The sequence below is a fragment of the Oryx dammah genome, unplaced genomic scaffold (genome assembly GCF_014754425.2).
Source record: "Oryx dammah isolate SB20612 unplaced genomic scaffold, SCBI_Odam_1.1 HiC_scaffold_21, whole genome shotgun sequence".
NCBI lineage: Eukaryota > Metazoa > Chordata > Mammalia > Artiodactyla > Bovidae > Oryx > Oryx dammah.
The window spans coordinates 26,657,918-26,730,006 of record NW_024070205.1 but is presented as its reverse complement, the minus strand read 5'-3'; the positions used below and the strand labels follow the sequence as shown (position 1 = coordinate 26,730,006).

The 72,089-nt window shown below is 42.9% G+C and overlaps 1 protein-coding gene across 1 annotated transcript; it reads right to left on the bottom strand.

Moving 5' to 3' along the window:
* Positions 1-30,825: 30,825 nt before the first annotated feature.
* PDPN (podoplanin) lies at positions 30,826-65,915 on the bottom strand. Its single transcript, XM_040263976.1, has 6 exons — positions 65,547-65,915; positions 41,939-42,057; positions 40,176-40,308; positions 34,103-34,141; positions 33,466-33,577; positions 30,826-32,652 (listed from the first exon to the last, which is right to left on the bottom strand). Exons 1-6 carry the CDS (start codon positions 65,611-65,613, stop codon positions 32,646-32,648), a joined length of 477 nt encoding a protein of 158 aa, XP_040119910.1. The 5' UTR covers positions 65,614-65,915; the 3' UTR covers positions 30,826-32,645.
* Between the last annotated feature and the right edge of the window lie 6,174 nt (positions 65,916-72,089).

The window sequence follows — 72,089 nt, the reverse complement described above, 5'->3', positions numbered from 1 at the left end:
GAAGTCCCTAAGGCTGACATTTTGATTTTTTCATAGACAGATGAACTTCCTTGAAGTCTATGGCTGTGCTTCAGCCACCTTACTGAAGCCACTGAAAGCGTTTGGCAAATGTGGGGTCTTTCACCATTACTGAAAAAACAACACAGAAGTTCATGCTCTGCAATCTGTTGATAACTTCAGTTATCTTCAAGAGGTGAAGAATCACAGATTTTATGACAAGAAAGTGCAGAAGAAAAGTTTCATCTGTTGATAAAAATTCACTGACAATTCCATTTCTGTTTGAGTTAAAAGCATATATCACCTTTCAAAATACTTAGGAATTTTTCACAAATGGAGTTTCATTTTATTATGCTATCATCATTACAAATTCTTTAAAAATCATTGAACCAAGTTCAGAAATATCCATTGCATGATTATTCTGAATTAATGTATCTAAAGTGTCAACTTCAGCATTAGTAAAAGTAACTTAGAGCAATTCTTCCGATGGGGTTACAAGACAGAAAATGTTCTCAGGGGCAATTATTACTATGATTTTTGGCCATGCTGTGTGTCATGAGGAATCTTATTTTCCTGAGCAGAGATTGAAACTGTGCCCCCTGCATTTGAAACACAGAATGTTAAACCCTGGACCACCAAGGAAGTCCTTTAGGGGCAATGTTTTGTGACATGTGTGAGCCACTGTGTTTGTCAATAGCAAATATTAGATTCTTCTATCCCCAGCTGTATCTGGTATATGATACTGCATCCAAAATCGAGGGGAAGCAGATGGTCTCAGCAGCTTGGCTGAGAAGAATAGTTTTCTCTTCCTGGCTTCCTGTATAACATTATTCATTGCACTGGTATTGAGACAGAAATATAACTAGTACAGTTAAAAAGCTCTAAAATGACAGGATAGAAAGAAGCTAACAACTCTTCCCCATAATGTTGACTTGTAACTTTTAGAATATTCTTGAATTTTAACCTATCAATGACAAGGTGCTGAAAATTTGGAAAAAGATGTTATCTTACGTTAATGACAAATATCCAGTGAATCAGAACATCTATCATTTCAACTGAGTTGAAAACATAATCAATCACAGAAACTAGGAAAATATTCTGTCACTCATGTGGTATGTCAAGATAATTTCAAGGTGAACCAAAGATCTAAATTATAAATTAAATTACGTAAATGCAAGAAAAGAAGTAGGTGAACTCCTTTGTAATGTAGAAGGGGAGAAAAACCTTGTTAATTATGGCTTGGAATCCAGAAGAATAGAAAAAAAAAAAAAAGACTGTGAATTAAACTACCAAAATCAAAGGAAAAACTTTTTAAAAGATGAAAATAGTATAAGCAAATCAAAAAAACAAATAACAAACAGGGAAAAATAGTTGCAACCTATATCACAGATAAAAAAATTTATAGAGAGCAATTCCAAAAGTTGAGAAGAAAAGGAGTGATTTTTATTTTTTTTTTTATGTTTATTTTGACCATGCCACGCAGGTTGTGGGAGCTCCATTCGCCATCCAGGGATTGAACCCAGGCCATGGCAGTCAAAGGGCTGAATCCTAACCACTGAACTGCCAGGGAGCTTCCAGTGATTTTTACTTTAATGGATGAAAGCTTCAAACAGTTCATAGAAAATGAAAAGTGAGTGGTCTTTAAAGATGTGAAAAGATGCTCAGCCTTACTCATAAAATGAGAAAACCACACTGTGATAACATTTCTCACCTATCGAACTGACAAAAAGTGAAAACTTTGACAGCACACACCATAAGCAAATGTGTGGGGAAAATTGGAATTCTCTTACATTCTCGGTAGATGGAGAACCATTTGACAGTATCTAGCAAAATTCCATATGCATTTACCCCCTGATGCAGCAATTCTATTTCCAGGAATATGTTTATTCCTAGAAATATATATTTATAAATATTTTTATTATATAAATATATAATTTAATATAAATATAAAATATTTTATAAATATAAAATAAATATAAATAAATTATAAATTTATTTATAAAGTATATTTATTGCATATATATATTTATATATTCCTATAAAAATATATTCCAGGAATTCTGGTGATATATTTGTAAACAAATAAAATGACATGTTTATGTTATTCATTGCAATATTCTTTATAATGTAAAAGACTGGAAACAAGCCAATACCCATCAATAAGGAAATGTTTGACTAAATTATGTAAAACCCAGACAATGGAGCACAACATATCATGAAAATAATGAGGCAACATCTCAATATACCTATATATATATGGAGGGCTATCCGGGATACATTGGCAAAAGAAATGAAAATATCACCTGAAAACCAGTGTATCTAGTATAGCACATTAAACAATATCTATGCATTTATTTGGCTGTGTTGGGGCTTAGCTGCGGCCTGCAGGATCTTCGTTGCCTCATGCAGTATCTTCTGTTGTGGCACGTGGGCTCACTAGTTATGATGCTCAGATTCAGCAGGTGGAATCTTAGTTCTCTGACCAGGAGAGGAACCCTCATCTTCTGCATTGCAAGATGGATTCTTAAACACTGGACCACTGAGGAAGTCCGAGCATATCACCTTTTGAGTGAAGGTGGGGAGGAAATACACACGCACACAAACACTTTCTCGAATTTTCTTGCTTTTTCAAAGCCAGAAGGACGAATAATGGGAGAAATATTGGGAAGAAGAGGGAATGAGAGGCAGAAACAGGAAAGGAAATGAGGCTTCTCTGAATATATCTTGCTAGAAAGCTTTGAGGTTGGAATCAGGAATTATTTTACAAATTCAAAAAAGAAAATTAAACCAAAAGGAGAGAGGGGCAGTGGGAAGGAGCATTCCCTAAAAATTGAAAGCAAATAAAAACTAGTACTAAATTTCATGTCAACTTGATGTCATATCACAAAAATATTAGAGCTGCTTCAAGTCACTTTCGAATGTAACATTTGAACTGTACATCATTATTGGGATATATTCTAAGGTCAAAAAATCAAACTGCAAAGAAAATGTAAACTTCATTCAATAGTCTTGTTAATAGCAATATTGGCATTGCAATTTTTAAATTATTATATGTGTATCATATTTTAATGAGTCATTGCAGCAATAAAAATTGTTCTGAGGAATGAAGATTTATAGTATAACAGCAAAGACACACGCATATAAAATCAAAGAAGTTAAGAAAAACCCCAATGATGTTAAATTTGAAGGAGAAAAATCACTGTGAATATTTTAGGCTTTTTCCCTTTGAAAAATATGTATTTCCTAAATAAATTAACCGAAGCATAACAGCTCGATACAATGAACACACCGTTTCCTGCTAAAACAAACAGGGCTTTGTAGAGAAATGGCTGAGCTCAAATTTGAAGCAGGAAATGTTTGAGTTGATCCTGGGGCTTCTCATGCCAGAAGAAAGGACATCATTAAAGACTAATGGGCCCATGTCAAAAACTCAGTTTGTGAGGTTGCTGTGGCCTGAAATGGGACAATCTGTGTGTCAGAAAGAATAACGACTGGAACTGATTAACACAAAATAAATATATAAGGCAACTTCCCTGGTGGTCCAGTGGTTAAGAATCCACCTTGCAATGCAGGGGACTTGAGTTTGATACCCAGTTGGGGAACTAAGATCCCACATGCCACAGGGAAACTAAACTTGGGTGCCTAAGCTACTAGGCAGGCATGCTCTAGAGCCTGAGCTCCACACCTAGAGAAAGCCTGAGTGCTGCAACAAACACCCAGCACCAGTTCTCAGTCGCTCAGTCGTGTCTGACTCTCTCCGACCCCATGAACCCCAGCACGCCAGGCCTCCCTGTCCATCACCAACTCCCAGAATCCACCCAAACCCATGTCCATCGAGTCAGTGATGCCATCCAGCCATCTCATCCTCTGTCATCCCCTTCTCCTCCTGCCCTCAATCTTTCCCAGCATCAGGGTCTTTTCAAATGAGTCAGTTCTTCACATCAGGTGGCCAAAGTATTGGAGTTTCAGCTTCAGCATCAGTCCTACCAATGAACACCCAGGACTGATCTTCTTTAGGATGGACTGGTTGGATCTCCTTGCAGTCCAAGGGACTTTCAAGAGTCTTCTCCAAAACCACAGCTCAAAAGCATCAATTCTTCAGCACTCAGCTTTCTTTGTAGTCCAACTGTCACATCCATACATGACCACTGGAAAAACCACAGCCTTGACTAGATGGACTTTTGTTGACAAAGTAATGTCTCTGCTTTTTAATATTCAGTCTAGGTTAGTCATAACTTTCCTTCCAAGGAGTAAACATCTTTTAATTTCATGGCTGCAGTCACCATCTGCAGTGATTTTAGAGCCCCCCAAAATAAAGTCAGCCAGTGTTTCCACTGTTTCCCCATCTACCTGCCATGAAGTGATGGGACTGGATGCCATGATCTTAGTTTTCTGAATGTTGAGCTTTAAGCCAACTTTTGCACTCTGCTCTTTCACTTTCAACAAGAGGTTCTTTAATTCTTCTTCACTTTCTGCCATAAGATTGGTGTCATCTGCATATCTGAGGTTACTGATATTTCTCCCGGCACGCTTAATTCCAGCTTGTGCTTCATTCAGCCCAGCGTTTATCATGATGTACTCTGCATATAAGTTAAATAAACAGGGTGACAATATACAGCCTTGACATATTCCTTTTCCTATTTGGAACCAGTCTGTTGTTCCATGTCCAGTTCTAACTATTACTGCCTGACCTGCATATAGGTTTCTCAAGAGACAGGTCAGGTGATATGGGATTCCCATCTCTTTCAGAATTTTCCACAGCTTATTGTGACCCACACAGTCAAAGACTTTAGCATAGTCAATAAAGCAGAATTTGATGTTTTTCTGGAACTCTCTTGCTTTTTCCATGATCCAGCGGATGTTGGCAATTTAATCTCTGGTTTCTCTGCTTTTTCTAAAACCAGCTTGAACATCTGGAAGCTCACAGTTCACGTATTGCTGAAGGCTGGCTTGGAGAATTTTGAGCATTACTTTGCTAGTGTGTGAGATGAATGCAATTGTGTGGTAGTTGGAGCATTCTTTGGCATTGCCTTTCTTTGGGATTGGAATGAAAACTGACCTTTTCCAGTCCTGTGGCCACTGCTGAGTTTTCCAAATTTGCTGGCATATTGAGTGCAGCACTTTCACAGCATCATCTTTCAGGATTTGAAATAGCTCAACTGGAATTCAATCACCTCTACTAGCTTTGTTCATAGTGATGGTTCCTAAGGCCCACTTGACTTCATATTCCAGGATGTCTGGCTCTAGGTGAGTGATCACACCGTCGTGATTATCTAGGTCGTGAAGATCTTTTTTGTACAGTTCTTCTGTATATTCTTGCCACCTCTTCTTAATATCTTCTGCTTCTGTTAGGTCCATACCATTTCTGTCCTTTATCGAGCCCATCTTTGCATAAATTGTTCCCTTGGTATCTAATTTTCTTGAAGAGATCTCTAGTCTTTCCCATTCCAGGATAGCCAAAATAAAAAAAAAATTTTTTTAAGATTTGTATCTAGAGTATACAAAGAACACTTAAAAAAAAACTCAATAATAGAACAAACAATCCAGTTCAAAATGAGCAAAAGTCACCAGAGAAGATATATAAATATCAAATAAGCATATTAAAAGATGCTCAATATCATGTGAGTAGAGAAGCATGAATTAACATCACAATGAGGGACTTTCCTGACAGTCCAGTGGCTAAGACTCTGGGCTCCCAATGCAGGGGCCAAGGTTTGATCCCTGATCAGGGAGCTAGATCCCACGTGTTGCAACTTAACATTATATATATATGAATCAATGGTTTCACAATAATCAGAGCGAGAATGAAGAATGGAAATAGTAGCTCTACAAAATTCACTGAAGCCACTACTGGTAGCTGGGGCATCAACACTGTTATGGGCCAAATGTTTGTATTTCCCCAAATTTATATATTGAGACCCTGACCCCTAATGTGAAGGTTTTGGAGGTGGAGACTTTGAGAGGAACTCAGGTTTAGTTGAGGTCATGAAGGTGGAGCCCCATGGTGGGATTAATGTCCTTTTAAAAACAGGAAATCCCAGTTCAATCCCTGGGTTGGGATGGTCCCCTGAAGAAGGGATAGGCTACCCACTCCAGTATTCTTGGGCTTCTCTGGTGGCTCAGACAGTAAAGAACATGCCTGCAATGTGAGAGACTTGGGTTCGATATCTGGGTTGGGAAGATCCCCCAGAGAAAGGCATGGCATGGCAACCCATTCCAGTATTCTTGCCTGGAGAATCCCCATGGACTGGAGAGTTGGACATGACTGAGCACAGCATGGCACAAAAACAGGAAGGGACCAGAGGTCCCTCTGTTTCACTCTATCATGTGAATACACAGCAAGAAGGTGACCGTCTACAAGCCAGGAACAGGGTCCTCACCAGATACTGAATCTGATGGCTCCTTGATCTTGGACTTTGCAGCTTCCAAAACGATAAAAAAATATGTGTCTGCTAGTTAACCCAGTCTGTGGTATTTGTTATAGCTAGTTAACCCAATCTGGTATTTGTTATAGACCAGAGCAAACTCCTTACTCTGAGAATTGATCATTAAAGGGAAAGAAATAAGCATTTATCCTGCTTGTTCTACATGAACTGTATTTTCACGTTCCTAAATAGCTCTAGATGATGAGGAAAAGTTCTTTTTTGTAGGAGAATTCCACCTAATGGACTTAGAAGGAATAATTGAATTTAAGTGGTAGAAAAAAAATCACTATTTTCAACTTCTAATGGTATAATTGGTCCAGAAATTGAACTGATGCAAAACCTAATGGAAAATGATTGACAAGGAAGTTTACAATGGAAGGATCAGACTGCATCACTAAATGTAGCACAACCAGATTGGATGGTATGAGATAAAATAGAAAGTACATCCATAAATAGAATACAATAGAAAGTACCACTGTGAGATATTCTTGCCAAAGAATCTAATCAAGACTTTAGACCTCATCTTTAGTTTACAGGAGAAACAAGGGACAAACCAATATGTTAAAGGATTTCAGATAAAAAAATGAAAGAAATGTAGAATGTGGGGCATCCTATAGAAAAACTAGTCCAGTTTCTAAAACAAGTCAAGGGCATAAGAAGAACAGAGGGAAGAAGTAGTGGTTGTTCCAGATTAAAAAAGAACTTAAGAGCCATAGGACATCAGAAATTAGAGTATAAATAGACTAATACTTCTAAGGAATGTGTAAGTTAAATGACACGACGGTATTGTGGGAAAATGGCCTTATAGTTTAGAAATATCTACAGAAATTTTTCAAGGCAAAATGACAGAGTATTGAGGATAAGAGTTAAATACCAAAGAGGGGAAGAAAGAAAGGAAGGAAAGAAGAAAAGGAAGAAGGGAGGGATAAAGAATGGTTTGATAAAGCAAGTGCGATGAAATGAAAGTGCTAATTACTAAATTGGAGGAAAGGGTCTATGGGGGTTTATCCTATTCACTGTGCTTTTGTTATGAAAAATTTTATAAATAAAAATGTAAAAAATAAAACAGAATCATTGAGGCTCTTTGCCAAAAAGATTTTCGAAGATCAATATCTCACCACTGGATGGACCTTCCGGACAGTGACTTTTGCAAGGGGTTAAGGGAGGGGCCATTCAAAGACAGGTGGGAGTGCTCCGATTGGCCACGTGAGCTGCAATGACTTCAACACACACTAAGGAAACGTTTGATTTGGAAACCATCCTTGTCTTTAACTTAACAGGCCGATTCAAACAGTTTATTTAGTAGAAGTGTCCCACAGCTCCTAGACTTGCTATGGCTGCTTAAATTATACCATGAAAAACTAAGTGGTTGGTTTATTTCCAGAAGGAAATATTTCTTCAGCGTAGACACATACAAGGACAAATGATTTTATAAACTGGGCTCAAAAACAGTTAACATACAAAGTGAGGAAACACTGGGTTGTGTCAACAATGAACTGTGTGATCTTGGGAAGTTCCTTAATGGTAGGTTAAGACTTTGTTCAGGTGATTCCCAGTCCCCTTGCTTCTTTGAACTGTCCCATGAGCAGCAAACGTCCTCTTATGGGAGGTGCTCGAACAGAACCTGAACTACGAGATAGGACACAGAACTGGCAGAGAATTCTAGAGTCCTTTAGACTCTGAGATCCTGTGATTCCTTGAATCAGTTGTCAGTGTACCACAGGCATTGTCCATCAGAATGTCAGCGTATGTTCTAAACTAAATGACAGCATGGAAGTCTGTTGACAAATGAATTTTAAAAATCCCCGGACTCCTGTTCTGTGACCGGATAGCCATCTTACGTGGTTAACCAATCAGGTTCTTCGCCTGATGTACAGCAAGCCAAATGCTGAGACGCTGAGATTTGCGGCAGAGAAAGGGTTTAACTTATAAGGGAGCCAAGTGAAGAGATGAGAGAATAAATCTCAAATCTGCCTCCCTCAGGGCTTGGGGTTCAGAACACTAGTGGGATAAAGATTCAGGAGAAAGGTGATTGGAAATAAGAGAACGGTGAAGTTATTGTCTTTCTGCACAGGTGCAACTGAGCTACAGGCTTCTTCATGCGATGCATGTTCAGAAAACGGGGTGTTAGCATGTTCTGAGGTTGGATTGTTGGGCAAGATCAGTTGAAAGGTCAGTCGTCCTAACCAGACTCAACAGGCTCAAGCTTAAACTGGACACAGCTGACTCCAAGTTCCTGAAAAACAACTCCGGCAAACATCTTATTGTTTTGGCTACATGAGGCTTGGAGGACACGCAAGTATTTGTAAAACAATTAAAGAGAACCCAATCAATGAAGGCAGGTTATAGTCCATTATTTATTAAGCAAGTTCCAGTTTAATAGATCTAACTGATGACTACCCTCGGTTTCAAATCCTATCTGGAAGATTTCTCTTCTAGAAAACACAGTACCTTGTCTCTGGATCACCTGGTGGATATTTGGTTTTTTAGAGTAGTGATTCTGAGCATACTAGGATGTGGTCCAAGAATTTCTGAGGGATCCTGGAAGCTTCTTAAGAGGCAGAGGCTCTGTTTTCTCACTTATCTGTGATTTTCTTCATGTACTTCAACCCCGAACCTACAGCTTGAATTTGGAAGCAAATATGAAAGTCCAGCTGTCTTCTGTTACATCAGACATTAGAAGATTTGCAAAAATGAAAAACAATGTTTTTCACAAAACATTTTCAAAAAATTCACAAAATTGTTTTCATCTTAGAATATATAGTTATTTTTCATTAAGCTACGTTACTATATCATTTTTTTAAACTGTAGTTTGAAATGAATGTATGTGTTGACACTTCAGTCATGTCTGACTCTTTGCAACCCTACAGACTGTAGCCCACAAGGCTCCTCTGTCCATGGGATTCTCCAGACAAGAATACTGGAAGTGAAGTGAAGTGAAGCCGCTCAGTCGTGTCCGACTCTGCGACCCTGTAGACTGTAGCCTACCAGGCTCCTCCATCCATGGGATTCTCCAGGCAAGAATACTGGGGTGGGCTGCCATTTCCTTCTCCAGAGGATCTTCCCAACCCAGGGATCAAACCCGGGTCTCCCGCATTGCAGGCCCGCATTGCAGGCAGACACTTTAACCTCTGAGCCACCAGGGAAGCCTAATGGGTCTCCAAAGAAGACATGCAAATGACCAACCGGTGTTTGAAAACTTGTTCAACATCACTAATCATCAGGGGAATGCAAATCATAACCATAATAAGATATCACCTCAAACTTGTTATTTAAAAAAAGAGAACAAGTGTTAGCAAGAAAAGGGAATCCTGATTCACCGATAGTGGGAATACTGGAGTGGGTTGCTTCTCCAGGGGACCTTCACCACCCAGGGATCGAACCCCCCTCTCTTACATCTTCTGCATCAAGAGGCAGGTTCTTTACCACTAGTGCCACCTGGGAAGCCTAAACAAAAGGTATTTGGTTTTAAATAGTATTTTAATACAAAGTGGTCCTGAGATCAAAAAGTTTAAAAGTCACTGTTCTAGGGAAATGACCCCTTTTACCTCTTAATAAGCAGGAAACTTATCCTCGAAAATAGCTCTTTACAGAAGATGCAGATGAAGAAATGGAGTCTCAGAAATAAAGCTACTTATCCCGAGGGCCTCAGCCCCAGAAGACCTCCTCTGTCTTGTCTGGAGTCTGGAATTTTTCCACCTGTTCTATATCAGGGACTTCCCAGGTGGCTCAGTGGTAAAGAATCTTCCTGCCAATGCAGGAAACACGGGAGACTTGGGTTCAATCCCTGGGTTGGGAAGATCACTTGGAGAAGGAAATGGCAACCTATTCTTGCCTGAACAATCCCATGTACAGAAGAGCCTGGTGGCTACGGTCAATAGGGTCACAAAGAGTTGGACACAATGAGAGACTGAGCACAGCTGTTCTAAATCAGTCACTGACCAGGAGACTGAGCTCCGAGATTGACCTAGAATGACTGTTCAGGGATAATGGATGTTGGGGAATAAGTCACAGACGACCCATTCTCTTTATAGATGACAAGTCTGTGCAGTGACAATGGCCAGAGGAAGGTGCAGTTTCTCACTATGGGTCAAACTGTCCTCACTGGCTACAGCAGCATTCATCCCATGATATCTGCTCTCAGAGTTTGGAGATGGTCCCCAATGAGCTGGGAACCAGGAAGACTTGGCACCACATGGTGTAGCTTCTGTGTCCCTCTGCCCCCTCTGACAACCAGGCTTGTTGCTTTAATGATTGCTGACAATGTCAAAGTCCTTTCAATACAACCCCATGATTTCCCAGCTCCTCAGGTGGCTTAGTGGTAAAGAATTTGCCTGTAATGCTGTAGACGCAGAAGACAGGGGTTTCATCCCTGGGTCAGGAAGATCTCCTAAAGAAAGAAATGGCAACCCACTCCAGTATTCTTGCCTGGAAAATCCCATGGACAGAGGAGCCTGATGGGCTAGTTCATGGGGTTGTAAAGAGTCAGAAATGACTGAGCAACTGAGCACGCAATTGATTTCCCAATGACATTGCCCTGGCATGCAAATCTATAGTTGTGGACTGTCCCCATAGCAGCATGAAATGTTATAATTTTCCAGAGCAACAGTTCACTTGAAGAAATGATCGTTTCCATTTCCTGAATGCACATTCAGAGTCAAGAAAACTGCTTGCTTTGAAGAAAAATTAACATCCATCATAGGTAATGTTGAACGTCACCTGACAAACAAAGTTAATGCGTGCAAATATTTGTTTGAGTTCTCAGGCTCAATGCAAGGCTGGAGACACAGCTTCATCCTGAAGGAGACTCTGGAATAACGATAGAGGGGCTAAATTTCATCCAAAGCTCCAACCCAGGGCAATGCTGTTGTTCAGTTGTGTCCGACTGTTTGCAACCCCTTGGACTGCAGCATGCCAGGTGCCCCTATTCTTCATTATCTCCCAGAGTTTGCTCAAATTAATGTTCATTGAGTCAGTGATTCTATCTAACCATCTCATCCTCTGTCACCCCCTTCTCCTTTTGCCTTCAATCTTTTCCAGCATCAGGATCTTTTCCAATGAGTCAGCTCCTTGCATCAGGAGGCCAAAGTATTGGAGCTTCATTCAGCATCCGTCCTCCCAACGAATATTCAACGTTAATTTCCTTTAGGATTGACTGGTTTGCTCTCCTTGCAGCAATCTTGCCAGGGCACAGTTGCCTCTCCGGACTCCCCAGTGTTACTTCTGGAGGAGCTGTGGGGCTGGTAACTCAGAGCTCACACTGATCTGTAAGCACAAACACAGATGAACCTCCTTTCCAGTTAAGTCTCAGTTGTGTTCAACTCTTTGCGACCCCATTGACTGCAGCACACCAGGCTTCCCTGTCCATCACCAACTCTCAGAGCTTGCTCAAACTCACATCTGTTAAGTCGGTGATGCCATCCAACCATCTCATCCTTTGTCATCCCCTTCTCCTCCTGCCCTCAATCTTTCCTAGCATCAGAGTCTTTTCCAATGAGTCAGTTCTTTGCATCAGGTGGCCAAAGTATTGAAGTTTCAGCTTCAGCATCAATCCTTCCAATGAATATTCAGGACTGATTTCCTTTAGAATTGACAGGTTTGATCTGCTTGCAGTCCAAGCGACTCTCAAGAGTCTTTTCCAACACCACATTCAAAAGCATCAATTTGAGCCTCCTTTGGGCACTATCTTCTACCATTGTCAACCAACAATCATCTCATCTGGGGAAGTGGTTGATGTCCCAAATGGATATGACGGGAAGAAAACACAAAAATGAACTGGGGAGTCAATATAACATCAACTGATCTTAGTGGGAACCAATGGCAGAATCAGAACTCTCTGGTCTCCTATTGCTACTAGGTTAAAAAACTGAATCCTTCATGTTGAGGTTTGACAGAAAACAACAAAAATTCTGCAAAGCAATTATCCTTCAATTAAAAATAAATAAATTTTTTAAAACCTCAAATATTAAAAAGAAAGAACCTGAATCCTTAACATGCTATGAGGCTGGGCCTGGCCTGGCCCTACCCACTGCCTGGCCTTCTCTGGTTTCACTCCCCTTGCTCTCTGCATCCAACCATACTGGCCTTTGGTTCCTCAAAGGCCTTTTTGTCCTTTCTGCCTCTGGGCTTCCCTCCATGCTGCTCCCTCTGCTGGAATGTTCCTCCCCCCTGTCAGTGCCCCTTAATCCTCCTAGTCCTTCAGATCCAGCTCAAACATTACTTTTTCAGGAGGCCTTTCAGGAAGGTCTCCTTTAGATCCAACTCAAACATTTCAGTTTCAGGAAAACTTCCTCAAGCTAGTTTTCATGTCCCTGCCATATATTTTTATATCCTTCAATGTACTTGCCCACCTGCACCTCCTAGTTGCTGGTGGGATTATTTGATCACTGTTGGTGTCTCCAACCCTCATGTCAGAAACATCCATCCAAATGGGATGTGCTACCATGGGACTTATCATGTTCTTGTTTTTTTGTTTGTTTGTTTTTTTGAGCATAAAGAAAAAAATTTTTATTGTTCCATAAGCATTTTTTTAAAATTTTTAATTGGAGGATAATTCCTTTGCAATGTTGTTTTGGTTTCTTCTGTACAACATGGATCAGCTATATGAACACATATGCCCCCTCCCTCTTGAGCCTCCCTCTTACCCTCTTCCCACCCCTCTAGGTCATCACAGAGCACCAAGCTGAGTTCCCTGTGTTATACAGCCGCATCCCACTAGCTGTCCATTTTATACATGGTAGCATATATATGTCATTGCTGGTGTCTCAGTTCGTCCCACACTCTCCTTCCTCTGCTGTGACCACAGGTCCGTTCTCTACATCTGTGTCTATATTCATGCCCTGAAAATAGGTTCACTATACCATTTTTCTAGATTCCGCATATATTTGTTAGTATATGATATTGTCCACCTTCTTGGAACATAGTTGGTTCTCAGCAAATATTGTTTGAATGAGTAGTGGTCTGCTCACAGTTCTCCAGCCTTATCTCCAACCAGGATTGGTCATTCTCTTTTCAGAGATTGCTTTACGTGGAAAATGGATCTTCCCTGCGCTTTCCCAAGTACTCCATGTGACAGCCAACCTCTACAGTCTCTTCCATCTCCCTGATGTACCTTTCATCTTGCTTTCTAGAATTCCATATAGGTTGGGGCTGGCACCCTTTCAAAGTGCTATTCACCTTGGTGTACCAGTAAGCTTTTCTTTCAGAATCCCCTTACCCTCTATGTTGCATTGATAAAATAGTCTCCAAGATTCCAAAAGTACTCCCTGTATCACTTATCTGTTGCTGCATAACAAGTTACTTCAAAGGTCAGCATCTTAAAAGACCTCATGTTGTCTCATAGTTTCCATGGTCTGGAAACTTGGGAGCTGCTTAGTGGGGAGGTTCTGGCTCAGAATCTCTCAAGAGGTCACAGTCAGGATGTCAGCTGGGCTGTGGTGAGTGGCAGTGATGGTTGGTGCTGAACCATCCATTTCTAAGGCAGCTCACTCACATGGCTGACTGGTCAATGCTGGTTGTTAGGAGGACTCAGTTATCTCTCACGTGGATTTTTCCACAGTCTTCCCCAGTGGCTCAGGGGTAAAAAATCCACCAACAAATGCAGGAGATAAGGGTTCAATCCCTGGGCCTAGACTTCTCCAGAGGGTCATCTGAGCATCTCCACAACATGGCAGCTGACTTTCAGTCTTTTTCCAAGAGTAAAAGCAAGAAGGAAGTTGCATGGCCTGTTATGAACTGACCTCTGAAGTCACACTCTTCCATTTCTGCAGTATTCTATTAGTTACAAAGGTCAGTCCTATTTTATGTTGGGGAGGTCTACACAGGGTGTGAATGTCATAAGATGAGGATCCTTGGGTGTCATTACTATAGAGTTATTCACTCTAACTGGATCCAACCTTTTTTTTTTTTTTTTTTTGCACATCAAACTTACTCTCTTGCCCCAAACCTTCTAACAGCTCCTCATAACACAGAATAAAATCTAAAGTCTTAACCAGACTTCTTACCTAAAGGCCTTATGTGATCTAGCCACCCCTCATTTCTACATTCTAATTTTCTTTTTTTCCTAAGATTTTTTTTTTGATGTGGACTATTTTTAAAGTCTTTATTGGCTTTGTTACAGTATAGCTTCTGTTGTGTATGTTCTGATTTTTTGGCCTCAAGGCATGTAGGACCTCAGTCCCCTAACCAGGAGCTCACCCCTCATGCTCTGCATTTGAAGGCAATCTTAACCCCTAGACCACCAGGGAAGTCCCATGCATCCTCATTTCCTAATTCCTCTCTCTTTCACTCACTCCACCAGGCACACTGGCCTTTTTCTGTTTTCCTCCAAACACCAAAATTCTCCCAGGACCATACATAGCCCCCTCCCATGTTTCATTTCATTTCTTGACTCAGATATTCACCATTTCCACCCACTCAGAGGTCTTCTGAGTGTCTCAGAATAGGATCCTTACCATTCTCTCTCCATCCTTTTCTCTGCTTTGTGTTTCTGAGTACCAGTTGTCACAATCTGAATTTATATTGCATGTTTGTGTTTGTCTGGGGAGGGACCTTCTCTGAAGTATTCACTCCTCTAGCCCTGATGACTGGTACATGTGTGATGCTCAGCTGCTATTTGCTGAGTAAATGGATGATTGGATGAAGTCGTGTGTTTAAAAAAAGAGAGAGAGAGTTGGGGGTTGTATTTGATTCATTGGTGGACTAACTGGTAGTCTAAAAACTCTTACTGGTTCATGACAAAAAGTCCAGAAATTGAAAGTAAATACTAAGAAACTTTTATGGCAATTTGATAGTGCTGTGACATCCAAGGTCATAACTGAGGACTGCTCTTGTTGGAGTAGAAAGCCTCTACTACACCAGTTTGGGGGCTGTTGAACCTGTATGGCGAACCAAGTATGACATGTGCTACAAACCAGTTGTCTACAGTCAGACCACTTTAAGATAGAGGGTATTTTATTTATTTATTTGAAGTATAGTTTATTTACAATATTGTGTTAATTTCTACTATACAACACAATGATTCAGTGATGTACATACATACATTCTTTTTTATATTTGTTTCCATTCTGGTTTATCACAAATTAGAATATATTTCCCTGTGCTATACAGTAGGACCTTGTTGTCCATTTATTCCATATAAATAATTTGCATCTGATAAGCCCAGACTGCCACTCCATTCCTCCACCACTCACCCTACCGCTTGGCAACCGTAAGTCTGTTCTCTATCTGTGAATTTGTTTCTGCTTCATAGATAGTTGATTTGTGTCTTAGATTCCATATAGTATTTGCCTTTCTCTTTCTGACTTACTTCACTTAGTATGATAATCTCTAGGTCCATCCGTGTTGCTACAAACGGCATTATTTCATTATTTCTTATGGCTAACATTTCACTGTGTATATATACTGCATCTCCTTTATCCATTCATCTGTTGACAAACGTTCGGGTTGTATCCACATCTTGACTATTGTGAACAGTGCTTCTGTGAACACAAGGGTGCATGTATCTTTTTGAATTAGAATTTTGTCCAGATATATACTTAGGAGTGGAATTGCTGGATTATATGGAGACTCTATTTTTGGTGTTTTGAGGAACTTCCATACTATTTTCCACACTGGCTACACCCTTTTACCTTCTTACCAACAGTGTAGGAGAGTTCCCTTTTCTTAAAATGAAGGGTATTTCAAAGTTAGTTTGTCAGCTATGATCCAAGTGCTTATAAAATTCAGATTCCATTTCTTCCATTGAAAAATTACTTAAGTGCAATTGTGGCTTTTCAGGATAAATGGCGATTGATGATGGATTGAATATAAATTCTGAAAATTGAGCATAATTTGTTTTATTTTAAATAAAATAAGTACCCCGAGCTTGTCTCATCACACAAAATTGCATCCTCTGGAGGGATCTGCAATGCACGTCCTGAGTTTCAGGGTTCAGGTCAAGACTTTGGTCGTCGTCTTAAATAAGGAGGCACTATAACTCTGGTGTAAAAGTATTAGCCAGAGACCCCAGAGAATAAAGTTTAAGCTTCAGTGATGTGTCAGAATATATTAGGCGCCATCAAAAGAGATTTTGAGATGCTTCCCTGGACTATGGTATTTGGATGCAAATTTGTGTTTTCTCCTATTTCTATTTAAAACAGATTCTGCCATATGTGTGTAATGTTTTAAACATAATTTTGAGTCTTGAAGCCATCAAAGAGTCTATTCTTTCCTGTAATCATTGGCTTTTACTGAATTTCTTCTATATATAAGTCAACACTGGACTGTGTGTATCTTTTTTGTTTTTACCGTCTGAGCCACCAGGGAAGCCTCTCCTTTTAGGATTCATCATGAATATGAAACTAGCTGTTTGTATGGGGACTTCTGCCTGAAGTGATATTCAGATGTTATTTCTAATTTGACCCTGGAGAAGGAAATAGCAACCCACTCTAGTATTCTTGCCTGGAGAATCCCATGGACGAGGAGCTTGGTGGGCTAGAGTCCACGGGTCACAAAGAGTTGGACACGACTGAGCAACTTCACTTTCACTTTCTAATTTGAAGCCCAGGCCTGTGCAGTGGCTGGCGGGGCTTCCCTCTGATTACTGTAAAGAGATCCTGGAAGTGTTAGAGGATGTTGGGGCTTTCTTTCCAGAAGATCTTTGATTTCCATGGCCTCTCTCAAGGTGTCTGATGGACCCATTGAAGACGATGAGATTCTCTGGATTTAAGAATCACAGGGATTGATTCTAAATGTGTTACCTCTTTGCTGAATGCCATGGACCACCCCCCTCCCAGATTAAATAACAATCACCAGCTCCTCTCCCCCATGCTCCTTCCTATTCCGTGTCCAGGACACTCAGTGACCAGGTCCGAGATCCTCCAGACCAGAGTGATGGGTATGAACCCCCTGGATACTGGATATTACACTCGAAACTATATGAAAATACAAAGGGCCTAGCCTGTTAAAACGGGCTCAGAATTGATTTGTACAGGGGTTTTAAGTGTTGTGTTCCTCAACTCAGAAATTAACAAGCAACGAGTTGAATGGAGATATTTGTATGTTCACCCAACTGTTTGAAACTGGGAGGAGCCTGTGGATTTGGTCTGATGCCTAAATCTACAGATGCAGACAAAGAGGCCCATAGCTGGCGGGATGCTGGCTTGTTTACTGAGTGGACTCAGACCACGGCTGGAGGGCTGCACAGGCTGTGACTCAGGCCTGTGTTGCTCTTCTGGTGACCCCCTGGGTTTTGTGTCCTCCACCTAGTTGCTCACCGTGGCTGCCTTTCATCGCCCCCTGCCCCTCCCCTCACTGGCCCGCCCCAGATGGTGACCCAAGCTAGGCTGGGATTAGCTGGGAACTGTTTTCAGGCCTTGGGTCACTGAGGTGGTCTGACCTGAGGGCCCAGAACTTCCTCCCTGTAGGCAGTAGTGCTTGGTACATGGGGCCCTAAGGGAGAGGGACAAGAGGATGGTTAAATGTTTGCATGTCTTGCTAAAATGACCGCCTCTGGAGGTCCCTCTGGGGATTGGGGTGAGACCTCTCTGTCTGCAGCAATGATCTAGAGAATCAGGGGTGGAAGGTTAAGGACAAACCAAGATCGTTTGGGATACAAAGGGAAGGTTTGAGAACTCTTCTTTTTATTCAGTCCATCTCTTCAAATAAAGAAAGAAGTGAATCCTTTTTAATATTTGTTATGAAATCTGGTGGAGATCCATGGTTGGCCAAAAGGTTTTATTCAGGTTTTTTAACATCTTACAAAAAACCAGAATGAACTTTTTGGCCAACTCAATGTATGCAATTTATAATCATATACTGGGTTACACAAAGGTATTGAACTTTTTTTTTTATCCTACAAAAATGACGGTTTTCATGTGAATGAATCTAATACTACGCTGGGAGTGAGCACTCAACATTTCTTACTGCTACAGATCAAAAGGTTTTGACCACACTCTCAAACCAATACTGCTTTACCCTGTAATTGCTTCTCCAAATCAGATCTTAAGCCCTGGAGTTGGGACATCAAGCTTTTAATGGCTCTAGTCTCTCTGGAACACCTAGCCTTGACCCCATGTTAGTACAGCCAGAGGCAATGAAGAAGCCTGATTAGTTTGCATTTTGCTCCAGGCATGCCTCTTGGAGTGGGAAGTATGAGAATTGTAATTTGGGACGTGGGGCTTTGCAGTGTGGAATTTGAGCCCAAACCTAGGAGAGTGAGATTTCCTTCGCAGAACCTCCTCTGCCTTCCCCCTCTCCCACTCCTATCCCCTACCTCCTCGGTCAGGTCCTTCCCTGGAGGATGTTGTTAGTCTCTCAGTTTGTCTGACTCTTTGCGACCCCATGGATTATAGCCAGCCAGGCTCCTCTGTCTATGGAATTCTTCAGGTAAGAATACTGGAGTGGGTTGGCATTCCCTTCTGCTGGGGATCTTCCTACACAGGGATCGAGCCCGGGTCTCCAGCATTGCAGGTGGATTCTTCACCACCTGAACTACCTGGAGGATGGGGTCATGTCAAAGGCATCCAGAGCTCCACTTGCCTCACACCTGAGTTCTGGGTGGCCCTCTGGGTGGAGTGTGAGGGGAGAGCAGGGCCATCAGTCTGTGTGCTCCTGCCATAGCTTCATGGCTGCAGAACTCACAGTAGCAATGATTTGACCTTCCTCAGCAGGAGAGGTGCCCCATGAGTTGGGTTACACCAAAGAGTAAGATTTTATGAAGCCAGATCCCAGGTCTCTGACATATACATGGAGGAGTGTGCAGGAAGCAGGTGGTGGCTTCCATGGCATGACTTCAGGCACCCTCGCAGGGTCTTCATTCAAAAGATCTCTCATGTCGCGGTCCCTGCGTGGGTTAGAAAAAACTTTCCAGACATGAAGTGGAATGAGAAGAGAATAGAGTTTATTAGCGTGTAAGACTCTATTAGAAGACTGGGCTGAGTAGACCCCTTTCACAGGCTAGTAGCCAATTTATAGCCTCACAAGAGAGAAAATTCCTACCAGAAGAGTGGCACAAGGTGATTGGTTAGGATGCTATAGGGTAGTGAATAGGGTGGGTATTTTACCTAACATGGGGTCAGGGAACTGGCCAGTTTAGATCAGGAGGCTCATGGCAACAGTTGCTATGGGGCTGCGTTAATTTCAGAAATTTTTGTCCTGTGACCTGGGTACAAGGCTCCACACTATGACTTTGGTATAGGGCTCCACATCTTACTCCCTGTCCCAGTGCCTGAATTTCCACCATCAGTGTTACTCCTTCGATATTCCTAGATTTTGAAAACAATTTATTTCTCTAGATGAGACATAAACATTCATCTGAGTGAGCTTCTATAGATATAATACCTTATACTGGAGCCCTAAGGTGAAAAAGCCATGGATGTGGGGCTGTACCTCCTTCACCCGCTATGGCATGGCCTTGGGCATTTTCAATCATTCCAACTTTTGGCTTCCCCACCTAAAATAAAGTGTTAGTTGCTCAATCATGTTCAACTCTGCGACATCATGGGCTGCAGCCCTGAGGCTCCTCTATCTATGGAATTCTCCAGGCAAGAATACTGGAGTAGGTAGCCATTCCCTTCTCCAGGGGATCTTCCTGATGCGGGGATTGAAGCCAGGTCTTCCACATTGCAGGCCGATTCTTTACTGTCTGAGCCACCAGAGAAGCCCTAAGAAAGGGCAACAGTGATACATTTCGTGGTTATTGGAAGGACTAGATACATTACATTCATGTAAGAGAATCTGTCATGAGCTTGGATGCGACAGTTGCCTAATAAATAACACCTTTGACTGTTTCATATTGCTTTATAATTTATAAAACACTTCCACACATACTGTTTTTCTCAGATGCAGTGTTATGAGCTGGGGTGGACTGTGTTATTTTAATTTTTACAGAGTAAACTGCAAGTCTGGTTTTTCCATCCTATCTTTTTATTAAGATTTTTTTTTGATGTGGACCACCTTTAAAGTCTTTATGAATTTGTTACAATATTGTTTCTGTTTTATGTTTTTTGGTTTTTTGGCCACTAGGGATGTGGGATCTCAGCTCCCTGACCAGGGATCAAACCCGAATCCCATGCATTGGAAGGCAAAGTCTTAACCATTGGATAGCCGGGGAAGTCCCAGATTTTCCCATCCTTGACCTTGAAGATGGTTCTTTCTACTCTGTATTTTTCCTTTTAGGTGGATCTGTTAGTAGTCTACTGAGGACAGACATATTGAAATGGAGGCAAGACTAGGAGCCTGGGGTGGGGGGAGGAGTAGATGAAGATGAGGGAGGTAAGCAGCACAGAGAAATTCTTAATTTTGTCACAACCATCTCTGGTATTGTATAGCCGTGTGACCACTGTCTGACAACAACCTGTGAAAACCATTGCCATTGTAAGTTGGAGGTCTATGACTGAAGAGAGCCTCTCAGACCCCAAACAGTTTCTCCTTTAGCCACCAGACCCAAAGGATTATTATTACTGGCACATTTGATGAGTCATTAGAATAATTCCATCTCCTTGTTAGCATTGATGGCAGTGCCTGACACAGAAGAGGTGCTGGGTGAATATCTGTTGAATGCTCACTCAATAGACTTTGGGGTTTTATTGTCATTGAAGCCTTTCTGGGTTAGTCACCACAAGGGTGGTGAGGTGAGTACAGCTGGACTTGACTTTGTGTTCCACTCATCCTGCCGGGGTTGACTTTGCCTATTGTTTTAGGTCACATTTCTTTCACCATGGATTCTTCCAATGTGAGTGCAAAATTGGAATGACAGTATGGGGAGGTTTAGTAACATCTGTCTGTCCCAGAGGAAGCGTAGTGGCTGCCAAACCATTGTTTGTTAGAATCAAGGGAATGGCTCAGGTCAGAGTGGAAGAGGTGTGTGTCACTTTCCATCTGGGATGGGCTTGATGGGCAGAGGGGAGCTGCCCTTGCAGATGGGTTACTCAGCGGGGATGGTAGGGGGATGTTTTATTCCTAGGGCAGCTGTAACAAATGACCACAAACTGGGTGGCTTAAAACAACAGGTATTTTTTTTCTCACCGTTTCAGAGGCCACAAGTCTCAAATGAAGGAGTCTGCAGGTGAATCTCACTCTAGAGGCTTGAGGAGAGATTTTCAGCCTCCTCCTGCTTCTACGGGTCCCTGGTGTTGCTAGGCTGGAGGGTGCATCACTCTGACCTCTGCCTCCATCTTCCTATGGCCTCCCTTATGGGCTTTTCCTCTTCTTCTAAGAACACTTGTTACTGGATTTAAGGCCCATCCAGTTAATCAGGAAGAGCTCATCTTGAGATAGAGCTTTAACTTAATTATGTCTGCAAAGACCCTTTTTCCAAGTGAGGTCACCTGCACAGAGATTGTGAGGTCACCTGCACAGAGATTGGGCATATCTTTTGGGGGCCACAGTTGAACCCACTACAGGTGAGGTTGGAGCGTTACCTTCTGTTTTTAAGATTTTTTTAAAAATGTGGACCATTTTAAAAGTTTTTATTGAATTTGTTACAATATTGCTTCTGTTCATGTTTTGATTTTCTGGCCCTGAGGCATGTGGGAACTTATGTCCCCAATCAGTTACTAAACCTGCATCCCCTGCACTGGACAGCCAAGAAAACCTCAACTTTCTGAAAATGGTACTGATAAAATGATATGTGGAGAAATTCTCAATCAACATCAAGAACTCCTTACTTTTTGTTTAAAAGAGAGAAATGTTGAATTTACTTTTTGTGTGATAGCAGTTCTTTTTCATTTCAGAGAAAATATCTATTATGGAATCTTTTCATTTTTAACATTTGCTTCATAAATATTTTGGACTGTGGATCACCAAAAGGATTTTTCTCAGGAGCCAACTTCATATTTTTAAATTCTTTTTCTTCTGCACGTTAGAAAATCTCTTCCAACATCTGATATATCACTTTGTACTTAAAAAAATGCTGACTCTGAATTTCACTGTTGTATTTTTATTAGAAGTAATTAACTAGCTCCAAAAATGTTTTCATGAAATGTAGGTGAATATTTCTATCATTTTGAAAATAATAAATTTCTAATATTTTCATATAGGAAAAAAATCAGACAGTCATTTGCAGGAAAATGGATGGGTAGAGACAAAGAATTATTGTAAATTTATTGGCCACTAAATCCAATTAATTTAGACCTTCTTTCTATGAGTATCACATTCATAAGAAAGATGCCAAGTAATTCTTAGTCAAGTCTGCATATTTAAATATCCCCCAAATTAATTCATTGAGAAAATGCTGCTGCTGCTACTAGGTCGCTTCAGTCAGGTCCAACTCTGTGTGACCCCATAGATGGCAGCCCACCAGGCTCCCCCATCCCTGGGGTTCTCCAGGCAAGAACACTGGAGTGGGTTGCCATTTCCTTCCCCAATGCATGAAAGTAAAAAGTGAAAGTGAAGTTGCTCAGTCGTATCCAACTCGTAGTGACCCCATGAACTGTAGCCTGCCAGGCTCCTCCATCCATGGGATTTTCCAGGCAAGAGTACTGGAGTGGGTTGCCATTGCCTTCTCCATAGGGTTTGCTAAAAAATACAGAGAGTAATAACAAAGTCCCATATACCTGTCACTCAGCTTCAGCAAACCCTAGCATTTTCTCATATTTACTATATAAATATTTTTTTGAGAAATAAAAATTTTCAAGTATCCTCATGACATCAGTTTCTTCCTTCTTCTCTTCCCAGAAGGACCATTCTCCTGAATAGGGTGTATTTCAATGGGAAATGTGTATATCTCTGTATTTTTCTGTATGTTTAAAATATTTCCGAATTAAAACGAAATAAGTTCTGTATTTTCCACTGGCTGAAGAAACTGTGTTTTCAAAATATACTACTGTTGAGCCGATAGAGAGGCATTGATTTTAAAATGTGGTCCTTGATAGCTCAGTTGGTAAAGAATCTGCCTGCAATGCAGGAGACCTCGGTTCAATTCCTGGATTGGGAAGATCCCCTGGAGAAAACAAGGGCTGCCCACTCCAGTATTTTGGCCTGGAGAATTCCAAGAGGGGGGTTGCAAAGAATTAGACACGATGGAGCGACTTTCACTTTTACTTTAAACAATGGAGGGCCAGAGACACCTGCTCACTGCTGATGATTCAGGCATTTTGTAACTCTATAATTTTAGGCAACTGTTTGAGCCTCAGTTTTGTCATCTGTAAAATGAGGATAATCTCTGTCTTGCCTACTTCACAGGGATGTTGTGAGAGTAAATGAGGCTATGGTAATAGAAGTAAGAAGTGATCTTTGGAATAATTGCTGCTCATGATTGAGCAGTATCTGTGTTTTCAGACAGGCACTAAACATTTATTATTTCCTTTAAGGCTGATAACAACTCTAGGATATAAGTATTATTTTTACATAAAAAACAGTAAAGCTCTGAAACATACAGTTTTCCCATGCTCTTTCTTCCAGAACCAACTTCTGCCAACAAGGAAGAGGCAATGACTAGGAGATGGAGGACCTACAGTGGTCTGTGACCCACCTGTGAGCTAGCACAGGAAGTTCTGACCAACCAAGATAATGGTGAATAACCAGGCTGTGCAGATTTCTTTGGACTTTATCGATCTTGGAAATAGAGAGTGAATCAGACCATTAGTGGCAGGAATCAAAGCTGACAGAACACACAGAGACAGGATGCCAAAGTGGGGGGAGGCAGGTGTGTTTAAGGGGATACCACTGGACCATGTGTCACGTGAGTTCTGAGTCAGTGCAAGTTGTAAAGAAGCAGAAGCCAGGAAGCATAGAATAGACGCCCAGAAGACAGAATTGGTTTGTTGGTTGGTAGTGACAGGGAAAATGAGGGGTTAAATCACCCTCATATTTGTACATTGACAAACACTCATGCGGTTGTACCAGCCAAGGTCCCAGATGGAAGCGTATGGTACCCTCAAAAGAAGGATGGAGAAGAGTTGAATAAAGGGACAATTTACCAATGGTGACACAGAGTTAAGGAAACCAACAAGGAATGATGAGGCTCTGAGGATGAACAACCATGGGAGTCCCACAGTCCTAATTAGGCAAGAGGAAGAATTTGTTACTGGAACCTGGCCAGACATATAGCTTTATTCAATAGAAGCTGTGACTTTAAATTTTATTTATTTATTTATTTTATTTTTGGCCATGCCATGTGGCATATGGGATCTTGGTTCTCCAACCAGGGATTGAACCTGTGTCCCCTGCATTGAAGAGCATGGAGTCTTAACCAGTGGACCACCAGGCAAGTCCCAGGAGCTGTGGCTTTTGGTAAAGAAACACAACTACCAGTAACACGTTGACCTGACAAGGAAGGGGCTGGAGAAATAAATACCCCAACCTGTGTCCTTTTTTTGGGTGATTTGCTTCCCAAATCACCTGTCAGTGCCTCCTACTAGCCAAATCCAACCAGAACCTGGAAAGCAAGAGAACTGGTCCATTCAGGTCTGCCTGCCTGGTCACAGAGCCAGGTGAGAAAAGAAGAAAAAGAGACTCAGAGTGAAAGATGAAAACTGTTCAGTGCAGTGATGGAAGTGTCAAGATAATTCAGAACCCAGCACTATTGAGAACACTCTCACTTCCTTGTGGTTGTGCTTTGCTACTGCTTGGGGATTCCCTAAGGTCTTTCACCCTTGTTTTCACAAGTAGCCACAGAATATGAAGCAATGCATGAAGACACCTGGGTGAGTCTCTGGTCCTTGCAATCAAAAGAGACTAGAAACGTAAAAGTGTTAATGCATTTCCTCCATGGTGGAAATGGGAGAGCCTGGAACCAAAGCCACCAGAATCTGGGTCTAAATTCAAACTCTTTCCTCTCCTCAAAAGTGGCTGTACAAATGTGATAGTGGCCCCCTGAAAAAGTGCAGAAGCTCTGAATATCAAGTTATTTTGTGGGAAGCCACTGGGACAGATCTTAGAATGTGGTGGTTAAATGTGCAAAAAGATGGCTTGGGAAGGTCGCACTCATGGAATACAGATCAGGTAAGAGCAGGGAGAGATGGAAAGCAGATGTTTAACTTTGTGATAATGATAAGGTTCTGCTCAAGGATCTTGAGAAGAGTGGCGGTGTGTACATAAAGGGTGACAGAATTGTTCACTTGCTATGTGCGAGGCACTGCTCCAGGGGCCAAAGACGAAGCAGAGAACCTACCAGACTCCTGCCCTCCTGGAGCTTCTGGTCACTGAAGCTGTGAGAGTAGATAAGCTTTCCAAGGGAGAAGCGAATAGTGAGGCTTAGATATGCCTGTGAGGAAGAGGATGAAAGAAAGTCAAGGAAAGAACCAGTGGAGCAGCAAGCAGAGGGCCAGAGGGGCAACTGGCTTGGGAACACGGTGGGAAACCAAAAGCAAGAAGGAGGTCCACAGGGCTGACTGCTGGGGCTTGTTCCCTAGGACAAGACCAAGGAGAGGCGGCTGGGTTGACAAATGAGGGAAGCTGGGTCAGAGCAAGTCAATGGGGTGGGTGGAAGGTAGGTTGTGGGGGGTCATGGAGGCACCATTACAGTTAAGACTTACAACAGGAGTGCTGTGCAAGGAGAATTGGATGCCTGGGTGGAATGAATTGGGAGATTGGGGTTGGGATGTATACAAGAATCTGCCTGTCAATGCAGGAGACACGATCTTGATCCCTGGGTTGGGAAGATCCCCTGGAGTAGGAAATGGCAACCCACTCCAGGATTCTTGCCTGGGAAATCCCGTGGGCAGAGGAGCCTGGTGGGCTACAGTCCCTGGAGTTGCAAAGAGTCCGACACCACTAAGCGCACATGCGTGTTTAAAACAGATAACAATGAGAACTTACTGTATTAGCTCAGGGAACTCAACCCAATGCTGTGTGACCTAAATGGAAAGGAAATCCAAAATAGAGGAGATAGATGTATAGGTATAGCTGATTCACTTCTCTGTACAGCCGACACTGTCACAGCAGTGTAAAGCAACTCTACACCAATAAAAATTAATTTAAAAAAGAATTAGATGCCTTCATAGCACTGGTAACTTGATGTGGATATCATTCTCAAAGGATCTGGTCCTCAGATTTATGATCCTGAAATGTTAATTGCATAAGAATGGAGCTGATCCTAGGGCTTAAGTCATGCCAATCAGATTCATTAAAACTGATTTATAACCCCACATGCCAGATTGGTAATTTTCAATGAGTGAGATTCTTTTTCAGTGTTGGGTGTATTTGTGTCCATTATCAAGAGCACCCCATCCCAGCATTAAGCTGCTTGGAAAACTGAATTACTCATCAGAGGTTGTTCAATGGTATCAATGAGAACAAAGGGAAATAGCTAATCTTGAGGTGTATGTCGGGGCTTCCCAGGTGGCACTAGTGGTAAAGAACCCACTTGCCAATGCAAGGAGATGTAAGAGATATGGGTTCGATCCCTGGGTCGGGAAGATCCCCTTGGAGAAGGGCATGACAACCCACTCCAGTATTCTTGCCTGGAGAATCCCATGGACAGAAGAGCCTGGCAGGCTACAGTCCACAGGGTCATAAAGAGTCAGACACAACTGAAGTGACTTAGCACACACATAGGCACGCATGAGGGTGTATGTCATCCAGGCAATGATGGAAGACTCCTCTGGTAACCATCTACCTACCCCTGACCTCTAAATCTTGGAGTCCACTAATGCTCTGATCTTCAACTTGTCTTTTTCCATTGATGCTCTTGGTGATCTCATCAGTATCAATGACATCATGTATTAACAACTCCCAAATTATGTCCCCAGCCAGATCTCTGGCTTAAGCTCCATACTCATACAGCTAGGTGGCTGCTTGAGATACCCTTGGATCTCTTAACAGACATTTCAAATTCTGCATGTTCAGCACAGAATTGCTTGTCTCTCCCAAACCTTCTACATCCACAGCCTTCCCTGGTGAGTGGTGGCAGCTCCATTTTCCAATTGCTCAGGTCAAAATCACTGGCGTTGAGTTCTCTGTTTTTCTCATATCCCATGTCTGGTGTATCAGATAATCCTGTGGACTTTCTTCAAAATACAACCAGACTAGATCATCTCAAGACGCCTCCACTGCCATCATCTGGGTCTGAGCCACCGTCATTTAAAAAAAAAAATTTATTTGGTTTAATCGAGTCTTAGTTGTGACATGAGGGAACTTCATTGGGTCATGTGGGATCTTTCTTTGTGGTGGAGGGGCTCTCTAGTTAAGGCATGTGGGCTTAGTTTCTCTGCAGCATGTAGGATCTTAGTTCCCTGACCAAGGATAAAACCCACATCCCGCACACGGCAAGGCAGATTCTTAACCAGTGGACTACCAGGGAAGCTGGTAAGACAGTATCAGCTCTTGCTTAGATGATCACACTGGCTTTTTATCTGGCCAGTTTCCAACCAGAAATAAGAATGTCTTGAAATATAATTCAGATTATGCCACTCCTCTGCTCAGGACTTTCCAATGGCTTCTGTTTAGATGGGCCTCACCACCTCTCTGGGCTCATCACCTACCATTCTCCTCCCTGCTCATTCTGCTCTATCATTCTGAGTTTCTCTGCTTCCCCAAACATGCTCCTACCTTGGGCCTTTGATGTTTCCTTTTTGCCTGGAATGTTTTCCTTTGGATGCCCACTTGGCATCCCTCTCTTGCCTCTTCTAGGGCTTTGCTCAAACCCCAGTGGGGTCTTCCTTGCCTAACCAAAGCAACGCTGTGGTCCCTCTGCCCTGCTCTTCCTCTTCCCTTCCCCTGCTGCTTTTCTCCATTGCCTCTTCCACCCCCTAATTTCCTACACACACTATGGTTTATCTGTTTATTTTGAGCACTGTCTGTCCCCCATGGTAGCTGGGAAGGGAAGGAAAAGGAAGGCTCAAGCTTTCCCTTCACTCAGAACATCTTTTGCCTTCCTGAGTTTACCCACAGGGCGCTGTTGTGGTTTAGGTTGTATTCAAGCACTTATTTGAGACAACCTCTCAGGTAGCATCCAGAGGGTCACCATCCCTTCAGGAACATTCCCCTTGTGACTGGCAGGAGATTGTTTTCTCAATCCCCTGCCATCTGTGGAAAATTAAAGGCGGTAGGAGGGAAAGGGGTAGGAAAGAACATGGGAGGAACAAGGTTTCAGGAAGATGCATGGGACTCTGTGTGGTTGCCTACAGCACTTGGGTGCAGAAAAAACATTGGGTGCTTTGTGCCTGTGTCTGATAATATGACCCCCAGGGTGAAAAGTGCTGAGGATTAATGGTTGGTGAATCCAGGCTGGCATTTCGCCTGAATCATGTGTGCTGGGCCAATGGGCCAAAATCTCACATTCTTTACACCAGCCTTATTCTTCTCCTCCAAGAGGTTTTACATTTATCCTGCATGTTGCCCATGAACTGTGGTTACATCCACATCCAGTGCGTTTATTAAATTAAAAGCCCATGGATCTACTATACATCCTAACCTGGCTTTTCCCTTCAATGTTATTGAAGTATAATTGAGAAGTAAAAATTGTATAAATTTAAGGTATACAACATGTTTTGATATAAGATGCTGGTCAAAGGATACAAAGTTTCAGTTATGCAAGATGAATAAATTCTTAAGATCAAATGTGCACTATGGTGACTACAGTTAACGGCATGGACTGTAGCTTGCCAGGCTCCTGTCTATGAAATTCTCCAGGCAATCCTGGAGTGGGTTGCCATTTCCTACTTCAGAAGATCTTCCTAACCCAGGGATGGAATCCATGTCTCTTCGGTCTCCTGCATCAGCAAGTGGATTCTTTACCACTGTGCCACCTGGGAAGCCCATAGGTAATAATACTGCATTGTATTCTTGAACTTACTAAGACAGTGAGTGTTCTTGCCACGCACACAAAAAAGTAACATGTGAGGTGACAGACATGTTAATTGTCTATCACATGATAGACATGTGGTAATCATGTCACGAGGTATATTTACATCTAACAAGCTTTTGGGGAGAGCAAAGAGAAATGCTTGCTTTCAGGGAACGCCAAGTTCTCTGATGCTCACAGGTACATAACCATGTGCTCCGAATGTATGTGTTAAGATCCGGCTCTATATCAGAGAAATTCTACTTCCACTGGACTTCAGATCAGCAAACAAAGTTTTTATATCAGAACATGCATTATGCCCCATCAAAGCATTTGTCAGGAACAAACCTGGATACTAAATCAATATAAATTAAAATAAAGATGGAAAGAGTAAGAGGTGAAGTTACTCGTTCTTTGTTCATTAAAGCAGAACTAAGTCTTGTTTTTTGGTTTTAACCTGGAAGGGTTAAGATGATGCTTTGTGTGTATGTTAGTTGCTAAGTCGTGTCTGACTCTTTGCAACCGCCCATAGACTATAGCCTGCCAGGCTTTTCTGTCTGTGGAATTCTCCAGGCAAGAATACTGGAGTGGGTAGCCATTCCCTTCTCCAGGGGACCTTCCTGACCCACGGATCGAACCCAGGTATCCTGCACTGCAGGCAGATTCTTTACCGTCTGAGCCACCAGGGAAGCCCAAACAAGGCTTCGCTACCTGACGAACAGTTAACTTCAGCACTGCTCGGTCCCCAGGCGTCTCTAAGAGAAGAGAGGATGGAGTTGCTTCCTTAAAGTGCCAGTACTCTTGGCAGTCTGTTTGGTCCCAAAAGTTCACTGCGGGTGGCGTGTATAAATTGACACTTGACATAGCGGATGGCCTGGGAGTCTGTGGGACTTAGGTGGATGTGGTTAGTTTTCTCCTAGAAAATGGAGTTTCTCCTGTTAGTTTCGCCTAGAAACAGGCACTCCGGATTCTAGACATTTGGCAAATTCAACAACCCTGCCTTAACAAAAACTGAGTATTATAAGGAAGGTATGATGCTAAATCCAGCCTTTACGAATAGAGATAGGGTTGGAGGGGAGAGACGCACGTGTGGCAGTAGAGTCCCATATGGGGCGGTGTGTGTGGGGGTGCGGGAGTAGGTAGACTGACGGAGGGCCTGGCCGCTCCAGTCTCTAGACGCTGCAGAGTGCTTGCGCTGAGAGTCAAGAAGCAGTATGTCCCAGGGACAGGAATTCTGCAGCAATGTGCATCCCAGGCCATAGGCAGTTAGAAAACCTCCTCAAGGGTTATTACCACCTTTTCTTAGGTGGTCAAGCCCTACCCTCCTGAGGTCAGGTTCCCAGGTAGGCTGACAGAAGCAAGGTATCCCTTTCCTGGCTCCAGTCTCCAGGGCAGAGAAATCAGGAGCCAGGAAAAACCTGGTTAACATTTTGTGACCAGAGTGAGCAAAACTAATCCCAAAGTTCCACTTTTCCTCCCATTCCTCCACTTGACCTTAACTTCCCTACTTTGGCAGAGCCCTGGGTAAAAGGTCCAGTTGTATTTCTTCCTCATGGATGTACCTCCTATGACCATTTATAATTCACTCCCAATCAAGTCAAGAGGCAGATGTTTATATAATGTGTAATCTTATCTGGAGATGTACTCAGGGGTGATCCAATCTTGATGGAGATTCCCAATCACAGATCTGACTCACTGTTATACTCAATCATCTGTTTTATTTTAAAACATGTCTACACTGCATTGAGCACAACACAGATGTGACCAGGAAACGCATAGCCCTGTCCCAGCAGGTGATGGGTCCAGTGTATGACTTGGGGTTGACTATTATTTTTCACAGTAAGAAAAAAAAAAAGAGAATAAGAAAGAAGAAATTAACATTATTCCCAACTCCTGTTCAGAAATCTGAGTGATGAAATGGAAGGGTATTTAAGAGATTCATAAAGCATTTCCAAAGCCCGTTTTCTCTATCAGTTGATGTTCAAATATTGAACCTGGGATATTGGACTAGCTGGACCTGAGTGACACAAGGGCACACTGTTTAAAATTACACCCACCCATTACTGCAAAAGGTAAGGGAACAGGCTGGGCTTTCTGACTGATAGTCTACTTTTCCTGTTTTATGAACCTGATGAATTCAGAGGCTATCAGAAATGTATAACCACAACTGTGACACAGCATCAGCTCAGCGTAAGCCCTTTTTGTGTAGGGGCGTGGCCTATGGGAAATGTCCTGAGCTGGATGGTGCCAATACAGAATTGTCAATCATGACCCCACTGAAATATGTGGGATCTCGTGAAAATCAGAAACAGCTTCCATTTTAAGATAAAGTCTCTAAATCCAGTTGCTTTTTAAAAATTAGCATTCCCATTTCTTTCCTCTGAAGCAGGAAGTCAATGCTAGGAAGCTGACAGGTTTTGTTTGTCACAAGCACACACAGGGTTTGGGGACCACTGCGGCTCTCAGTTCCTGGAACACTGGAGCCTCTGGCATCACTGGGCCTCCACAGCCTTTTTTGCATCCAGGGCTGAGGTCCTCATATTCTAGAACAAAGAAGCCAATATGAAGGACTTGGGTGATGGGGAAGTGAGAAGGTCACCCCGTCGGGTCTGGATCTCTATCATCTGAGGAAAATGGAAGTAAAAAATTTATACTTGTATACAAACAAACCTTTGACTCATCAAGTCATCGATGGAGAAGACAGCAGAGTACACCGAGACCCTTGGTGTGAGAAACAAAATGCCTTCCCCAAAGTAAGACTTCTATTTATGATCTAAAATAGGTCTTTGAAATGCTTTACCTGGACCAGTGAAAGCCAGTTGCTAATTACATATTATACAAGTATAATTTTTCTACTTCACTATCCATACCAAATCAGGCTCTAAAAACGGACCCCACTGGATTGGAATGTGTATGTTTAACAGATCAGAAACTGCAAAGGACTTATGCCACTAACCGACATAGCTCTACCCCCAAGGACGCCATTGCTATAAATATTTTCAGATTCCTTTGCATTTTAACAATAACAGAGGAGAGTCAAAACAAAGGCTAATTACAACGACAAAAACAAAGACAATTACAGCTTCTGACATTCACTGAATGATTGTGTTGGCCATAAAGTTTGTTCAGATTTTTCTGTAAGATCTTACGGTAAAAACCTTAACGAACTTTTTGGCCAACCCAATCTATTGTCTATTTAGTTACAAATCAGGTTTAACACAGCTTTGCTCCATTTTCTATGCATTTTGCCTTTTAAATCACACACAAAATTTATATTATAACAATATTTTTTTTCAAAAGACAAAGGCTTATAGGAGCACGTCTTATGAATACTCTTTCCTTAGGTTAGTTTTAGCGAGTGGAGGGATCACCGTGGATTTTGAGTGTGGTGGTGAAGCAATTCCACGGGTCATCTTCTCCATGTGCTCAGGGATGGGGCGAGGGGGCGGGGGGGGGGGGGATGTTGGAAACTCTTTTTTTAAAAATGTATTGGCAGGACAGCACAGTTCTTTAGCACTTTAGGGCCTGTGAAGACAAAGAGAAAGGTGATTGTCACTTCATTTACTGGCATTGTGACTACTAACCTGGTGAGTCATTGTTCTGATGGTCCTTTGTCTACATCTTCCATTTCTGGGTCCTGGGGCTCTTCTCTCCCTGCTCATCCCTCCTCCAGGCCTGATTCTCAGGATAAAATTCAGGCCTGACCTAGGGTCAGGTTCCCGGGCATTTCCAGACACATAAATCTGCAACTGTATTTCTCTGCTTGTGTCCCGTGACCACCCCCTCCCCCAGTCGTATAACATTTATTCTCTCCCCATTTAATCATATATTATCTCCCCAACAGAAATAAGAAAATGTTTTCCTCTGGCTGTGAATTTGAAATGCTCTGAATTCCTAGGAAATTTTAATGGAGAAATAACCCCTTTCCTTGGGTGCATGGGTGCATGTGGGTCAGGAGTGGAGGGAGGGGCCCCAGCACCAGTGAAATCCTCATCGGAACAGGGTCCTTGCTCTGCCACTAATGTTCTTCTGAGAACCACCTACCTCTGATGACTGGTAGTAGGGTGATTGGGTATTGTTAAAACTTGGTTTGGGTTTTCCTTCAAGTTCACTGAGTCGGAAAATTAAGAGGCCAAATTGGGTCAGACTGCAATGGCAATCAGCTGAAGAGCCATCTGGGGTGCTCTCTTGGAAACTTACAAGGGGACACTTCAGATGCAGTGCTTAGGGAGGTTGGTGGCTTCTGCACATGATCTTTATTTAGAGTGTGTATTAGTTCAAAGGTTGGAAACCACTCCCTTCATTTACCTATCACAAGAGCCTAAGGTTTATACTTACGAGTATCTTCCCGACATTTTCCGAACAATCACAGAGATGATTCCACCAATGACTGCAATGCCTAGTAAAACCCCGACAATGATTCCAACCAGGGTCCCCACTGAAAAGCCACCTGAATGAAACAGAAAAAAAAAAAAAGCAGAGTCCCCAATAAGCAATGTCATAGGCCCACTGTAGATAACAAATGATGCTCTATGTTTGTCCTCTATCTATCTAGTAGGAGGTGACTTAGAAGGGGAGAAAAGCTGGGGTTAATCTAATCACAGAAAGATTTCTGGATCTCAAGATATATCAAGAAGCATACCACTCTGACTAAGTGGCTTCACTGTTAATTACTAGGTAGCTTTTGTGTACATACGGCTATTAAATTAGCCCCTATTTCCATTCTTAGGAACCATAAATTGTGATATGACACCATTCTCCACAGCTGTTGTGAAGACTCACTTGTGATTTGCTTATTTTCAAATACAGGCAATTCCCTTTTCTCTCTTAAGAGATTTGAAACATTTTCAAAAGGTTTTCTGCTCCCAGTTGATTACAATCCAGGAAAGAATGTTAATTCATCACAAAGATTAAAGTTCAAAGAAACCTTCTTAAAAACTCCCCTAAGAATGTTTTGATAACAAAATCAACCCACCTTTCTGAGTGCTTTTTGGTTTTTCTCCATCTGTTTTCCCTATAAAGAGAGAGTTGCAATGATATAGAATTATTAGGAGTTAGTAACTATAATTTAACAATTGGCAGAAGATGGATTTACTCTAAGTGGAAGGTAGCAAAACACAAGCAAAGAGGATAATTTCTTAAGTAAATTGGATCAGGGGACTTTTAAGCAGGCTCTGACGTGATCCTGTCTTTAAAACTATTATTTATTGAATTTATGAATGCTTCTTCACACCCACGAGTCCATAGTTTTTCGGTAAACGTTACTTTTTTCACCACCCACTGTAGAGAGCAGAATCAAGGTAACTCGCCCAGAGAGATCTTAAATAAATGGCCAAAGATTTCAGAAGTTAGGGTGACAAAAGAATCCAAGGCTGTTATTTTTGGTCCAAAGTCAAGATCATGAAAAACTCACCCATTGGGAGGAGGTTTATTTTGAAGAAACATCATTTTGAGAGCAAAATGTTTTGGAAGTTGTGGTCAAGACTGTGATATCACCCATCTTGTGATATCAATTTCCTTTTCTTTCATAGAAAATCCAGATCTTACAGGGCACTTAAGCTTAATTAGTTTATTCAGTTTAGTTGCTGTCATGTCTGACTCTTTGTGACCCCATGAACTGCAGCACACCAGACTTCCCTGTCCATCACCAACTCCCGGAGCTTGTGCAAACTTGTGTCCATTGAGTTGGTGATGTCATCCAACCATCTCATCCTCTGTTGTCCCTTTCTCCTCCCAGCTTCAATCTTTCCCAGCATCAGGGTCTTTTCCAATGAGTCACTTCTTCCCATCAGGTGGTCAAAGTATTGGGGTTTCAGCTTCAGCATCAGTCCTTCCAATGAATATTCAGGACTGATTTCCTTTAGGATTGACAGGTTTGATCTCCTTTTAGTCCGAGGGACTCTCAAGAGTCTTCTCTGACACCACAGCTCAAAAGCATCAATTCTTCAGTGCTCAGCTTTGTTTATACTCCAACTCTCAGATCCATACGTGACTACTGGAAAAACCATAGCTACGACTAGACAGACTTTTGTTGGCAAAGTAACATCTCTGCTTTTTAGTAAGCTGTTTAGGTTGGTCATAGCTTTTCTTCCAAGGAGCAAGTATCTTTTAATTTCATGGCTGCAGTCATCATTTGCAGTTATTTGGGAGCCCCCCCAAAATAGAGTTGGAGAAGGCGATGGCACCCCACTCCAGGACTCTTGCCGGGAAAATCCCATGGATGGAGGAGCCTGGTGGGCTGCAGTCCATGGGGTCTCGAAGAGTCGGACACGACTAAGCGATTTCACTTTCACGCATTGGAGAAGGAAATGGCAACCCACTCCAGTGTTCTTGCCTGGAAAATCCCAGGGACGGGGGAGCCTGGTGGGCTGCCATCTCTGGGGTCGCACAGAGTCGGACACAACTGAAGCAACTTAGCAGCAGCAGCAGCAGCAAAAATAAACTCTCTCACTATTTCCGTTTGTTTCCCCATCTATTTGCCATGAAATGATGGGACCAGATGCCATGATCTTAGTGTTCTGAATGTTGAGTTTTAAGCCAACTTTTTCACCCTCTTCTTTCACTTTCATCAAGAGGCTCTTTAGTTCTTTTCCGCTTTCTGCCATAAAGGTGGCGTCATCTGCATATGTGAGGTTATTGGTATTTCTCCTGGCAGTCTTGATTCCAGCTTGTGCTTCATTCAGCCTGGCATTTCTCATGATGTACTTTGCATATAACTTTAATAAGCAGGGTGACAATATACAGCCTTGATGTACTCCTTTCCCTATTTGGAACCAGTCTGTTGTTTCATGTCCGGTTCTAACTGTTGCTTCTTGACCTGCATATAGATTTCTCAGGTGGTAGGTAGGGTGGTCTGGTATTCCCATCTCTAAGAGTCTTCTGCAGTTTGTTGTAATCCACACAGTCAAAGGCTTTGGCGTAGTCAATAAAGCAGAAGTAGATGTTTTTCTGGAATTCCCTTTGTATTTATGGCGCTATTATTATAGGATTTCTATCTGCAGCTAACTCTAATTTAGTGGTTCAAATGTGAATATTCTTATTTACCTAGCATGTGGATATAAGTTGCTTAACTATGAATACCTCTCTGGAAGTAAGAAATAACAATTTTTTCTTTAGATAATTTTTACACAATTCTATTAAAAAATAAAAGGCCTTTTGTTTCTCCCATCAACTTCTTGGTATACTGAGCCCTTCACTCCTCTGGGTGATAGTTGTTTATGAAGAAAAAGTCGAGAGGCCTTAATTTAATGAGACAACAGAGAGATGTGATTTAATCAGGCTCAGCCCTAGAATCTTAGCTCACGATTTGAAAAATATCAGATATCCAATACTCTCCTGATCAAAAGTGGAACCAGCCAACCATCAACTATAAGATGGTTACTTTTTCTAATGGTTGATTTGGAAAGAAAAGAAGTTATCCACTCTGTATCAGGTCCGTCTTCCAAAAAAAAAAAAAAAAAAAGACATCCTTTCAAGATGGCCCCAGAGTTGTCATTGTTCAATAGCTAAGTTGTGTCTGATTCTTTAAGACCCCATGGACTGCAGCCTGCCAGTCTCCTCTGTCCTCCACTATCTCCAGGAATTTGCTCAAACTAATGTCCACTGAGTCAAGTGATGCCATCTAATCATCTCATCCTTTGTTGTCCCTTCTCCTCCTGCCCTCAATCTTTCCTAGCATCAGGGTCTGTACCAAAGAGTCAACTGTTTGCATCAGGTGGTCAAAATACTGAAGCTTCAGCAATAGTCCTTCCAATGAATATTCAGGGTTGATATCCTTTAGGATTGACTAGTTTGATCTCTGTGCCGTCCAAGGGACTCTCAAAGTCTTCTCTAACACCACAGTTTGAAAGCATCAGTTCTTCAGTTCTCAGCCCTCTTTGTGGTCCAACTCTCACATCCATACATGACTACTGGAAAGACCATAACTTTCACTACATGGATGTTTTTTGGCAAAGTGATGTCTCTGCTCTTTAATGTAATGTCTAGGTTTGTTATAGCTTTCCTTCCAAGTAGCAAACGTCTTTTAACTTCATGGCCCCAGAGTATAGGTCCTTGAACCCATCTCTTCCTGCATGAGCTGAACCCATGGCTCTAGAACATTTACATGGAACTCAAGCTAATCATGCCAACTCACATAAAAAAAAACAGCTGGGAGACTTCTGGGTTTGAGGCCTGCCCAGAAGAAAGGTGTCATCGTATCAACTCCCTAAATGTTATACCTGGCTGACAACTACCAGTAGAGACAGGTCAAACATTTGCTTTTCATGTCTTAACATGGTGGCTCACGACACAACATACTGGGCTCATAACACAACATTATCACCATCATGACACCATTTTCCAGAAAATATCTTACCAAAATAAAGTTTTTGGATGATTCATCACTAAATTAAAGTTTACTAGCCTTATACTCCCTAAGCCTCTTCCCAATTACACCGACTGTGATCACTCGAATGTGTCATGCACATGAATATCATCAAACTTGGGCATTTGATGGTAAAGGCATTTGCAGTCCTAATAAAATTACCTCTTAAAAAGTCAAGTGTTTATAACTACATTTTAACTCACATGTGAAAATTTCTTGGAACACTGATGCATGAAGTAGGAATGTGCCATAAGTCACAGTATTTGTGACAGGGTGGGGAAGAGGACAGACAAGAAAGTAATCATGAGTATTTTCCAGGAAATTGAGATATTTTCTTTTTAAGGAATAGGAGAAATATTCTGGTATGATATTAAAAAAACACTCAACTTGGAATGGTCCATTTTCGGCTTGCCATGAATAAGCTGTCAGCTCTTGTTACAAATGATCAATGCTTCTCCAAAATTTTGAAATGTTTCCAATGATTAATTATATTGATTCTTTCCTTGTTTAACCCTATTTAGTTCGCTCTGGTGTTTAATGCCAACCATTTCTTTAGTATCTTAGAGTAACCCTTAGGCATCATTTTCTAAGCATATGATGAAACTTTTCTATCTTTGTAGCAAAATATGCATAATATAAACATTACTATCTTCACCACTTTAAAGTATACTCTTTGATGGTATTATGTACATTCACCTGGTGTGCAACCATCAGCCCCATCCATCTCCACAACTCTTCACCTTGCAAAACTGATACTCTCTACCCATCTCCATTCCCTCCCCTCCCCAAACCCTGGCAACCACCATTCTGCTTTCTATGATTTTGACTACTCTATTTCCTCATCTAAGTGGAATCACAGAGTATTTCTCTTTTGGTGACTGGTTTATTCCATTTAGTCCTCAAGGTTCATCCATGTTATAGCATGTGTGAGAATTTTTTTCCTATTAAAGGCTAAATAATATTCCATTGCATGTATATGACACATTTTGTTTACCCAATCATCTATTCATGGACAGTTGGGTTGCTTCCATGTTTCAGCTATGGTGTATAATGCTGCTGTGACCATAGGTGTACAAATACAAAGCATTTTAAAAATCTGCAAAAGTGCTTTAGAGTTTTAAAAACCAGATTGGTGACTGGGAATTGTATATCAAACAATAAGGAATAACTTTCTAGGTGTTCAGCTGTGCAACTGGCTTTAGGAATCATGGGTTCAGAGGAGGTCCTTATGTTTACTTTCATTTAAAGATGAAAACACCTAACTAGGTACATATGATAGGAAATTGCTCAGGTTAGCAAGAATTCATTGCCGTTACTAGAAGATTAGTCCCTTTTCTCTTCCGCCCTTATCTACTACAAAATAAGGCATATTTAAAAAATAGCCCAAACACCTGAATTTCTTTCAAGAAAGCTCTGGAAATAGGAAGCTCTTCCTCTTACTAGGTTATAATGGCAATCGTCTTTCCTCACAATCATTAGTGATGGTCTAAACCTCATAATAGTGATGCAGACTCAAAGTTGTCCTTCGGAATTTCTCCCCAAGGTGCGCCTCCATTCACATTGCTGCATATACCAGCTTAAAGTATAACCCCAAAGCCTGGTAAGACAGGCTTAGAATAGATTCTTGCATCATGTGTACAGATATGAACTCAAGGTACAGTAAGATGGTAAATGTTAGCAATGTTATTGCTGTTCAGTCGCTAAGTTGTGTCCAACTCTTTGTGACCCCATGGACTCCAGCACATCAGGCTCCTTGGTCCTCCACTATCTCCTGGAGTTTGCTCAAATTCATGTCCATTGAGTTGGTGATCCTATCAAACCATATCATCCTCTCCTGCTCCCTTCTTCTTTTGCCTTCAATCTTTCCCAGCATCAGGGTCTCTTCCAATGAGTTAGCTCCCTGCATCAGGTATTGGGAACTTCAGCTTCAGCATCAATCCTTCCAATGAATACTCAGGTTTTATTTAGTGTTAAGTGGCATGATCTCCTTGCAGTCCAAGGGAGTCTTCTCAAGCACCACAGTTCAAAAGCATCAATTCTTTGGCATTCAGCCTTCTTTATGGGCTAACTCTCATATCCATACATGACTACTGGAAAAACCATAGCTTTGACTATACAGGCTTTTGTTTAATATGCTATCTAGGTTTGGCATAACTTTCTTTCCAAGGAGCAAGTGTCTTTTAATTTCACTGCAGTCACCATTCATAGTGATTTTGGAGCCTAAGAAAATAAAATCTGTTATTGCTTCCACTTTTCCCCCTTCTATTTGCCAGGAACTGATGGGACTGGATACCATGATCGTGGTTTTTTGAATGCTGAGTTTCAATGTTAGGACAGAATCTACTAAGATATACATAGGTTGGCTAACTTTTACCCTCTTGGGTGTCAACACTAAGTTTTTTTGTGTAGCATTATATCAGCTTAGGGTCATCAATATGACACTAGTAGCTATCTCACTTACTTTTGTGGGGGCATTATCACTAGGTATCATTCAAAGTAGAGAGCAGAATTCAACAACCCAATAAATATGAACTCTGAACCTACCACACAAAGCTTGGTTCAAAATTAGTGCTTACATTCCAACACGTGCCATATTGATGATTATATTTGTCCCTGGATTTTGGGGAGTGCATTGATGGTGCAAAAGAAGATCAACCCATACTGGGGTGTCTGTTTTTCTTACCCTGGGAGTGACTAGTCACTGGTACATGGGTGTGGACTGTGCTCTTGGCAGGTGTGCTTTTGGCTGTTGGGCTTTCGGCAGTTGGTAGATCTTCTCTGTGACTGTGTGTTACATTCTCTGTTCCTGTTGGCATCTATTGGAGATGTAAAAGGCAAAACAGAAATAAGACTTAATACTGTAAAATATATACTCTATCTTATGTCAGAAATGGACTTAAAGTAGCATAAATATATAAGCTATATGATGACATAAATTTAAAGTGGAAACAAGATAACAAGCACAAGAAACAAGAGTGGAGACAGGAATAAAATCATGTCTATTCCAGAAATAAATCCCAAATGTTAAGCATGCTGACTTCCTGAGGTGTAACTTTTTAGAGAATACTGGGTCACTAGGCATTAATTCTTTTCCTCCCTTGAACTTGAAGGGTACTTTTTTTCCTGTAACATTTATTCAGCACATATTATGTTGTATTATTTTTAATGCCCTTTCTCCCCCAGAGCTTACCATTTGCTATGCCCTCTAAATACCACTGCATTAACACCACAAAAAAACCCTAAGAAGTAAGTTCTATTTTTTTTTTTTTTTTTAGTTATTTTTGGCTGCTTTGGGTCTTCCTTGCTGGGTGTGGGCTTCTCTAGTTGTGACTCGAGGGCTCCAGAGTGTGCAAGCTCGGTGGTTGCAGCACATGGGCTTAGCTGCCCCACAGCATGTGGGATCTTAGTTCCCCAACCAGGGATTGAACCCACATCCCTGCACTGGAAAGCAGATTCTTAACCATTGAACCACCAGGGAAGTTTCGAGAAGTAAATTCTATTATTAGCCCTATAATATGAACAAGGCTTAGAGAGATCAGATAATATGCCCAAGCTCACATAGCCAACAAGCAACAGAACAAGACTTGGAAATGGTTCTGTTCGACTCCAAAGTTCATGTCAATATAGCATTCAACAAGCTAATGAGTACAGGCAAAAAAACAAACAAACATAGATCAGTGGAATTATATCAAGCTTAAAAACTTTGTGCATCAAAGGACACAATCAACAGAATGAAAAGGTGACCTATGGAATGGGAGAAAATACTCACAAATCATATTATCTGATAAAAGTATATAGAACTCCTATACATGAATAACGAAAAAATCTAATAACTTGATTTTAAAAATGGGAAAAAAAGACTTGAGTAAATCAATCTCCAAATATGGTACACAACGGCCAACAAACATACAAAAGATACTCAATTGCACTAATTATCAGAGAAAAACAAATCAAAAGCACAATGAGATTATCACCTCATACCAGTTAGGAGGGCTACTATCAGAAGAACAGAAAATAAACTGGAACCATTGTGCACTGTTGATGGGATCGTAGAATGGTTGCAACGCTAGGGAAAACAGAATGGAGGTCCTCAGAAAAATTGAAAATAGAACTAGCATATGATCCAGCAATGCTACTTCTGAGGATAAACCCAAAAGAATTAAGAGCAGGGTTTGGAAGCTATTTGCACGTCCATGTTCACAGCAGCATTATTCACAATAGCCAAGAGTTGGAAGCAATCCAAATGCATGAAGAAAATGTAATATATACTTACATACAGTGGAATATTATTCAACCTCCAAAGGGAAAATATTCTTACACATACTACAACATGGATTAACACTGGGGGCATTATGCTCAAGTATACTGAAATAAGCCAGTCTCAAAATATCCTTGCATGTGATCACATGCCTATGAAGCAACTTCCTCTCTTCCTGCTACACTCACCGGAGTTGCCAAGGATTCTTTACTGGCAGCTGGGGTTGTCATGTAATCTTCCACACCCAGGGTCGTCTTCTCATTTTTTACCCCTGTAGTCACATCATCTTCTGGCCGGACTGTGCTGGCTGAAAAGGGGAGACTGAGTCAGACCTCCAGGTGAAATCATATGGGCAGGCCTAACTGGTCAGCTACAATCAGATTTTTTTTTTTCCATTTCTTTTGGGTATTTTTTCCTTTTTAGGGAGTTTTCATTCTGGCTTAACACAAACCATTCTACATATATAGAACAGCCTGGTCATCTCCATTGTAAAAGAAAGGAAGATGGGACTCCAAAAAGGTGAAGCAGCAAGACCCTCCCTGGTTCCCACTGAGGCGTGCTGGACAGTGGGGTGTGTGTGTGTGTGTGTGTATGTGTGTTTACACCTTGACTTTTCTTTCAATAATGAACCTGATTCTTTCTGGTGCCATTTCATATAAAGAATTAATGCATTTGGGTTAATAGAATTTCATATAGACCCAGAAAAATTCTCAATTAGAGTCTGGAAAGATTTTTGAACATATTGATTAGTAGGCTCTCTGTTATAAAGAGTGAAGTAAGTTGGAAAGAGGAAAATAAATATCATATATTAATACATATACATGGAATCTAGAAAAACAGTACTAATGAACCTATTTGTAGGGCAACAGTAAAGACACAGACATAGAGAACAAACTTGTGGACGCGGTGAGGAAAGGAGAGGATGGGGCGAATTGAAGACAGTAGCATTAACATATATACATTATCATGAAAGTGTCAAACTGTTAGTCACTCAGTGTCCAACTCTGACACGCCATCGACTAGCCTGTCAGGCTTCTCTGTCCGTGGAATTCTCCAAGCAATACTGGAGTGGGTTGCCATTCCCTTCTCCAGGGGATCTTCCCGACCCGGGGCTCAAACCCAGGTCTCCTGCATTGCAGGAATGGTCTTTACCGTCTGAATCACTCAGGAAGCCCCATCCATTACCATATGTATTAATAAAATAGATACCCAGTGGAAATTTGCCGTATGCCTCAGGGAGCTCAACCCAGTGCTCTGTGATAACCCAGAGAAGTAGGATGGGGTGGTAGTTGAAAGGAAGGTTCAAGTGCAAAGGGACATATGTATACCTATGGCTGATTGATTTTGATGTGTGGCAGAAACCAATACAACATTGTAAAGCAATTATCCTCCAATTAAAAATAAATACATTAAAAAAAGAAGTAAAATAAAGCTAGATAGTAAACTTAAAAAAAAAAATTGATTAGCAGGCTATATCCCAAACCTACTAAATCAGAATGTCAAAAGGTGGGTGTTCCTTCTTGTTAAAACCAACCTTGTGCTCCATTTGATTTTGAGACTGCTGTCTGCTTAAATGATTAAGCCCACTGGCTCTAACTACAGACCTCATACAGATAGACACAGAGGTTGACATAGAGTTCAACCTCTTCTTTTACAGTTGGGATCATCATCTACAAGGGACGATCAGTAATATACTTATAAGAGTGCTGAGATAACTAACAGAACTTTTAGTGCACCCAGAGCTAAACTAGAGAGAGACCTCACAGCCCCTGGCCATGGCTTTTCTGCATTACCACTGGACGAATGACCCTGTTGTGCCAATGAGAAAGGTTTCCAGAGGAGCAGGGAGTAGGTGGGGTGGGACCGCAAGTTGAATTCCAGGACGCAGGGAGGACAACTTGAAGTGGCCTTTTCTTCATCCTCTATTGCAATGATTGGAGTTTATCCTGACTGAGTAGGAATGCCATCTCAATTCATCAATAACCCTTTTCACAAGTTAAACCAAATCTGACTCACTGGTCATGGGTTACCTCCCCAGACTCAGATTGGCTCTGGAAGAAATTTCGTGACTAAGTACAGTTGCAAAATAAGCAAGCACACACAGCTCAGGAGCAAGAGGGAGGGGGTGGTTGGAGACTTATGTGCTTAATTAAAGAACAGAGGTCCGGCCCTTGCCTTAAAATTCCTTCTTTCTCTTGTGCTTAGATATAGCTCAGCCAAAGGCACAGCTGATAAATATTTGATCACAGCTTCTTTGCTGATGCACAGAAGGAAGCCTCTAGAGTAAATTCTCTTGTTTCATGAGGCTTCTCTTTGCATTGAGTACTACCGATCTGGTGCTGCCAATCAGTGCTTCCCAAGCGTATGCATTTTTTTCTCATCTGGGGTGGGGAAAGGCTTTCATTAGTTATCAACTAACTGATACCTCAATGCCAGCAAATATGTTGCTCCCTTTCTGGCTGGTTGCTGGGGTGGGAGTAGGGGTAGTGATCAGCTCTCAATAAGGATTTAAGATTATGATCTCAATAAGGATTTAAGATTATGATCGCAGCAAATGTTGAATGTATTTATCAACTTCAAGGGGAAATATCCCTTTGCCAGGAGAGCAGTCTTTATTAAAAAACTTAGCATTCTATTTTCTTTTCTTCTACTCCAGGTTCAAATACACTTAACAAACCATCCATTTAAAAACATTTTTTGGTGTGTTCAGCAAAATCACTTACCATATGGCATCCTCTAGCTTTAAAAAGCAAAACAAAACCACCCTTGCTTAAAAAAAAATAAGTACAGGATTAAGTTAGTTAAAGTTGAATTCTTTCGTAGAAAGTTCAGTTCATTGAAAGCCTAACGATAAAAATTCTTTTTTGCTCTTTTCTACCCTTGGCCCACAGAGCCAAGGACTAAAATTGCTCTGAATAGACAAAAGGGCATTTTATGAATGACACTCATGATGAAGAGGCATGTCTTTTGTCTCACTGCCCTGGCATTCTTTTTGCTCCCTGGGAAAGTTGATCTTTAACAAGAGATGTTCACTTGTCCCTCTCATTATTTCGGCTGAAGGCTTTGTGGATGAACTGCTGAGTGTCCAGCCAGCATTTGACATCCTTTTCTCTTGAATGGTGAAATTCAAATCATGTGTTGCTGTCTTTCCTCTCCAATCATTTTCTTCTTCCTAAGACACGTGTGCGCGTAGTCAACACACACATCTGTTTATGTAAAGGCAGTGACAAACCTGCCATAACAGTCTGTTCTAGAGTGATGTCCCCTTGTGCTCACATGAACACCTTCCTGCCACTCCCAGCCTCCCCTAGCCTGTGGGTCAGAACCAATGGAAATTTTCAACTGTCTATAAGCCATCCATGTGCTTTGGAATTGGTGTGTACATGTTCTCTTTTAAAAACTACTATTTCTAAGAAGATGATGTGATAAATTGATTTGACCCTAAGGTGTTTAAGTTTGAGAGCCAATAAGCACTTAAGAGATGTTTATTGGGGATGAAAGTGCTAGTTATGAATCATTTTTTTTTAAACTATGAAAGTATGACAACACATTGACAGGAGATATGGAAAATACAGAACAAAGTTACATTGTTCTGCATTTTCATATGTATTAAAATTACATATTACAATTATTTTTTAAGTAGATAAATTAAGATTTTTAGTTGGAGCTTCAATATCAAACTCTCAAAACTTCATAGAATGAATAGACAGAAAAGCAGAAGGATATAGTTAGACCTGAAAACCACTATGAACCAATTCAACATAATTAAGATTTATACAATTTTCACACAACAGGAGGATACAAATTCTTTTCAAGTTCCCATAGACTATAAACCAGGAGACACTAGAAAATATCCAGGGGCATAAAACAAGATGCAAAAATTTCATGGCCTAAAGGTATTGGGATCATTCAGTCTGTTCTCTTATCACTGTGGAATTATGTTAGAAATCAGTATCAAAAGATATTTGAAAATAGCCCAGATTTCAAATGCAATGTGTCATTTACCAAGAGAGATCTTTGATTTAGCCATTGAAAGCCTCAATAAAGTTAAAACACTGAAAACACACAGGGTGATTACAGAGAAGGAACCATTAAATGGTAACTATCAAACTGAGAAATTAATAACAAAGATACTTTAAAAACTTCATGTATTTGGAAATGAAATGTCCACTTTTAAATGATAGGTATATCTAAGAAGCCATAACAAGGAAAATTAGAGAATATTTGTAACAGAATAAAAATGAAATGAGAATTTATCAGAATTTGCTGCATGCAGCTGAAGCTGCTGGATATAACTAAATATTAACACAAGTGAATCATTTTTATCTTTGCATCAAAATCTAATAACCCAAAGAAATCATTCTAGTTTCCATATATTTATGGGATGGCATTTCATTTACAATATTTAGAATTTGATGGAGCATGAATTACACTGTCACTGTGATTATCTTACAACAGTCCCCAATTCTTGATTAAGCCTTTGAGTAAGCGTTTTCAATCTTTTGGTTTTATTTACATTTCTCTGATTTGTGGTGCTGAGTTGTTCCTTACGTTTGCTGGTTGATGGGAGTGTCTTCTTGAGACCATTTTTCTTTTACGGTATTCATCTTTAAATGATTTTTAAATCTTCTTATGCCTTAAGAATATATTCTTGCATTTCCTTCCCATTTAGGTCACCACAGAGCACTGACTAGGGTTCCCTGTGCTATACTTCAGGTTCTCATTGGTTATCTATTTTATACATAGTAGTGTATGTATCAGTCCCCATCTTCCAGTTCATTCCCCTTTCCACCTGGTCTCCATACCTTTGCTCTACACATCTGTGTCTCTATTTCTGCTTTGCAAATAGGTTCACCTGTACCATTTTCTAGATTTCACATTTACGTGTTCATCATATTTGTCTTCTCTTTCTGACTTACTTCACTCTGTATGACAGGGAACTAATATCTAACCTTTTCTGGCATCTAATCAATATATTACATGGCTAATTGGTTCATAGCACTCATCTGGCACCATTAAATTAATCCAGAGGGGACTTTCCTGGTGGTCTAGTGGTTAAGAATCTACCTGCCAACACAGAGGACTTTTGATCCCTTGTCTGGGAAGATTCCACGCACCACAGAGCAACTAAGCCTGTGTGCCACAACTACTGGGCCTGTGCTCCAAAACAAGAGAAGCCACCGCAATAGGAAGCACACACATGACAAGTTAAGAGTGGAGTAGCCCCTACTTGCTGCAACTAGAGAAAGCCTCCACACACCAATGAAGACTCAGTCCAGTCCAAAATAAATAAAAATAAATTAACCCAGAGAACTGAAATAGCAATAGGAAAAAGGAAATGAAGCAAATGCAACCTAAGCTCAAGTCGCATTTAACAAAATCAGGAAATGAAGCGTATTTCTTTAAGTTTTCTGGGATAGAATAAAGTGATAAAATATATATTCTTTGGAACAGATGCTGCAATAATTTTTTTAATTAATTGGCATTTGCATATATCTCATAAGTGGCAAGGTCTGCCATTAGTCAAACTTATTAAGCTTGTTTTGTCTGAATATCATACAAACTCTTTCTCAAGACTATGTAAATATTCATCCACATTTTCTATAAGTTTTTGTTTTTACACTGAATCTTTCTATTTGTCCTGTGGTTTATCTTGAAGCATGATGTAAAATGGGAATATAAATTTGATTTTCATCCAAAAATTAAGCTGGTGTGTTTGTCCCCACTTACCAGATGAGCAAAGTGAGGCTGGCAAAGACCTTCCTTGACCAACCTTTGTTGAACCTCCTCTGAGCCCTCCTCAGTGAGGCCATGTCCTCAGGCTTCAGTGTTCATCATTACAGAGTCTAGTTTCAGCAAGAACCCTGCTAAGTCAGTTTATAGAGAATCACTTGATTCTCTCTAATCAAGTTCTCCATCTCCCACCTTTGATTTCTAAATCCGCCTTTAGCAAGAATCCTGTTAGGCTAGTTTAGCAAGAATCCCCCTACCTTTGAGGTCTCTTCTTCACAATTTTCCATCCACTGCCCCTCTCTCTGCTTCTTGGCTATGAATCCTCAGCTGTCCCCACTGTACTCAGAGTTGAACCCCATCTCTCTTCCCTGAGGCAACAGTCTTGAATAAAATCTTCCAAATGTTTGAACAAGTGCCAGAATAACTTTCTTTAACAAGGTCAGAAGTAGTTGGCCTGGTCAGTGAGCAGATGCAAAGCCAAGTGTTTTGGACTGCTCGTTGGCCCCTCAAACCTTTTTTGTGCCTCTGGGGTAGCTGTTGCCTGGAAAATGCCCTTCCTTGGGTTCTGACATCCTTCCTTTTCACCCCCATCCTCACTCTCCCTTAAATTATAATCCTGGTTATAGAAAGCAGTTGCTTCCTTGAGCATCTCACCTCCTCTTATGAGACACCATCTGTTAGAATCCTTCAGTCTAATTATGTAGTGACCACAATCTCTATTTCCTCAAATGAGTTCCCTTTCTAGGACTGAGGTTCCAGAAGTGGCAGGTTAGAAGACAGGCGTGGTCTGCCTTACAAAAGCTGAACTTCTCAGAGCCGAGGTACTCTTGGCTCTACAAAAAAAGGCAGCAGCAATGATGGGATGGAGATTGGAGCCTTTCTGAGTTCACCTCTATTTTCCAGAATATTTATTGCACGCCTACTACATGCTGGGGGCTTCCCTGATAGCTCAGGTGTAAAGAATCTGCCTGCCAGTGTAGGTGAAGTGAGTTCAATCACTGGGTCAGAAAGATCCCCTGGAATCTGGAGGAGGAAATGACAACCCACTCCAGTAATCTTTTCTGGGAAATCCCATGGATGGAGGAGCCTGGTGGGCTACAGTCCACAGCGTTGCAAAGAGTCGGACATGACTGAGTGACTAAACAATGATACCTGCATGTTGGGCCCCATTCTTGGCACTGGAAACAGAAAAGTGAACCAGGTGAGGTCTCCATTCTCATGGATTTGGATACTGATGGGGTGGGAGAGGAGGAGGGGCTCTCAACAGGCAGACAAGGAGAATCTCAAGCTGGTGCTCCTGCACCCGCTTCAGATCTCTGCTTAAAGGGCATTTTCTCAGGAGGCTTCTTGACCACCCACTGAAATCATAACATACCAATTAGTGAATTAGTATATTCACTGACTATCCCTCTAGAACATAAGCTCAGTAAAGGCTGTTTCATCTTGATGTCCCCATCGTCTATGATACTGGCACAGAGTAGACACTCAATATTTGTCGAATGACTGAGTGATCTCCAGGTAAGTGAAAAGCTGGTCTCGCTAACCCTGAAGCCCAGATTGCGGCACCACACACTTGAGAAACAGGCTGATCAATGTGGCTGGCCAGTGAGAGACAAGACCGGGGAGGGGTAGAGGGCCAGACTGGTGGAATTCTGTACACAGGGGTTTTGATTTGAACTTAATTTTATAGCCAGAAGATGCTGAGTGTGGGAGGGACCTAATTCTAGCCCCAGGAGCCACTCTAGTGCCACAGAATAGATGCAGGTGTTGGGGAAGGTGCCAGGGTCAGACTGAAGCTGAACATCACTTAGACTGTTGTCCAGGCAGAAGTGGGCAGTGCTTACACCAGGGCAGAGCAGCAGGAAGGGAAAGAACTGGACAGGTAATAACTGGAAAGCATCTAAAGTCACTATCCCAACAATCGGAAATAAGCATGAAACCTCAGAGGTGAGACTTTTACCGTCTGTTGCCATTCTGTGGATAACATTTAGAATATGAATGGATGAACTGAGTAAAGCAGGATGTTCCCAAATGGTGCTGAGTCCTTTGCTAGATTTTACCTCATGCTTTTTTGGGGGGGTGATAAGCACTCAATCCTAAAGGAAATCAACCCTAAGTATTCATCAGGACTAATGCTGAAGCTGAAACTCCAATACTTTGGCCACGATGCAAGGAGCTGACTCATTGAAAAAGACCCTGATGCTGGGAAAAGATTGAAGGCAGGGTGAGAAGGGGATGACAGAGGATAAGATGGTTGGATAGTATCACTGACTCAATGGATGTAAATTTGAGCAAACTCTGGGAGATGGTGAAGGACAAGGAAATGTAGCATGCTGCAGTCCATGGGGTCGCAAAGAGTCGGGCATGACTTAGCAACTGAACAACAATAACCAATTAACAATGTTGTGATAGTTTTGGGTGAACACCAAAGCAGTTCAGCTATACATAAATGTGTCTTCACTCTCCTCCAAACTTCCTTCCTATCCAGGCTGCCACATAACTTTGAGCAAATTTCCTTGTGCTACACAGTAGGTCCTTGTTGATTATCCATTTTAAATAGAGCAGTGTGTACCTGTCCATCCCAAATTCCCTAATTATCCCTTCCTGCCATCTTTCCCTCCGGCAACCACAAGTTCATTCTCTTAAGTCTGGGATTCCACTGTGTCTTTTGAGGACAGACTCCTAAGTCTCCTTCGTAAGTTTTGGCAAAGAGCTTCTGTCCACTTTCCATCTCCACGTGAGGGAGAAGTTCCCCGTGGTCCTTTTTCTATTGACCTGAAGCTTCAGAATTGAACGGCTGGAGATTAAAGTGGGAAAGTTGATTTTAAAAGAAGTCAAGCTGAGTTACCCTCAGGCTTTCAAAGAAAACTGGTAGATTAAGACATCTTTCATGCTGTCTGGATTTTCTAGCATCTTGAGCTGCTCCAGCATCTAAATGCACAAATAACCCTTTGAAGATGGATGACTGCATGGCCTTGGAATGACTTTTGTGGCCATCGAGAAGTAGAATGCTCTTTTTCTTTTCTTGCAATATCCTAGGAGGTTCTGGATTTTCCCTGTAGGAAAAACTGTAAGATAACTTACAAACAAATAATTCCAGTGAAATTTGGGAGATGTAATGTTTTTAGAGGGAGGTCAAAACATCTATGTAGAAAACAAAAACAAAAAGGTCTGCTTCTGATCCTTTGCCCAGGCACAGGCTTTTACATATTATTTTTCTATCATGTTTCAAAACTGTGCTCAGAAGCCTGAAAATAAACACACCCCAAACTGCAGGGAGGTGCCAATCTCCAATGTTTTCCAACTTTCTGTAGACCACCCACCGTGACCTCCAAGATAACTCAGATCTTTATACTATCTTTCATCTTCATTCAGAACGTCCCAAATAGCTGTTTGATAGCGCTCCCTTAAGTTACCATGAATTGGGTTTCTGCAACCGGAATAAAAGGTGTTTGGACTTCGCTTTTATTTATCACATCTTTTGAGTGACCCCTCTGGCCTCACAGGCTGGCCCACATCCAGAACTTGTACAGCCTTTCTTGGGAATATTGAAAGACGTTTGCTAATCCAGAGCCCTACATCTGACCATCAACTCCTGGCAGACCCAGGGTTGTGGTCAGTACAATCACTGATGTGGTCAATGGGTTTCCCACCCACCTCCACCCCTTCCAAGGATCCTGGTAAATTGCTTAGCAGATCAAAGTTTGGACCACGGAAAATCTAGGCAACTCTGAGAGGGCTTAGCCCCACCACTCAGCATCCCATAGGGATGAACGCACTCTTAATTTTCCTCCAGGCAGTACAGTACTACTCATAGCGCATACCACCCCATATTCCCCATATCTGGCACCATAGTAAGTATTTAGTAGGCGTTTGTTGAGTGACTGACTGAATGAGTACACTTCTAACATTCCTTGTAACATTCCTGCCACTGTCCACTGTGCTTCACCCATGAGTTGTCAAACGCCTTCTCCTGATGAAAGAGACAGCAGGGCTGAAAATAGGATACTTCTCCTATAAGGACGAACTTTGCTGCTCTGCTCTTTGATGTTTAATGAGCAGCAGCCTGCCCACTAACTGTGTCCGGTCCTGTCAGTCCCTCCAACACAGGGCTGAGACTGCTCAGTTGGCATCGGCAACGTGTTCCTCTCCCATAAAAATCAAGAGAAACATGTCAAGGCTGCAGAGATCAGACAAGTGTCACTAGTTCCTCTAGAGAAATCAGAAGAAACGCTACACATTAATATTTGGAGCAGTGACCATCCCCTGACTTCAGAGAAGGGGCTGTTATGCTCAGTGGCCCAAGGATGCCTTTCGGGGGGGAGCAGTTTTCTTTGGGCTCTGGGTGGGGTGGCCCTTCTTGGTCACCTCCCAAAGTTGAAGGCAGTGTTCTGAAAGTCTCTGCAGCTGAGCACAGCAATCAAGAAAGGAGAGGGGCTGGCGATGGCTGGGGACTCCTGTTTTATTTCAGAAGGAAGGACTCATGCCAAGTCATTGGCAGGTGGAAGGTGCAGACTCACAGACCATAAGATACGCCTCCAACCACATCCACTCTTTCCCCTTCGATGGAGGGAAAGGAATCGAGACCTACCGCATAAACTTTACCAGTCTTCCCAGTTAATTCCCATGGCCACCTATGAGGAAATTAGTTTAATTTTTGTTTAGTCACTCAGTTGTGTCTGACTCTTTGTAGACCACCAGGCTCCTCTGTCCATGGGGTTTCCCAGGCAAGAATACTGGAGTGGGTTGCCATTCCATTCACCTGCCTTGGCAGGTGGGTCCTTTACCACTGAGCCACCAGGGAAGCCCCAGATATTTTAATAATGGTGACCAAACATTTGTGCCAAGCACTCTCTCTTGATCTTCACAAAAGCCTTGAAAACTAACATCTCCCTATTTTGTAAATGAGGATGGTGGGGCTGAGAGTAAGCCACCCACCCCATGTAGTCAGCAAGGGGTGATGCAGGGGTTACACATCAGGATCTGTCAGACTCCAGAGAAATCCCCGGCTCTAACCACTGTGTAACACAGCCCTCATGTGTAGTGGTCACTTTTCCACAGCTCCCACTCATTTTCCTCCCCAACTCAACTCCATCACTGCCCATCCAGACCCTACCTACGGTCCAGGTGAAACATCTCTTTCCTCAGAGACCACTCCTCCCCGCAACATCTCCCACCAAGGTGTCAGGAGGAAGTACCCTCCTCTAAACTGGTGTTGCTATTGTTCAGTCACTAAAAGTCATGTCTAACTCTTTGCAAGCTTAATTCATGTAAACTCAACTCATGAGCTCCCTGTGTTATACAACAACTTCCCACTAGCTATTTTTATTTTCTCCACAGACTGCAGCACGCCAGGCTCCTTTGTCCTTCACCATCTCCCGGAGTTTGCTCAAACACGTCCATTGAGTTGGGGATGCTATTCAACCATCTCATCCTCTGCTGCCCTCTTCTCCTTTTGCCTTCAATCTTTCTTAGCACCAGGGTCTTGATAACTCTGCATTCAAGACTTTCTCCCTGCTAGCAGTCTCTGATAGCTGAATGAATGAATATTTACACTTTTTAGGACTGAGGAGAATGAATCAACTTACCCACTCACTCCAACTGCAAACAGGGCTCAGGACCCCCTCTTCAAATGTTAAAACTTGAGGTTGTTGGTTACAACCCCAATCAAGATTACTCAACCTGAGGGAAGGTCTCTCTCTTGACCAAAAGCAGAATGTTCTCAGTAAAGGAGGAAATGAGTCCGTAGTGCTGTAGACTGGAATCAACACTGTTGTATAACTTTTCTGGAACCTGGCCGGGAGGCCACCTCTTAGGGAGAATCGCTTAGTTATTAATACTTGAATAATCAAATGACTAAGGCCGGCTTTAGAAGTGCTGGCTTGGAACACAGCATCTCAACTGTGTTGGGAAACCCTCACCATCTGCTCGGAAACCGAGCTTCTGATTCATGCAGGGCTGTCAGCTGAGCGGGCCCTGATTTCGCAAGAGTGAAAAGAGAAGCCCCTTTGGCTCTGACCTCACCATCCACCCATACAGCTTGCAGACTGCTCAGCTGTGAGCCCAGGAGGATGAGGCCCTCCAGGAATGTACAGGATGTGGCTGTGTTTCCACTGACTGCCCTTGGCCTTGGTCTGAAGCCTGGTTTGGGAGTTTGAAGTGTGCTTTGGTAAAATTTTTCAAAAATAATATTCTTAGTTAGAAGGGATCTCTTCTGACCCTCTTTGCCATCTTTTCCCCCTTGTTCCGATGAATGGGGAATTCAGGCAGCAAAGTGGGGCTTATTATTTCTGTGCCATTTTAGCTGAGTTTCTCCCCAGGAACCCATCAGTTACATCAGACTAGATGTCTTACTCAAACTCACTGTGTCTATAAGACAGTGCATAACTTACTGTTCTCATCAAATTGGTTCCTTATCTCATCCCTCCAATCTGATTTCTATCACCTGCCTTCTTGTCATTCCTGCCAAAAGGCTGGGTTTCTTCCCTCTTCCTCCTGCCAAACGTTTTTACCAACCATATGTTCTTTTAAGTGCTGAATAAGATGGTTCCTCCTCTCTTCTCTAAGGAGTGAGAGATATATATCAGACAATTAAAGTACAGTGATAAGAACAGCCAGAGAGATTTGAGAAAGAATAAAGAGGAGGACTAACACTTCTCAATTTCAAAACTTACTACAAAGAGTAAGTACTACTACTGTAGTAAGTAGTACTCCTGTACTACTACAGAGTCAGCACCATGTGGTACTGGCATAAAGATAGATGTATAAGCCAATAGAATAGAATTGAGAGTCCAGAAATAAACCCACATATTTCTGGGAAAGTGATTTTTTAAATTTATTTTTAATTGGAGGATAATTGATTTACAATGTTGTGTTGCCTTCTGCCATAGGACAATGTGAATCAGTCGTAAGCATAGATATGTCCCGACCTTCTTGATCTTCCCTCCCACCAATCCCCCATCCCAACTCTCTGGGTTGTCAAAGAGCATTGGGTTAAGCCCCCCATGTTATACAGCTACTTCCTACTAGCTATCTATTTTACATACGGCAATTGCGTGTTTCATTGCTACTCTCTCAATTTGTCCCATCCTCTCTTTCTCCCATTGTGTTTACAAGTCTATTCTCTATGTCTGCGTCTCCATGCCTGCCCTGCAAATAGTTTCATCAGTACCAGTTTTCTAGATTTCATACATATGCATTAATACATGATATTTGTTTTTCTCTGACTTATTTCACTCTGAATAATATGATCTAGGTTTATCCACCTCACTAGAACTGACTCAAATTCATTCCTTTTTTGGCTGAGTAATATTCCATCATATATCTATATCTATATCTATATATATATATATATACGCACTGCTGCTGCTGCTGAGTCGCTTCAGTCGTGTCCGACTCTGTGCGACCCCATAGACAGCAGCCCATCAGGCTCCCCCGTCCCTGGGATTCTCCAGGCAAGAACACTGGAGTGGGTTGCCATTTCCTTCTTCAATGCATGCAAGTGAAAAGTGAAAGTGAAGTCGCTCACTACAACTTCTTTATCCATTCATCTGTCGATGGACATCTAAGTTGCTTCCACGTCCTGGCTATTATAGATAGTTCTGCAATGAACATCATCGGGGTACATGTGTTATGGGCAATCATTCTGACAAAGGTATCAAGTTAATTCAGTGGAAAGAATCATCTTTTCAACCAAATGGTATTGGGACAACTGGCCTTCTTCATGCAAAAGAATGGAGTTGGACCTCTATTTCACACCATGATTAATTCATTAAAATTAATTTCAAATGAATCATACACCTCAATGTAAGAGCTACAACTATACAATTGTTGGAAGAATATATAAGACTAAATCTTTGTGACCTTGGATTAGGAAATGGCTTCCTAGATAAAACACCAACAGTAGAGGCAACAAAAGAAAAAAATAGATAAATTGGACTTCATCACTTTTTAAAATTTGTGCTTTAGTGAATGCTATCAAGAGATTAAAAAGCCAACTCACAAAGTGGGAGGAATGCTCACAATTCTTATGTCTGATAAAGGTTTAGTACCCAAAATATTAATACATACAGAATTAAACAATAAAAAATGACTATTCATTTTAAAATTAGAAAACAAGATTAGATACTTCTTCAAAGAAGATATATAAATGGTCTTTGAGCACATGAAAAGCTGTACAATGTCACTGGACATTAGGACCATGCAAATCAAAATTATAATTAGATACCACTTCATACCCATTAGGATATCTACAATTTTAAAAAAACAAACAAACCACTCAACCAAATGGGAAATAACAAGATTTGGCAAGGATGTAGAGAAATTGGAACTTTCTGTACTGTTGGTAGGAGTGTAAAATGGAACCACTTTGGAAAACAGTTTGGCAGTTCCTCAAAAAGTAATTGATAACTGAAGAATTGATGCCTTAGAACTGTGGTGCTGAAGAAGACTCCTGGGAGTCCCTTGGCCAGCAAGGAGAGCAAACCAGTCAATTCTAAAGGAAATCAGGCCTGAATATTCATTGGAAGGACTGAAACTGAAGCTCCAATATTTTGGCCACTGGATGTGAAGAGCAGACTCACTAGAAAAGATGATGTGAGGAAAGATTGAAGGCAGAAGAGGACAAAAGAGGATGAGATGGCTGGATGGCATCACTGACTCAATGGACACGAGTTTGTGCAAGCTTCCGGGAGACGGTGAAGGACAGAGGAGCCTCGGGTGCTGCAGTTCATGGGGTTGCAAAGAGTCGGACGTGAATGAGCGACTGAGCGACTGAACAACAACAAAACGTTAAACAAAGAGCTGCAGAGTGTGTGTGTGTGTATGTGTGTGCATAGTCACTCAGTCGTGTCTGGCTCTTTGCAACCATTTGCACTATAGCCTGTCAGGCTCCTCTGTCCATGGGATTTTCCAGGCAAGAATACTGGAGTGGGTTGCCATTTCCTCCTGCAGGGGATCTTCCAGATCCAGGGATCAAACCCATGTTTCCCAAATTGCAGGACTCTTTTACCACTGAGCCACCTGGAAAGCCCAGAGCTACCATGTAGAAGTGAAAGTTGCTCAGTCATGTCCTACTCTTTGTGTCCCCATGGACTGTAGCCAGTCAGGCTCATCTGTCCATGTAATTCTCCAGCCAAGAATACTGGCGTGGGTAGCCTATCTGTTCTCCAGGGAATCTTTCTGACCCAGGAATCAAACTGGGGTCTCTGGCATTGCAGGTGGATTCTTTACCAGTTGAGCTATCAGCCATCTGAACTACCAGGGAAGTCCCTGAGCTACCATATGATCCAGCAATGCTATTCCTAGGTGTATCCTTGGGAGAAATGAAAACATATGTCCATACAAAGACTTGTACATGAATGTTTATAGCAGCATTATTCATAATAACCCCAAAGTGGAAACAACCCAAATGTCCATCCATGGATGAACGCATAAGCAAAATGCAGTATTAGCCACACCACGGAGTATTATTCAGCTATAAAAAGGAATGAAATTCAGACTCATGCTACACATGCACGAACCTTGAAACACCATGCTAAGTAAAAGAAGCCAGACACAAAGTACCACATACTATATGATGACATTTATATGAAATATCTAAAATAAGCAAACTCATAAAGACAGAGAGGAGATTAGTGGTTGCTGGGGGAAATGGGGGGACATGGGAACAACTGCTAATGGTTTGGGGTTTTGGAGGAAGGGGTGAAAAAAATATTCTAAAACTGACAGTGGTGATGGCTGTACAACTCTGAATATACTAAAACCCATGGGACTGTCTATTCTAAAGGGGTTAATTTCATAACATGAGAATTACATATCAATAAAAATTTTAATATAGTGATGAATGTTATAAGATGTGAATAAGAAATCAGGAAATGAGGAAAGAATAATAAGAAACCTGGAGGATGCTTGGTGGCAGAGAATAAGAATCCGCCTACCAGTCCGGGAGACATGGGTTTGATCCCTGGTCCAGGAAGATCCCCACATGTTGCCCGCAATGAGAAGCCCATGCACTGCACCAGAGTCACCCCCACTAGACACAATTAGAGGAAGCCTGCGTGCAGCAAAGCCAAAAAAAAAAAAAAAATAGAAACCTGGGGAAATACTGTGCTCTAAGTCTTGCTGGCTCTTATTCCCCCAAATCTGATCTCATTCTCCTGTGTGCTGTCATTATACTTAGTCTCTTTACCTCCTGACTCTCCCTTTCCCCCAGACTAGTCCCCGCCATAAACTAGATTCAATCCCACGTGGTGCCCTTATCATTACATCTCCCCCGACAGCCACTCTTCATGGCCCACTCTGCTCCCATTTGACTATTACTTACAGAAAAAGGTCTAGCTTACACTCACCTTGGATTCAGCCTTCTCTCAACAGATTTCCTGCAATTCCCCAACTCGACACCCTTGACTCCAGCCAGCCTCCATGGCTTTTCCCAGCCCTGGATGCCCATATCTTTTTCCACACAAACTCCAGATTGTTCTAATTTGTGCGTTTGCTTGAGCATTCCTCCCTGCCTGGAATGCCCTTCCCTACCACCCTGTCCAACCAACCCCACCATTTTTCACAGCCAAGATCAAGTCCCATCCTCCCCCGAAGGGTTTTTCCAGTTCCCAAGGCCTACAGGAATCTCATCTCCAAACCTGCATCTGGTAATGCTGTGTGTCACACAGGACACGCCATTTTACACCACCTTTTCTGTTCTTATTCATATACGCCACACCCACCTGCTTTGCCTCTCTGTGTGAACTGCAATCCCATGTATGACTCCTTTGTAACTCTTATTAAGATATGTGCTCTATAAACGCTTACGGGGACAGGGATTATGTCCTTTAACTAGGTACCCCAATATCAGTCTAGTTCTTCAATCTGAATCATGTATCTAACAAATAACTGTGATGTTATTGCTGTAAAAGTTGCTTGAAGAAATCAACTGGCTGACAACTCTGAGAGTCCTTGGCAGCCTAAATCTAAGAATAGCTGGCTGTTGTGCTGAATGTTTAGCGATGTGGGTTCCGGGATTGGACCACCTGGAGTCAAGTCTCACCACTGTTATTTACTAGCTCTGTGTCTGTGTGTAAGTTACTGAACCTCTCTGAGCCTCTTTACCTATCTATAAAATACAAATAATTCCTATCTTCAAGTTATGTTGGATGGATTAAATGAAGTAGGGCTTGCAAAGTGCTTGACACTAAGCACTCACTTCCTAGGTGAGGCAGTGATAAAGAATCTGCCTGCCAAGCATGAGACTCAAGAGAAGTGGGTTTGATCCCTGGGTCAGGAAGAACCCCTGGAGGAGGAAATGGCAACCCACACCAATATTCTTGCCTGGAAAATTCCATGAACAGAGAAGCCTGGCAGACTATAGTCCATGGAGTCCCAAAGAGTGGGACACAACTGAGCACAGGACACACACACACACACACAAAATGTTATTATATAGTTATATATAATATATAACTATCCATATAGTTAGAACCCTGTATGGAACAACTGATTGGTTCAAGATTGAGAAAGAAGTACGACAGCGCTGTCTGCTGTCACCCTGTCTGTTTAACCTATATGCTGAACACATCATGAGAAATGCCGGACTGGATGAGTTACAAACTGGGATTAAGAGAGGAGGGAGAAACATCAACCACCTCAGATATGCAGATAATACCACTCTAATGGCACAAAGTGAGGAGGAACTAAAGAGCTTCTTGAAGAGGGTGAAGGAGGAGAATGAAAGAGTAGGCTTAAGACTAAATATATTAAAAAACAAAACTAAGATCATGGCATCTGGCCCCATTATTGCATATGAAATAAAAGCGGGGAAAAGGTGGAAGTAGTGACAGATTTCCTCTTCTTGGGCTCCAAAATCACTGCAGACGGTGACTGTAGCCATGAAATCAGAAGACGGTTACTTTGGGGCAGGAAAGTGATGACCAACCTAGATGGTGTGTTGAAAAGCAGAGACGCTACTCTGCCAACAAAGATCTGTATAGTCAGGCTATAGTCTTCCCAGTGGTCACACAGGGTTGTGAGAACTGGTCGATAAGAAGGCAGAACACCAAAGAACTGATGCCTTCGAACTGTGTGCTGAAGAAGACTCCTGATAGTCCCTTGGACAGCAAGGACAGCAAACCAGTCAATCTTAAGGGATATCAACCCTGAATACTCACTGGAAGGACTGATGCTGAAGCTGAAGCTCCAGTATTTTGGTCATGTGATGCAAACAGCTGACTGATTGGAAAAGTCCCTGATGCTGGGAAAGATCGAGGGCAGGAGAAAAGGGTATCAGAGGATGAGATGGCTGGACAGTGTCACCAATGCAATGAATACGGACTTGGGCAAACTCCCGAGATGTTGAGGGACAGGGAGGCCTGGTATGCTACAGTCCATGGGGTCGCAAAGAATCAGACACAACTGGGCAACTGAACAACAATAACATCCAGTTACTGGGTTTCCCTGATGCCTCAGATGGTGAAGTATCTGCCTGCAATGCAGGGTTTGATCTCTGAGTTTGATCTCTGAGTTGGAAAGATTCCCCTGGAGAAGGGAATGGTTATCCATTCCAGTATTTTTGCCTGGGAAATCCCATGGACAGAGGAGCCTAGTGGGCTTCAGTCCATGGGGTCACAAAGAGCCAGACATGACTGAGCAACTAACACTTTCACATTTCAACGCTAATATATAGTTAATGCTGTAAACACCACACATCCAGACTCTAATTCCTTTAGTTATACAGATTCAGAAATTTAATTTTATTATAGGGTGATCTAGAGCAGATGAAATCCTTTCTCCCTCAGTTCAGTTCAGTTGCTCAGTCGTGTCCGACTCTTTGCGATCTCAATCACAGTACACCAGGCCTCCCTGTCCATCACCAACTCCCAGAGTTCACTCAAACTCATGTCCATCAAGTCAGTGATGCCATCCAGCCGTCTCCTCCTCTGTCGTCCCCTTCTTCTCCTGCCCCCAATCCCTCCCAGCATCAGAGTTTTTTGCAATGAGTCAACTCTTCGCATGAGGTGGCCAAAGTACTGGAGTTTCAGCTTCAGCATCAGTGCTTCCAATGAACACCCAGGACTGATCTCCCCAGCCACGCTCTTATGAGTCCAGGAATTCAAATAGCTTACCTAGATAGGGAAATAGTTCTTCAATGGTCTCTACCCACATTTGTTACCCGAGACATGCCCTTCTCAAGAGTGAAATACCTGAAATGCTGTCTGGGGCACACAGAGCAAAGACTAAGGGCATGTGGGGGGAATACATTTCCAGGTTGTGACAGAACAGTCCGAGGGGCACTTTGACTGAGACCAGAAGCCCTTCAGCCACCAGACAGGATACCTTACAGTAGCCATTAGCAAGGATACCGTTTACCTTGCCTGACTCACAAAGAAGTTACTCAGTAAATATTTAACTAAACGCATTCCTGAGGCAGGACAAGTTTCACATCATCTAGTCCTTACTCCTTTCCCCTCCCCGTCTGGATTCTAGGCAGACAAACTCCTCCAGGCAGGATGCCATTCATTGGATCACAATTTTGCTCAAGTAAGTCGTGTTTCAACACCCAGATGAAGACAGTGTGATGAATTACGGAAATACTCTCATTAGTAATGTTGACGCATCTTCTAGACGCACTTCCGTATCTGCTACAAATGTAACAGTGACAATTATTCCCACTCCCCCAGGGCTCAGTGACATTCTCTCTTTACTGTCTGGAACCCTGACCCTCTGGACAGAGGTCACCTTCCGGAAAGGTGATTATCCTATCGCTAAATTTGTTGTTTTTGTGTTTTGTGGGGTTCCCCGCCCCCATATAAAATTTAGTGTTGCCCTAACAATTCCATATAAAATTTAGTGTTGCCCTAACAATTTCAGTGTGCAGCTCCTCAGACAAGTAGGTATATGAGGTGGCCAGATCTACAAATTTCCCTCAGAGGATTAAACCCATCTCCTCCGTGCAGTTTTCCTGAGGCAAAGGTACTGGGCCAGGTGAAAAATCGGAAAAACCCACCCGTCCCCACCCATTGGAGCTCCAGGGAACGCTTGCTCTGGACTGGCCGCTAGGAGTAGGCGGGCTGGTGGGCACTGGGGTGAGTCTTGAGGGAAGGAAAACAGTCACCTTAGTTTCCTGCCTTGGATGAAGGTGGCAGAATTCCAGTTGCTCCCTAACCTGGCTCCATCTCATAACCCTCAGATAAAATGCCCTATCACTTCCCTTTCCCCCAAGGCTTCAAGAAATCAGTAGGGAAAGGATTCAGAACTCCAATCAAAAGGTGCTTTTAGGGCTTTCCTGGCGGCTCGGTGGTAATGAATCAGCTTGCTAATTCAGTTCGATCCCTGATCTGGGAAGGTCCCACAAGCCGCAGAGCAACTAAGCCCGTGCGCCACAACTATGGAGCACAGGGGCTGCAACTACTGAGCCCACATGTTGCAACTACTGAAGCCTGCTCACCGTACAGCCCGTGCTCCACAACAAGAGAAGCACCGTAACTAGAGAGTAGCCCTCAGCTCACCTCAACTAGAGAAAAGCCTAATCCAGCAATTAGGGACCAGCAACGGACCCAGCGCAGCCAAAAAATAAATATTTAATTTTTTTAAAAGGTGTTTTATCTCTTTTGCTCAACCCTGTGGGAATCCCAAGATTTATCTCTGTAGCCCACCCGATGACCCCACTCATTTGATTCTCTCCCAACAAAACACTCTCACTGAGTATTTCTTTGGAATACCCAAGGAGTGGGAGGGTCCTTGGAGAGCCTTACAGGAGTTGATTTAACTTCTTCAAGTCTCACAAGAGTATATATGAGCCTCTCCTCTCTCAACATTCTCCCCCGTAATATTTCCACAAGCTGTAACCTGGCACGCCTGTTCTTGGAAGCCAGAAATATGACAAATATTCAGATAAGCCAGTGGAATTTAAAGCACACGTTCATCATTTTGCTGGTAAGGACTGAAGTGCCGTGCTTTATGTTAGGTGTGCCTTCCTCAAAAGTGCTTAGAGTTTCGTATCCAGCATATCAGGAGATGCTGAGTTTCTATTTGGGGAAAGCATGAACAAATCCTATTGTAATGTACTGTGACATCTTCATTCTCAAAGGGATATTACAGTAAGTATTAAATGTAAAGAATTTTATATACCTTGAAAATTTTTTGTTTTCATGTTTAAGGAGTTTAAAGCAAGGTTAACCTTTAATTTCAAGTTCAACTCCCCCCCCCGCCCCAATGTGTAATGCAGGTTAAAAAAAAAAAAAGCGTGAGGTTTGGAGTTAGGCCTGTTTTTGGAATCTGGCATATTTTGAAGATAATAATGTATAATTTAAGGATGCATGATGATTTAATGAGGGAACCGTGACATTCCTGGCATGTGGTGGGGGGTGGGCATGGGAGGGAGGTGGTGTCCCTCCTGCTCGCTCACACCATCCACCTTCATGCCAAGGTTGGGGGTCCTTGTAATTCTCGGTATAGACTTACTCACTGGTTACTCATTTCAGAGGCCAGAGGAAGGGAGGGCAGGCCGCCGCCTATCTCTGATCAGCCTGGATTCCTCCCTCTTGCCATGTCCAGTTTAGCCTTCTCACGCGAGGATACTTTTTAGAAATGTGCTTTCTATATTAAATGCTATCTTGGATCTCACATGCCAGTGTCATCAGAGTCTCCCTCGAGAAGGCTCTAACAGACCTGAGATACCTTAAGTGCAACAAAACTCTTAGCAACTCCAAGCCTCCGAAACTGGCAAGAGTTTTGGGGAAAGCACAGGGAAATTTGTTCATCGCATGATTAATCCTGGGTGGACTGGTCCGGGAAAAAGCACATGTGGGTTTTCAGCAAGCAGCAGCCTGCAGAATTTCACGAAATAAACGATCTCATGGAGCGGCCTCTGTGTACATGTCTTGGATGAAAGTTCAGAGTGAAGGTGGGGCCTGACAGTGGAGGAAAATGCCAGATGTGTGGACCACTGAGCTCCTTTAAATCCACTAACATCTCAAGAGACCCAGAGGACATCTCAACCCAGAGGACCAGATTGTACAACTGAACCAGATTATAACTTTAGAAGAGGGAAGCCCAGTAGGGAGTAGACTCCTAAGAGAAGGATAATAAAATTCATCACCATAATTACCCCTAGCTCAGCTCCCCGACAGGAGCCCACAATGGCTCAGCTCAAAGAAGTTATTCATCCATATTCAAGTTGCCTCGCTCATTATCCTCAGACAAAACCCCTCCTGGGCCTCAACTCTTCACCAGCAGCCCAGTAACTCTGCATTGACACACAGCCCCGGGGGACAGGGCCAGGGTGCTTCAGTCTTTCCCAATCGAGTTGCTACTACTAGAAGTGGCTGGTTTTTCAGCCACAACTATTTTTTAAAAATTATTATTATTACTTCTTTTTAAGAGTACATTTGATATTCAGAATTGGCTTAAAGATAATTACAGCTAAACTCTCCCTGGGGCAAGAGGATTGCAGGGGAGAGGGGGAAGCTGGGGGAGGGGAGAGGAGGCCACCCAGTGGCCCTCTTTCCTGAGCAGAGCTGGGACAAGGCTCAGTTTGGGGGGCCTCCCACATTTTGCTGAGCACAAAATGGTGTCATTTGCACAGTCTGGCCAAAAAGGAAATGTAACTGAAATGCAGAGCCATGTATGTCGCTCTGGAGAGAGAAGTTCCAAAGATAGGACCGCCATGAATAGCTCACCACCCAGCAAAAAGAGGGCTTCCCACCCAGATGGCACAGGGGTAAAGAACCCGCCTGCCAATGCAAGAGATACAGGAGACTCGGGTTCAATCCCTGAGTCCGGAAGATCCCCTGAGGAGGAAATGGCAACCTGCTCCAGTATTCTTGCCTAGGACATCCCACGGACAGAGGAGCCTGCTGGCCTACAGTCCATGGGCTGACAAAACAGCTGGACACAACTGCGCACACACGCACAGCACAGAGAGCACCTCAGTCTCCACGAAGCAGGCAGTGCCGCACAGGGAAACACACCCTGAATCACTCACTGGCCTGGAGCTGGGTATTATTGTCTTTGTGCGGAGGCCTCCTTCAAGCCCCTCCCTTCAAGCAGGATTCCTCTGGCTCCGGCCCTACCTCAATTTGGAAAATGTAAAAGAGTTTCATTTCCTCAACCTTCAACTCCAAAGATCCCTAGTTAGCTTACAATGCCTTCAACTAATATTCAGTGAGCAACTACTAAGGGCCGGATATTGTTTGGCCCTGGAGATCAAGGTGAAGACACAGCTGTGTCCACAGGAGCTTATATTCTACAGTGGAAACAGATCAAAATAAAGACCCAAGAAAAAGAAAACACTGACCAATGTGACTGGAGGTTACCAACACAGCAGCAAGGGGCAAGAGGAGAGGTAAGAAGAGGGAAGAAGGAGAAGATAATGAGAGTGATGGGCAAGCAGTGTCCTCATTCTCAGATCTAGAGAAGTGAAGGTCTAAGGAGTCACCAACACGCGGTCATTGACACAGTTGGCCAAGTTCCACATGTGACCCCAAAGAAACTTAAACTCGTGCACTCAGGACCCTCCAGTTCAGTCCTTACCCCCACACACTATCCTCTCACAGAGGATAACGAATCCTCACTGACCCGGCCCTGAGTGTGTCCAACGTGCTGTCTTACAGACTGGCAGCCCCCAGAGGGAGGCTGTCGCTGCACAGGGATATCTCACCCTCACCCCGACCCTCACAATTCTATGGGGCCAGTACTTCTGAGGCCATGAGCATGTCTCCAATACACAGCCCTGGAGAAAATCCCAGCGCCGCCAGTGGAAGGCGCCTGGCTGCTAGCCTTCTGTCTTTCGGGAGCCAGCAAGGGTTGGCAGGAGGTGGGTCGCCCTCAAGGGACCCTCTGCTCCCCACCTGCTACCTGTGGATTCGGGGTCTTTCCCCGGCACCCCGCTCAGCTCTTAGCCTGGGACCTGGCACCGGCTAAGCCGCGGTCTATCCTCCCGGGGCCTCCAGACTCCGGCGCGCACACTGCTCCCCCGGGCAACCTCACATTCCAGGCCCCGGCAACCCGCAAGTCCCGGCTCGCTCGTCCCCACCAGCTAGCTGCTCGGGGAGCTCCGCCCGCTGGCCTTACCTCCTTCTGCCAGGACCCAGAACGATGCGCTTCCCAAGATGAAGAACAGAACTGGCACGTTCCACATTTTTCTTAGCTGACTTGTTCTTTGGGGTGGGGGGCCGAGCAGCTAGTTTCTGGGCTGGGGAAAGATGAAAAAGCTCCGTAGCCAGGGGGCCTTCCCTTGATGGAGCGCGAGAGTGGGGCCTGGAAAACGGGGAGCAAAAGTCCCAGCGCGGGAGGGGTCCCCAAGTTCCTTCGCTCGCAACAGCTGCCGGAGAAGCAAACTTTGCCGTTGGTAACTTTCTGATCGGAGTCAGGATTTATCTCTCCCGACGAGGGCGAGGGCGGGGAGAGTCCGCGCACTAAGGTGGTCCCAGTCTCGGGTTCGCTAGGACCGCCCCCTGCCTGTGTTTGGCCAGCGCGAAAACGATGACCTCAGGCCAGGTTTAAAGTTACAAGGCCACAGCTGCGGGGGCTGCTAGGACCCGCCGATGGGTCCCGGCAAAGTTGGCTTCTATTTGTTCCCCGACAAGAGGGAAAGGGGGCGCATGCAATAATTGATTTGGGGGGATAATTTAAAAACTGTATTTATTATTCTCTCTCTCTCTTTTTAAAAGTAAGGCACAAGCTTGGGTTTTTCTTCTTATAAGAAGTAAACTCTTTCTTGTGTGGCCAGTCATTTTAGCACCAAGCGTGGGATTGTTCTTGTAAATATTGAATTTGATGGCATTTAAAAAAAAAAAATGCGGCCGTCCTCCTGTCGGTGGGCCAGAGGCGGTTCCCACTGGTAAATTGCGCCCTTGTCTGGGGGCTGGGAGCGGGCGGGTTCTGGCTGGCGTAGGGGGTTGGGGGTGCATCCCTCGAGAGCTGGGAGCTTGGCAGGCTCCTGGGATTCGGCAGTTGTGGGGAAAATGCTGAGCGCGCGATCCAACCTCTCCCTACTTTGGTTTCAGCGCTGCGGGGCGCGGGCCCACCCGCGCAGTCAGTCGGTGGGGCGCCACAGCCCAGGGGTGTCAAAGGGACCCCCCCCAGGTCACCAACCTGTGGGCACTTCCAGCTGGGGCTCCTCCCTTCTAATCCCGGACCTTGGCCCCCTAATCCCCATTTTACTGGTTCTGATCTTAGGTACTGGATGTTAGCAACAAGAAGAGAATTTGTTTTATTTCCTTTCCAACTCTTGGAATTAAATATTTTTCTCTTAAGGGGAGGCATTGGAAAGGTGGTCCACTCCCAAATGCCATAAGTTCCATTCAACAAATAGAGCCAGAAGATAAATGCCCCAAAGCTCCATCCTGGGGTGAAAATTGTTTTTTTTTTTCCCCGATCCTTAGGAGAAGGCGAACCCCTAGATTCCAGAATTAGACGGAGAGATTGTAATCACACCCTTAGGGAATTCCTAAGGCAGAAACCCCAAGAATGTTTAGTAAACAGAGCCCCAGGCAGCCCTTCTCAAACACCCGTGACCCAGTCAATCACTGTTAGAATGCTGTAAAGCTTCCTGGGGAAATTCTGAATTTCTAACAATCTCCCAGGTGAAGTCTTGTCCTGGGGCTCTCAGGTAGGTGCTGACAGCTGAACTAAGGAGAGGAAGAGACCTTGGAGAGTGCAGGGGTTGGAAACTGTAGATAGGGTAATATGAACCAACTTCCCCATCATGTTCATGCATTTATTTGTGTCATCGCATTCATTTCAGTTCAGTCACTCAGTGTCCGACCCCGTGACCCCATAGACTGCAGCACTCCAGGCTTCCCTGTCCATCACCACCTCTTGGAGCTTGCTCAAACTTGTGGCCGTCAAGTCGGTGATGCCATCCAACCATCTCATCCTCTGTCCTCCCCTTCTGCCTTCACTCTCTCCTAGCACCAAGGTCTTTTCCAGTGAGTTAGCTCTTTGAATCAGGTGGCCAGAGTATTGGAGTTTCAGCTTCAGCATCAGTCCTTCCAATGAATATTCATATTCAGAACTGATTTCCTTTAGGATTGACTGATTTGATCTCCTTACAGTCAAGGGACTCAAGCGTCTTCTCCAACACCACAGTTCAAAAGCATCGATTCTTCAACGCTCAGATTTCTTTATAGTCCAACTCTCACATCCATACATGACTACTGGAAAAAACATAGCTTTGACTGGAGAGACCTTTGTCAGCAAAGTAATAACTCTGCTTTTTAATATGCTGTCTAGGTTGGTCATAGCTTTTCTTCCAAGGAGCAAGCATCTTCTAATTTCATGGCTGCAATCACCATCTGCAGTGATTTTGGAGCCCCCCAAAATAAAATCTGTCACTGTTTCCATTATTTCCCCATCTATTTGCCATGAAGTGATGGGACTGGATGCCATGATCTTAGTTTTTTGAATGTTGAGTTTTAAGCCAGCTTTTTCACTCTCTTCTTTCATCAAGAGGCTCTTTAGTTCTTTGCTTTCTGCCATAGTGTGGTGTCATCTGCATATCTGAGGTTATTAATAGTTCTCCCAGCAATCTTGATTCCAGCTTGTGCTTCATCCAGCCTGGCATTTCACATGATGTGCTCTACATAGAACCTAAATAAGCAGAGTGACAATACACAGCCTTGATGTTCTTTTTGAACCAATTTTGAACCAGCCTGCCTGGATCTTCCTAGATTAGGGATCAAATCCATATCTCCTGCATTGCCAGGCAGATTCTTTACCACTGAGCCACCAGGAAAACCCCAGATTCCTACATTCTTGTGAAAGAGCTTGAGCTCTTAGAGTAACTGGCGAGATAACAGTGACATTTAACCAGGAACTCTGGGACCTTAGGAATTATCTCTTTTAACCTCAAGATATCCTTTGCACTAAAAACACTGATAATACCCATTTTACATACAAGGAAACAGATTTTCAAAGTAGTATGGTTTCCCAAGGGGCTTCCAAAGCCAGTATGCATCAGATTTGCCTGGTTAAGATTAAGATGCTAGGAAAAAAAATTAAGACCCTGAGAGCTGGACCCCACTCTAAGAGTTTCTGACACACAGGTTGGGGTTGTACCTGAGAATTTGCCTTTCTAACAAGTTCTCAGGCCCCACTTGGAGATTCACTGATTTAGAGACCACACAGATTGTCCTGCTCTCCTGGAATGATGGGTGGAGCCACAATCCCTCTGTTGCAGGACTTGAACCTGTTGGCTAGTGTGCTCTCTTGCTTAAGGATCTGGGAAGAGAGGTCTGTAAGTCACTTCTAAGAAGTGGGATCCTCTCCTGTACCCTCAGGTGGGGGCCCAAGATGCAGAAGGAGCAGAGCCAGAGCCCTCAGCCTGGGACCCTCCTCCCTGAAGGATGCTGGAGAATGAGTGTTAGGGTCACTGCTGTGCCCTGTGTTCCCTGAGGTCTCTGCACAGTCTCAGGGCAGCAGGCAGAGCTTCCCCGGGAAGACTTCTCAGCATCTTCTCTTGCTTCTCAACACATACGGCTCCAGAGCTGAGATATAAATGATATTAAAGGCACCTCTGTGACTCAGGGATAAATGCTGGGCTTAGGTGAGTGAGTTGGGTTCAAAATGTATCTAGCAGGAATGTGGGATGAAGCTGATAGTAGGGATGGTGGGGGTGGGGGTGGGGTAGAGGGTGGGGAGTAGTTCTGGGGCTGAAGGAACCCACTTTACTAGAAAGAGCTTCAGTGTTTAGGAATCACAATTCAGCTCCACGGTGGCCTCAGTCAACCTGAGCCTCAGTTTCTGCTTCTTTGAAATGGTGTGCTATTCCCACTTTGGAGGGTTCTATGCACAGTTCAGAGTAGAACTGCTATGGTTGCAGTTGATTTCTGTGGTTGCAGTTGGTTACTTTGTCGGTCTTTCTGCCAGGCCTAACCTGGTTCTCAGCCTCTCATGTCTTCCAGTGACCATCTATGCCCCTGAACCCTCAGCCAGGCTTAGCCTCCAGGGGAGAGGTTCTTTTTTTTATGTGGACCATTTTCAAAGTCTTTACTGAATGTGCAACAACATTGCTTCTGTTCCATGTTTTGGCTTTTTGGCTGTGAGGCATGTGTGATCCTAGCTCCCCAACCAGGAATAGACCTTGTACCCCCTGCATAGGAAGGTGAAGTTCCAACCTCTGGGCTACTGGGGAAGTCCCCAGGGATGTCCATTGACAAGGACTCTATGGAACTGGTTCCTTTTGGCCTAAGGAAACCCAGATGAACAGGAACTCAGCATGAACTCATCCCCTGCTAGTCCAACTCTCACTTTGAGTCTGCTTCCTGAGTCTCTTGGATCCTTGTCTGGCTCCCTGAGCCCAGGGTCCCTTCTGGAAAACCTGATTATCTCCCAGTTCTACTCAGGAACCAGTGTTCCACATTGAGACCCCACCAGGTGGCTGGTTCCTGCCATCCCACTATTGGGGAGCTGGCGTGGCTTTCTGACCCACTGGGTTACCTCTGTTTGCCAGAGTACCCCATTTTTCTCCAGGAGTCACCTCAATGCTGAGTACCCCTCCTACCGTTAGAGTCAAATTGTCTCACGCCCTGTTTCAATGGGCAGCACACAATTCTTCTTGACTCCCTAAAACTTTTTTGAAACACCAGGTACCAACTCTTTTTTCATCATAGAGTTAAATAAGTATATTTTTAATGGGAGGTAGGGCTACCCAGGTGGCTCAGTGGTAAAGAATCCTCCTACCAGTTCAGGAGATTCAGGGGACACAAATTCAATCCCTGGGTCAGGAAGATACCCTGGAGGAGGAAATGGCCACCCACTCCAGTATTCTTGCTTAGGAAATCCCATGGACAGAGGAGCCAGGCAGGCTACAGTCCATGGGGTCCCAAAGAGTTGGACATGACTGAGATAGTTAGCTTAGAAATCCCATGAGGGAATTGCAGATAGAGATGGAACTTTAGAGGATTTGGGGAGACTACAATAAGATTAATGATCACTCAAGAAAGTAATGGGAAAATTCTGAAACAATGTGGGCTTGCTTGACTTGTGCATGCGTACGTGCTCACTCACATCAGTCCGACTGTTTGCGACCCCGTGGACTATAGCCCGCCAGGCTCCTCTTCCACGGGATTCTCCTTTCAAGAATACTGGAAGTGAGCTGCTAAGCCTTCCTCCAGGGAATCTTTCAGACCCAGGGATCCAATCCATGTCCCTTACATCTCCTGCACTGGCAAGCAAGTTCACCTGGGAAGCCCTTGCTTGACTCATAAAGCAGAACAAATCATTTGCATCAAAGCCAGATTGGCCTAACAGTAGAATCAAGCTACCTTGCTTAGCAACTAAATTACCATGCAACAGAAGCACGGGACATGCCCCCAAACAATAAAACAATGCTGGCTTGAGACCCACATCCTGCCCAGTGAGCTCAGTGAGTTAGTGAGCCCCAAGCATTCTGTTTGGCTCGTAAGACATGTTCTTTGCACAATACTCACCCCCCCTCAAACAATAAAACAATAGTAGAGAATAAGGCTTACAATCTGCCCATTGGTGTCATCAAATTAATTATCCCTAGGACATGCTCTCTGCACACATAAAAAGCAATAATTTGTGGACCTAATTTGACCACGTAGGGACAAGAAGATGCCCCTTCTCAACCTGGAGGAGGAGCTAACACAGAAGCATGATATCTACTCAAGGAAGACAAAGAAGTTCTTCTCCCGCTCCCAACTTTTCCATTGACTATAGAACTGTAGTTGAATAAGTTCTTGGGGTGTGGCAACCCCTCACCCACCCAAAGGTAAACCTAACAAGTGTCCTATTCTAACAAATCACTTCTTATCTATCACTTTTGTCTCTCGCTGAGTTCTGCTCTGTACTGAGACATGAAGGACTATTTATCAGAACTCCTTGGAACCCCCCTAATGACACCCAAACTATTTCAGTAGAACATAACAAACACATCATAAAGAGAAATAAGATGAAGTCTGACTGTAATTGGAAAAAAAAATCATGTTGCGATTTGATGGCATAATGAATAAGTGCACTGATCATGAAAAAATTAAATAAAAATTTTACCTATGAAATTTTAACCATACATCTTGATGTTTTTTGATACATGACCTGGAAAATTGTCCAGTAGAAGGCAATGGCACCCCACTCCAGTACTCTTGCCTGGAAAATCCCATGGGCCGAGGAGCCTGGTAGGCTGCAGTCCATGGGGTCGCTAAGAGTCAGACACGACTGAGCGACTTCACTTTCACTTTTCACTTTCATGCTTTGGTGAAGGAAATGGCAACCTACTCCAGTATTCTTGCCTGGAGAATCCCAGGGATGGGGGAGCTTGGTGGGCTGCTGTCTATGGGGTCACACAGAGTCGGACATGACTGAAGCGACTTAGCAGTAGCACACTTCAAAGTGTCAGCATCACTCACATATTTTTTAAATGGTGTGCATGTATTAATTTTTATTATGAAAATCTACATTCATAAAAGAAATATGGAAAACAGGAATATAGAAAAATCATCATATGCTCAGATTTCCTTGTATGTTTGTTTGCAACTTTTTCTTTTGACATAATTTCAAATTTACAGTAAAGCTGGAGCAGTCCAAGAACTCCCATATACCCTTGACCCAGATTCCTGAATTTGTCTTTTATTCCATTTGCACCATCAATTA

Bases quoted from the DNA above. Each gene is read 5' to 3' on its own strand.
- PDPN (XM_040263976.1), bottom strand. From the start codon at position 65,613: ATGTGGAACGTGCCAGTTCTGTTCTTCATCTTGGGAAGCGCATCGTTC. The intron at 42,058-65,546 runs GTAAGGCCAGCG...TCCCCTTTTCAG, and splicing joins CTGGGTCCTGGCAGAAGGAG to CCAGCACAGTCCGGCCAGAA. The intron at 40,309-41,938 runs GTGAGTGTAGCA...CATCTCCAATAG, and splicing joins AAGAATCCTTGGCAACTCCG to ATGCCAACAGGAACAGAGAA.